Here is a 72,089-nt window from a genome sequence, read left to right as displayed (position 1 = left end):
GTGGGAGGGGCTGGAGAAGACCCTATCTCCTGATTTTGGCATAGGTGTCACTGCTACGAGACACCACAAAGTCAGAGACACAGTGAGTAACACTACCTGTGATTATAGTTGCCATTAAAAGTTCCCACTACAGTTCTCAGATCAGCAGATGACCTTGATCAAGAGCACCTAAGTTGGCTGATCAGAACTCCCCCTAGCACTGCCACTCATCCCTTCCCCTGCACCAAGGAGTAAGAGAAGGAATAAAAACCGAATACATGGAAGGGAGAGGAAAAGAGTGGGAGGAACAAATAAAAAGAACAAGAAAGACAGCTAGAGAGAGGGATGGGCAAAAAAAATGAGAAATTAGCATAGAGAGAGATAAAAGGGAAAGAAAGGAAAACAAAGAGTGGTACATCCTAAAATGTACCATATGGGGTTTTAATACTCTACTAGTGGAAGGGACTCAGGGAGCGCTAAATGTCCGTGGGTTAGGGGTGCAAATTGCTTGTCTTGCCTTACGTGCTGACAACCCACGCTACGAAAATAATTTTACTGTTAGGGGTCCCCACAACTTGGGAAATTTTATCAAGGGGTCACGAAACTAGAAGGTTGAGAACCACTGACCTAGAAGGAGCCACACAAATTTTCACTGCAAGATTCCTGAGTTATAAATCTCAGAAATTCACTACAAGGGAAACGCAAACCATTCTCAAAAAGAAAGAGACCACCATTGTCTATAAAAAGAGGTGAGGCAAAACTGCCAATAGCTAACTGTAATTTTCAAGTTGGTTTTTACCCTTTATGCTAAAAATGGTGAGTTTGGATCAGTGAGATGTAGGTTATATCCTGTGTGTTCTTGATTTCTGGAGTCTTAACCTAGTGGGTCAATTTGTATTCTTTAGAAACTGTTAACCTCAACAAGTTACTTTTACCTCCAAAAACGGGCAGCACAGTGGTGTAGTGGTTAGCACTTTCGCCTAGCAGCAAAAGGGTTACTGGTTTGAATCTCAACCACAACACTACCTGCCTGGAGTTTGCATGTTCTCCCTGTGCCTGCGTGGGGTTCCTTCAGTTTCTTCCAACACTCCAAAGACATGCTGGTAGTTGCACTCTGAAAGTGCAGTTGCTCCAGAGCTTAGTAAATGAGCAGAAGCTCTGCTCATTTCCATCATCCAATCATGTGCAAGCAAAATTGCTGTTTAAAAAAAAAATACATTTTTTTAAAATTTCCTTGCACATGATTGGGTATTCTTTGCAAAGTGAAGCTTTACCTGATTTACTAAGCTTTGGAGCACTTGCACAGTACAACTGCACTTTACAAAGAGCACAGCCTATTTGCCTTTAGTAAATCAGCCACTGTGTACTTGGGAATCACAATTTCACTAATAGTTCTGAAGATTCATTTAAACAGGATTTCTAGAAAACTGTCATATAGGATAGTATGACTATTTGTTTTAAACAGCGAGGTGGCATAGGATCTTAAGTCAGTTTGCAGGATTGTTTCAGGGATCCTCCTGATTTTCAAATTATTTCTCCTATTTCTGTCCTCAATGTCTGCGATTTTAGCTTTCATCCAGTCAGTGTCTCCTTCTCTTTCCTCATGGGAGTCCACTAAGTCATTAATGGTGACTGCATATTCTCCCATTTTTTGCTCAATGTGCTCAACCCGTGTTTCTACAGCCTGGAGGTTGGTGGTAAACTTATGCATACATTTCATCAGGTCTGATTGTAAAGAGCTTCTCAGTGATAAAAGCATATCTTTCAGCACTGTGTCTATCACGGGTTGATGCATGGTAGGAAAGGATTCTATTGAGTCAGGGAGCTCACGTGTATCATCCCCTGAATCTATGCCAGGGCTGGCTGCTCCGAGGGATCCCTCTCTATCCATCCTAAATTTAGCTTTGGCAGGGCTACCTGATGGCGGGGAGGGAGAGTATGGTTGTGGGCTCTCAGATGGGGGTCTATTTTGCCTATGGCTGCTCTGTTTAGGCATATGGCTGGTGGGGATATTAGCAGGGGTAGAGGACGACCTGACGCCATCTTGCCTACCGTCATGTTGTTTCATGCTGTAGAAGTCCGTCAGACGCTGTGGCTTCCTTTGCTCCTTTCTTTTCCTGGACATCTTCTCTGCCTTGTCCCAGTGTGGATCGCCAGCAGTGGAGAGCAAAAACGGGACCCGATGGTTTGTTTTGTGCCGCTGTTTCCCTGTATTTTACCAGAGCTCCGGTCTTATGCTGCCATCCAGCTCAGTCGCAAGCCACGCCCCCATGACTATTTGTTTTATAATTCTGCACAAATAATACAGCAAACTTTTTTTAATGGCACTTCGTGTAGCATATACTTGTTTAATGTATGGGACTGTGATTAAACATATCAAGCTATTGGTTCCAATTGTGTACCTCATAATCCATTTTTGGTTTTATTACCATTTTCTCTTGCATCTTCTGAATTGATTAATCCTTGAACTGGCACAACTCATTGCCAATTTGTCAACCTGAATTAAAGTAAAACAGAAACAAACAAAAAAAGAACTTTCATAAATGTGCAAAAATACATACACTGATCATCCAGCAAACTTCTGGCTCTGTTAATGTCCCTCATATGCATCTTTGCATTATATCTTTTTGATTGCTCCATAGCCACCCAAAACATTATACAGGAAACCTTACATTGAGCTGGAATCTTCTTTCTACAACAATAGGAAGGCCTGTGGATTGTGCTGTTTGTTTACTGTGTACTTTTTTTGTGTGAATGAGTTGAGGTACTATGTACTGCTTAAGGCTATAAGAAAATCAGGCGAACATTTTCGTCCAAAGAATTTTTGTAAGATTTTCGTGTAGTGTATACAAAACTTTTGACAACTGATTTTGACTTTTTTGTATGAAAATTCCCAAAGGGACGAACTCCAGAATGTTTATCATACGGGAACAAAACAAACGATTTTCGTTTAATGTGTACCGTTTTCGTAAAATTTTCGTAAAAGAAAAATCAGAAAAGAAAGACTGCACATGATTTGAAACAATAAACAAAAAAAGCCTTTGTTGTACCAATTTGCATTCATCGGTTCCAATTTTTTGTGAAACAATGAGGAAAAAGGGATGACCGTTCGTTTCTTATAGTGTGTACCCTACTTTACTCATTCACAGTAATTCATGTAGGTGAGGTTGGCATCTACATCTGCTTTTTTTACATGGAGTTTCCCCCTAAAATTCATAACAGACCTCATAAAAGTTAGAGGTTCTGGCATTTTCTTTTTGTGGGCCCGAATATATAGTTACATAGCTGGTAAGGTTGAAAGAAAGACACAGATCCATCCAGTTCAACCTACAGTATGTGTGTGTTTGCTTTTTTTGTAGTGTGCACTGCTTGCTTTTTTTTCTTTACTTTTAATGGCATGGAAACCCCAAAGGTTCAGCCAAATACATATCAGACCTTTAATTCTTTTATTCAGACATTTTATTCAAATGCAGGCAGAATTAGGGTTCAATGACCTGAAATTGCATAATAAAGCACAACAGTATTAGTCATCGAAATGTACTGTTTAGGTTGGAGACACCTTGTCAAATGTGCAGATCTGTGCACTTTATAAAATGTGGGAAAAAAGTACTGTGTTTAGAAATCAGTTGAAAAGGCACATATGTTAAACAATTCAAAATAGACACAGAATTCTGGATTGTATTTCTTCCATATGTCATTTTTTAAACAAGCCTATTTTTACATCTGAGCAAATATATATCACTTACTGCTCTTATTTTGAATTAAAAAGAAATTGTTTCAAAATGCAGAGCTACCTTCCTTTCTTCCTAAGTGGCATCATAACACATTTATTTATTGCCAAAAAACATTCACGCTACTTTAAGGGATAGTGATATGCATTTTCTATTCATCAGCAATCATCCATTTTATCTGTTTGTAAAGCTGTAGTACCCAACAATATTATTTTACAAATAAAGTGCATTTTATATTAGAACTTTTCAATGTGATGTGGTCTGAATATAGAAAAAAAAAAGAAAAAGAAAAAAAAAACAATAGTCTAGAGGCATTTAATTTGGCTTTGTTTACTGCTATTGTATACCATATAGTTCCCGGGCAGAAAAAAAAGGGGAAATGGAGAAAAGTCAAAAGTGGTATACTGAAAGTTTATTAGCCAATAGGGTGAACTTAACTCTTATGCCTCGTACACACAATCGGAAATGCTGCCAGCAAAACTCAGATGAGAGCTTTTTGTCAGAAAATGCGACCGTGTGTATGCTCCATCAGGCTTTTGCTGGCAGGATTCCAGCCAGCAAAAGATTGAGAGCATGTTCTCTATTTTTTGGTTGGGAAAAGTTCCTATCCGAAAATGCGATCGTCTGTATGCAATTCGGACGCGCAAAAAACGACGCATGCTCGGAAACAGTTTGACGCATGCTCAGAAGCATTGAACTTCATTTTCTTGGCTCATCATAGTGTTGTATGTCACCGCGTTCTTGACGGTCGAAAGTTCAGAGAACTTTTGTGTGACCGTGTGTATGCAAGCCAAGCTTGAGCGGAACTCTGTCGGAAAAACCATCCAAGTTTTTTCTGACGGAAATTCCGATTGTGTGTACACGGCATAATGCTATTATTGGTGCAAAAAAAGGAAACAAGGATTTACAGTGTCTCTCACAAGATGCAATGGGCCCGGGGTCTGTAGTAAGGAACATGTTATCTGGGAACAGAAACAATAAGTAGGGTAAGGCAGGCCCTACACAGTTCGAATCTTGATTGGTTCAGCATGAAGCGGCTGAGATTTGAACCGTGTATGGGCAGTCTAAATGTACCAAGTGTATCAATCTATCAACTTGGGTACAACCAGCCTGCTGGGTTTTACTTGCAATTAATGCTAGCAGCTGTTATAGCCGCTAGCAGTAATCACTGTTTTCTCCCGACGGGGTGGCTTCCCCCACCCCGTTCCCCCGATAAGACAATGGCTCAGCAGGAGAGATTCTCGCATCAACATTGTCTGTGTTGATGGGGAAAAATAGCAAATTTCTTTCCTGCAACCCATGGTTGCAGGAAAGAAATTTGCTCTGTTTATGACTGGCCAGAGAGAGACCTAGGGCAAACAAGGGATAACAAAGAAAGCAGTATTGAAGGAGAAATCAAGGGAAAATAGAAGAATAATAAAGAAGATAAATATACACTATATACACTATAACAGCTTCAACTCTTCCGAGAATACTGTCCACAAGGTTTAGGAGTGTGTCTATGGGAATGTTTGACCATTCTTCTACAAGCGCATTTGTGAGGTCAGTCACGGCTGTGGACGAGAAGGCCTGGCTCGCAGTCTCCGCTCTAATTCATCCCAGAGGCGTTCTATCGGGTTAAGGTGCAGGCCAGTCAAGTTCCTCCACCCCAAACTCGCTCATCAAGGCTTTATTGACTTTGCTTTGTACACTGGTGCGCAGTCATTTTGGACCAGGAAGAGGCCATCCCCAAACTGTTCCCACAAAGTTGGAAATATCAAATTGTCCAAAATGTCTTGGTATGCTGACGCCTTAAGAGTTCCCTTCACTGGAACTAAGGGGCCAAGCCTAACATCTGATAAACAACCCCACACTATAATCCCCCATCCACTAAATGATTTGAAAAAAACAAACAAAAAAACTGGCGCTCAGAGTAACCGGTGTAGTGTCACAAAATCAGACAAATCAGATAAATAACTGAAGGAAATAGGTGTAATGGACAATATATATATATATATATGGAAAAAGTTCAAGCACAAAAGGAAGTCCATGAATTTTGAAAGTGTCCAATAAATAGAGATAATAAATGATTTGCTGGTAGAAAGGGTTAATTCAAAACGATATGGGACGGTCAACAAAGGGCTGCTCTTCTCAGGAGTAAAGCCGGCTCGGAATCATCAAATAAAAACAAAGAAAGAGGAGCGCCTCTAAGTTAAAATGTTTTATTCCATATGATAAAAGAAATAGTAGCCACTTACATTTCAGTAAACAACGATGTTCTACACAGATGGATATGTGTCAAAGTAATGTGGTTGTAGGTAAAAGCAAGTCCCCAAGAGTGTCTCTAATCCATGCAATACGACGGGGAGCCAGGACGGACAGAGGAGAGGAGCGAACAAACTTGTGGAACCTGTGTGTGACGTCAGCTGGTGAGGGGAACACAATGCGTTTCAGAGCATGCGCAAAGTCCGTAAGGCGCAAGCGCACTCCTTTCTCAAGTGTAATGATAGGGGATGGATTGAACGGCATTTAAATGTGCCATCTGCTGACTAAAACAGCACACAGCTGGCTGTGTAATAAAAACTGTGCTGCATGACACTATAAGAGCTGGGAGATGCTAAATACCAAGAGTTTTTGATCTATGTCTGTTCACAGATTTAATCTGGATGTATAATGCTGTATAAATTATTACAACTGGGACATAAAATGATTCAAGTGAATAATTACATATGGACAATAGCGCAACTAAAATAGGAAAACATGCCCTTATGTAAACCCATATTAGCGCGCCAACCAAAAAATTAATAAAAAACTATTTAAAAAATTCATTATTATTAATAAAAGATGCAACAGGCACTAAGGGACAGTTGTACCAGGAAGATATAAAATAATAAATCGATTAATGATGATAAAAGTGGAAATAAATATAAAATAGCTTATATAAATCTGGATGTATATGCGTCTATATAAACGCACATACATACCAATAAGTAGAAATTGTAAAAAGAAGATGAAAATTGTAATGCTGGTAAATAATAAACTATATATAATAAAAGTTAATTGTTTATCATTAATAATTTCTTAGAACTTTTTTTATATATATAGTTTATTATTTACCATCATTACAATTTTCATCTTCTTTTTACAATTTTACAAGCCAGCTGTGTGCTGTTTTAGTCAGCAGATGGCGCATTTAAATGCCGTTCAATCCATCCCCTATCATTACACTTGAGAAAGGAGCGCGCTTGCACCTTATGGACTTTGCGCATGCTCTGAAACGCGTTGTGTTCCCCTCACCAGCTGACATCACACGCAAGTTCCACGAGTTTGTTCGCTCCTCTCCTCTGCAGGATCTGCTGTCACTGTCCCGTCTCCCCACTGTATTGCAGCATGGATTAGAGACACTCTTGGGGACTTGCTTTTGCCTACAACCACATTACTTTGACACATATCCATCTGTGTAGAGCATCATTGTTTACTAAAATGTAAGTGGCCACTATTTCTTTTATCATATGGAATCAAACATTTTAACTTAGAGGCGCTCCTCTTTCTTTGTTTTACTAAATGATTTGGACCAGTGCACAAAGCAAGGTCCATAAAGACATGGATGAGTGAGTTTGGGGTGGAGGAACTTGACTGGCCTGCACAGAGTCCTGACCTCAACCCGATAGAACACCTGGGAACAGTACTTCTAGTTAATTAAAAGTGTCTCTTGTCCTGGTGGCTACTGTGTTGCTTGTATTCTTCAATCCTCTGCTCAAGCAGCTGCACCTGTCAAATACACTCATCACAAGCACTTGTCCACACCGCCAACCATGTCCATCCTTTCCGCCACATGCTCCATTCATAGAAGCTGTACCACAATGAAACACACTCGATGAATAGAGTATGCACAAATGAATAAAAGGTCTATCTCCTCCATTTTATAATTTTTATTTGAAAAAATAAACTTTTTTCACTTGCAATGCTGCTTAACCACTTCCGGACTGACTCACGTACATTTACGGCGGCAAGTTGGCTCCCCTGCGTGAATTGCCGTACCTGTATGTCAGCCTTTAGAGCCATAGCAGGCACGCGAGCGTGCCTGCTGCACAGCGAGGGACCCCATGCTCGTGGTTAGCGGGTGCTATGTCCGCCGGCCGCCTGCGATCGGGGGCATGAGAGCCAGAATGGGGATTTGTGTATGTAAACACACAGATCCCTGTTCTGACAGGAGAGGAGAGACAGATCTTTTTTTCCTAGTAATTAGGAATAACGATATGGAGGGGCGCATGCGCGGCTGCCTAGGAGAGCGGTAATGCTATCTTAGAGCTCCGCTCCTGGGACGATTGCACCGGAGGACTACAGGTTTCAGCGGCACCGCAAACGATACACAGCGATAGCTGGTACTTCCTAGAGCCCTCAGGTATCTTTATCATGGTCCTGCGGGGCCCAAAACTTAAATATAAAGCTGGTATGGCTAAAGAAGCGCCAGCCAGGCAGTCTTCCAAGATGGCGGCGGCAGTTACCTCACAGCCCTCTACACCGCACACTGGGAAAACACTGCCACACAGTGTAAAGACCCAGGATTTCACAGCTGAGTCTGACTCTGATACTGGTGGCTCACAGACTGTGATTCAATCTGACATGTTTAAAACATTTGAACGCGTGCTACAGAAAGCCCTCAAACAAACTTCAGATCACATTACTGATAAATTGACAAAGGAAATAAGGGAACTGGGACAGAGAACGGCTGAGTTGGAATTGAGAGTGGATGAAATAGATAGCCACACGCAGCACTTTATCTCTGAATTTGAGAACCTTAAAGAGGAAAATGTTATACTACAGTCACGTTTGGAGGATCAGGAAAACAGAGACAGACGATCGAATCTGCGAATTAGGGGAATCCCTGAGACTGTCATTGATCTTCAAGCCACCATGATAGCTCTATTCCAGGAATTACAGCCTGGTATTCCTGTGGATAGACTGGAAATGGACAGAGTGCACAGGGCTTTAGCTCCTCGCAAAATTAATGGCCCCCCTAGAGACATAATTGCCAAATTTCATTATTATAAAACCAAAGAGCAATTACTTTCAGCTGCTAGAGGGAAAGATTCTCTGCAATTCCAAGGCCATGTGTATCAGCTTTTTGCAGATATTTCCCCACTCACAGTAGCAAAGAGGCGAGCACTCAAACCCCAATTACAGGTGCTACAACAAAATCAAATCACCTATCACTGGGGATTTCCCTTTTCTCTTCAATTCACATACCTTGAAACCAAGTATGTTTGTCGCTCTTCAGAGGACTTGCAGTTGGCTATGATTGAAATGGGTATTGCAGATAAAACAACACCTAAAGAGCAACATCGTAGATGATCGGCCTCCAGCTCCTCTCCACAAAATACAGCAGCAGGCTTCAATAATCCCTCTTCCTCTTCACGCCAGAATATCCATAAACGTGGACGATTTGAAAATTCAACACCATCTAATTAAGACTCCATGGACTGACCTATACACTTTTTCCAGATCACAACTCATTATTTGATCCCAGTACTCAGTGCTAGGGATGAGCCGAACACCCCCCTGTTCGGTTCGCACCAGAACATGCGAACAGGAAAAAAGTTCGTTCGAACATGCGAACACCGTTAAAGTCTATGGGACACGAACATGAATAATCAAAAGTGCTAATGTTAAAGGCTTATATGCAAGTTATTGTCATAAAAAGTGTTTGGGGACCTGGGTCCTGCCCCAGGGGACATGGATCAATGCAAAAAAAAGTTTTAAAAACGGCCGTTTTTTCAGGAGCAGTGATTTTAATAATGCTTAAAGTCAAACAATAAAAGTGTAATATCCCTTTAAATTTCGTACCTGGGGGGTGTCTATAGTATGCCTGTAAAGGGGCGCATGTTTCCTGTGTTTAGAACAGTCTGACAGCAAAATGACATTTTGAAGGAAAAAACTCATTTAAAACTACCCGCGGCTATTGCATTGCCGACAATACACATAGAAGTTCATTGATAAAAACGGCATGGGAATTCCCCAAAGGGGAACCCCGAACCAAAATTAAAAAAAAAATATGACGTGGGAGTCCTCCTAAATTCCATACCAGGCCCTTCAGGTCTGGTATGGATATTAAGGGGAACCCCGGCCAAAATTAAAAAAAAAAATGACGTGGGGTTCCCCCTAAATTCCATACCAGACCCTTCAGGTCTGGTATGGATTTTAAGGGGAACCCCGCGCCGAAAAAAAAAAAAAAAACGGCGTGGGGTCCCCCCAAAAATCCATACCAGACCCTTATCTGAGCACGCAACCTGGCAGGCCGCAGGAAAAGAGGGGGGGACGAGAGTGCGGCCCCCCCTCCCTCCTGAACCGTACCAGGCCACATGCCCTCAACATTGGGAGGGTGCTTTGGGGTAGCCCCCCAAAACACCTTGTCCCCATGTTGATGAGGACAAGGGCCTCATCCCCACAACCCTGGCCGGTGGTTGTGGGGGTCTGCGGGCGGGGGGCTTATCGGAATCTGGAAGCCCCCTTTAACAAGGTGACCCCCAGATCCCGGCCCCCCCCCTGTGTGAAATGGTAAGGGGGTACATAAGTACCCCTACCATTTCACGAAAAAAGTGTCAAAAATGTTAAAAATGACAAGAGACAGTTTTTGACAATTCCTTTATTTAAATGCTTCTTCTTTCTTCTATCTTCCTTCATCTTCTGGTTCTTCTGGTTCTTCTGGCTCTTCTGGTTCTTCCTCCAGCGTTCTCGTCCAGCATCTCCTCCGCGGCGTCTTCTATCTTCTTCTCCTCGGGCCGCTCCGCACCCATGGCATAGGGGGGAGGCTCCCGCTCTTCTCTTCTTCTTTTCTTCTCTTCTGTTCTTCTTAATTTTCTTCTCCGGGCCGCTCCGCAATCCATGCTGGCATGGAGGGAGGCTCCCGCTGTGTGACGGCGCTCCTCGTCTGACAGTTCTTAAATAACCGGGTGGGCGGGGCCACCCGGTGAACCCCGCCCCCCTCTGACGCACCGTGACTTGACGGGACTTCCCTGTGATGTCACGGGGAATGCCACAGGGAAGTCCCGTCAAGTCACCGTGCGTCAGAGGGGGGCGGGGTCACCGGATGGCCCCGCCCCCCGTTATTTAAGAACTGTCAGACGAGGAGCGCCGTCACACAGCGGGAGCCTCCCTCCATGCCAGCATGGATTGCGGAGCGGCCCGGAGAAGAAAATGAAGAAGAACAGAAGAGAAGAAAAGAAGAAGAGAAGAGCGGGAGCCTCCCCCCTATGCTATGGGTGCGGAGCGGCCCGAGGAGAAGAAGATAGAAGACGCCGCGGAGGAGATGCTGGACGAGAACGCCGGAGGAAGAACCAGAAGAGCCAGAAGAACCAGAAGAACCAGAAGATGAAGGAAGATAGAAGAAAGAAGAAGCATTTAAATAAAGGAATTGTCAAAAACTGTCTCTTGTCATTTTTAACATTTTTGACACTTTTTTCGTGAAATGGTAGGGGTACTTATGTACCCCCTTACCATTTCACACAGGGGGGGGCCGGGATCTGGGGGTCACCTTGTTAAAGGGGGCTTCCAGATTCCGATAAGCCCCCCGCCCGCAGACCCCCACAACCACCGGCCAGGGTTGTGGGGATGAGGCCCTTGTCCTCATCAACATGGGGACAAGGTGTTTTGGGGGGCTACCCCAAAGCACCCTCCCAATGTTGAGGGCATGTGGCCTGGTACGGTTCAGGAGGGAGGGGGGGCCGCACTCTCGTCCCCCCCTCTTTTCCTGCGGCCTGCCAGGTTGCGTGCTCGGATAAGGGTCTGGTATGGATTTTTGGGGGGACCCCACGCCGTTTTTTTTTTTTTTTTTTGGCGCGGGGTTCCCCTTAAAATCCATACCAGACCTGAAGGGTCTGGTATGGAATTTAGGGGGAACCCCACGTCATTTTTTTTTTTTAATTTTGGCCGGGGTTCCCCTTAATATCCATACCAGACCTGAAGGGCCTGGTATGGAATTTAGGGGGACTCCCACGTCATTTTTTTTTTTTAATTTTGGTTCGGGGTTCCCCTTTGGGGAATTCCCATGCCGTTTTTATCAATGAACTTCTATGTGTATTGTCGGCAATGCAATAGCCGCGGGTAGTTTTAAATGAGTTTTTTCCTTCAAAATGTCATTTTGCTGTCAGACTGTTCTAAACACAGGAAACATGCGCCCCTTTACAGACACACTATAGACACCCCCCAGGTACGAAATTTAAAGGGATATTACACTTTTATTGATTGACTTTAAGCATTATTAAAATCACTGCTCCTGAAAAAACGGCCGTTTTTAAAACTTTTTTTTGCATTGATCCATGTCCCCTGGGGCAGGACCCAGGTCCCCAAACACTTTTTATGACAATAACTTGCATATTAGCCTTTAAAATTAGCATTTTTGATTTCTCCCATAGACTTTTAAAGGGTGTTCCGCGGCATTCGAATTTGCCGCGAACACCCCAAATTGTTCACTGTTCGGTGAACTTGCGAACAGCCAATGTTCGAGTCGAACATGAGTTCGACTCGAACTCGAAGCTCATCCCTACTCAGTGCTGGTTCATACACTTTTCTATTGACACTAACAAAGTAACAATTTTTGCTGGACTCTCACTTTTTTCCTTTTAGAGAGTTTTGGGTTCTACTAGCTCACCTGATATTTCTTATATTTGGTTTCTTGTTCGCTTTTGATAGTCCTTTTCTTTTTCTTTTTTTTTTACCTCTTTATAACCAAACTACCACTCTTTTTGGCCTCATTAATTACCTTTGTCTTTTTTCTTTTCAGGTTCTCATGAGGTTGTATTTGCGTGTGCATGTGTGTATATGCGTGTATGCATATGCATATGTATATATCTATATGTATGTATATATACATATATACAGGTATAATATTTTTTTTTTTCTTTCTTTTTTGCTGATTGGAGTGAGCTTGGTAGTTGGTAGTTATTGTTACACATAGATTAAAAATGCTCTATTTTAGTGTTAACTACTTATATAACCCCTGTGGTTCTCCGGTGTTGATCTTCCCTTAGGAATTTCTTGCCGCCCCCTTTACCACCCTCAGACCCCTGCTATTATTATGTGGGATTCTGTTGGTGGCCCTGGAACCTCTCGGAGACTTCTGATTACTCTCTCGAGGCGTTTCCACACCCTACTGTTCTGTCACAAATTAGCGATATTTGGTGCCTATTCTAGGGTAGTTCAATTTTATTTTACTTTTTTCTCTATCACTTTTTTCTCTCTTTTATCTCTTCAGGTGGTGGTCCTGGTTTTTGGAATGTATTATATTCCTCATGATATAATAATATCCCTGACACTATTATGGCCCCCATAAATATTTTATTTTTAAATGTACAAGGTTTTAATATCCCACATAAACGCACAAAGGCTATGCGCTCCTTTACAGCTAAGAAAGCACATATTATATGTTTGTAGGAAACCCATTTTACAGACAAAGTTTACCCTAAGTTCCTTTCGACCTCATACCCACAATTTTATGCCGCCTCTGCCTCAGTTAAAAAACGTGGAACTCTTATTGGCTTCCATCGCAATACTCCCTTTACCCTTGTGTCACAGTTAAATGACCCAGAAGGAAGATATACATTACTTACTGGCTATATTTCCGATACTCCCATTACGATAGTATCCTACTATGCCCCAAATAAACGCCCGGAAGCTTTTTTATCCCATCTTTTTCAACTAGTTGATACGCACAAATTTGGTACGGTTGTCTTGTGTGGAGACTCTAATGCGACGGTTTTTCCTTTCTTGGATAAATTCCCTTCAGCCCCACTTACAAGCTCTGCTAGATTGACTCTAATCTCTGCTTTCTACTCATAACTTAGTAGATACTTGGCGAGAACTTAATCCTTCCAGTAAACGTTTCACACACTATTCACATCCACATAACTCTTTCTCATGTATTGATCATATCTTAGCCCCATCTAGCATGATACCAGAAATTATTTCCTCTAAAATAATCCCATTTCCATGGACTGACCACTGTGCTGTTGTCACAACTTTAGCTTCCACTATTCCCAGATCACACGACACAACTTGGTGTGTTAACAACTCCATATTGACCAATCCATCCCTTAAAACTGAGATTGAAGAGGCAATTACTGATTATCTTTCATTTAATGACACGAATGATGTCTCCCCCCTCACATTGTGGGAGGCCCACAAAGCGGTCATTCGGTACAGATTGATACAACAAGCATCAGCAATTAAAAAAGAACGTAAACTAATGTTTGCAAAGCTTGAGGCTGTTTACAATAAATGCCATGTGGCCTTTCAATCTTACCCGAATGCCGCCAATAACTCAAAACTGGAGAAAGCTCGTCTTGATCTAGACCTTTTTTTAGTTCTGACTGCCATTAAACTATTAAAACCACATAAGAGACCTGGTCCTGATGGGTTCTCGGCATTATATTATAAACAGTATGCGCACATTTTAGCACCGATCTTGACCAGGGCCTTTAATTCTATCTTGAATGGTTATTCATTTGGGTCTGATACACTGACCTCCATTATAGCAATGATTCCCAAACCCCGTTCCGACTCTACCTCTTGGACCAATTACCGCCCCATATCGCTCCTTAACCTTGACATTAAATTGCTAGCCAAGATCTTGGCGACTCGTTTGAATAACGTTATAGGTCGACTGATTCACAGAGACCAAACAGGTTTTATGCCAACGCGCCAGGCAGGTGATAATGTCAGGCGAGCTCTCTTACTTATTCACGCAGCTAAAGTCAGACACATCCCTACATGCCTATTATCTTTGGATATCAGAAAAGCTTTCGATTCTGTCACCTGGCCATATTTGCAGTACATGCTTCAAAAATGGGGATTTGGGAATCATTTTCTTACATGGATCTCCTCTCTGTATAATAACCCAAAGGCATACATTAAATATGCAGGGTATAAATCTGCAATGTTAGACATTAGAAGAGGGACAAGGCAAGGCTGCCCTCTATCCCCATTACTTTTTGCTCTCCTGATTGAACCACTAGCACAACTAATTAGGTCTCATCCTGATATTAAAGGAATCGAATTAGGCGGATATCAGCACAAGTTATGCCTTTATACAGATGATGTTCTTATCTTTTTATCTCATCCCCATATATCAGCCCCAATTTTACTAAATGTCTTGGAAAAATTTGCCCAAGTATCTGGACTTTTTGTTAACCCCACAAAATCGAATGTGTTAAATATATCTTTGCCACAAGCAGAACTTCGACACGTCCAAACCTCATTACCATTCAACTGGGTTACCCATCAAATCTCCTATTTAGGAATACAACTTACAACCTCAATTAAAGATCTATTTGTGGCTAATTATCTTCCTCTACTGAAACAAGTTACAGGCTATATGAAACAATGGACATCTCTTCCATTATCATGGTTAGGACGGATCAATGCTATAAAAATGTCTATATTACCAAAATTTTTATACTTGTTTAGGGTATTACCTATCCCCTTACCTACATATTTTTTAAGACTCACACAACGTAGAGTCATGTTTTTTATTTGGGGGAACACTAAACCAAGAATTTCCAAAACTACACTGTATCTCAAAAAATTGAATGGCGGATTAGGTCTGCCAAACCTCACTTCCTATTACTACGCTGCTCAACTATCACCCCTTACTAAATATCACTCAATGGTAGAAACACCCCTTTGGGTTCATATTGAATCAGTTGACAGCGACCCTATCTCTGTGGCCAATATGCTATGGCTCCAACCTAAAGATAGATCACATCTATCTAATCCCATAACGAAACATTCTTTGGCTATTTGGGATAAATTTAACAGGGCTTGTAATCTCCAATCCCCACATAATCCTCTTCTTTCGTTCCTTAGGAACCCGGCCTTCTATCCTGCTTGGAAATTCCCGAAATCATTTGCTGCATGGTCTTCCATAAATTTAATTAGATTTTATCAATTAAGTAACAATACCACTATTCATGCATTCCCGGAGTTATGTGAAACGTATGGGCTTCCTAGATCTGAAATTTTTCGTTATTTGCAAATCAAAAATGTTTATACACTCCTTACCACAGGCTCAACAATGAATCAAATGTCACAATTTGAGCGTATTTGTAAAAGCGACCCACATGTGAGGGGCTTGATTTCATCTTTATACCAACAACTTACTGAGACTCATAATGGTTCACTACCCTCTTATGCAGATAAATGGGCACAGGATATGAACCGAGTGTTTGACACTAATGACTGGTCCGATATATGGTTAGCCACTAAGAATTCCTCCCCGAACTGCTATGCTTTAGAAACAAATTTTAAAGTCTTGGCACGGTGGTACTTAGTACCAGCCAGAATTGCAAAATTTATCCCGACATACTCAATTAACTGTTTTAGAGGTTGTTCTGCACCAGGTACCCACTTTCACATATGGTGGCAATGCCCCATAGCTCAAGAATTTTGGAAGAATATTTTTGGGATGGCCTCTAAAGCTCTGGAAACCTCTATTCCCCCTGACCCAGCTTTGGCACTCCTAAATTTGAAACCCACTATGCTTACCCGCACCCAATTTCAGTTATTTATCCAGCTTAGCACTGCAGCCAAGCAAACTATAGCAAAAGCTTGGAAGTCTCAAACCTTGATTGTAGCGGAAGCCAAACACAGAATGAATAAAGCCCTCATATATGCCAAAATGACAGCTATTGAGGACAATAACATTAATAAATTTTGCAAAATCTGGCAACCATGGGTTAAACATTTCTTCTCCTATGATTTTGACCAGTCGTTACTGTTACCTTACTAGGATTCTTGATTGCTTACTGTCAAAATATCTGTTGGAACCGGGCCACCACCTGGAGAGATTCTTCTTCTTCTTCTTCTTTTCTCTCTCTTATTCCTTTCCTTTATTTTCTTACTTTTTCTCTTCTCTACTATGATTCATACTTTTGGGATACTCTTTTACTATTACTACATTATTTGCTATTTATAAATAATAGTATGATTTATTGTATCAGTATATTTATTTTGAGCAATCAAATTCTACAAATAAGCAGGCCAGGACCCTGATTTATAATATATTCCATTTAATTTACCTCAGGTTATCATTGTAACAAATGTTTTTAAATGCCCCCATCCTTCCACAGCTTGCACCCATTGGGGTGGTAGGGTGGTCTGGAGGCATGGTTTATAGGTTCCACAAATTGATCAGAGGCTCTCAGCCCGATCTTATACTATATATAAGAATATAGATTGCTCATGCACTTTAAAGGTTTACTAAATGAAAAATAAGAGAAAAAAGAAAAAGAACAGAGCATAAAGTGCATGAGCAATCTATATTCTTATATATAGTATAAGATCGGGCTGAGAGCCTCTGATCAATTTGTGGAACCTATAAACCATGCCTCCAGACCACCCTACCACCCCAATGGGTGCAAGCTGTGGAAGGATGGGGGCATTTAAAAACATTTGTTACAATGATGAATATATTGTGATATACAATAAAGGTTTACTAAATGAAAAATAAGAGAAAAAAGAAAAAGAACAGAGCATATTGTATATCACAATATATTCATATATTGATCAAAAATCAAATGATTTTGACAGTATCCCTTGTACCAATGTTTATATTCTATTGATCTTCTTTATGTAAATCTTAATAAAAACATTGAACAAGAAACAACGATATGTCTCCTCCTCTAGTCAGTACACTGCCCCCACAGTTAGAAACACACGAGGGAACACATTAACCCCTTGATCACCCCCAGGTGTTAACCCCTTTCCGGCCAGTGACATTTACACAGTAACCAGTGCATTTTTATAGCACTAATCACTGTATAAATGTCAAAGGTCCCAAAAAAATGTCAAAGGTGTCCGATCTATCTGCTGCAATGTCGCAGTCCCACTAAACATCGCAGATCACCGCCATTACTAGTAAAAAAATAAAGTAATAAAAATACCATAAATCTATCCCCTATTTTGTAGACGCTATAACTTGTGCGCAAACCAATTAGTATATGCTTATTGCGATTTTTTTTTTACCAAAAATATGTAGAAGAATACATATTGGCCTAAACTGATGAATACATTTGTTTTGTTTTTTTTTTTTTTTTTAACCATAGATTTTTATTGTAAATTTGCATTAGATACATAAAATACAAAGCTTTGTTTACAACAAATGACATAGCAGGGTGAATGATAAATATCAGATGTAATTCTACAAAGAAATATTTCCACCTGAGCCACCCATATCTACGTAGTTTACAACCTCAACAGGAGGTAGGACCTGTCACCCCTACTGGGTACATACTGTGAGCAGGGACCTCTGATTGTCTGGAACGAAGTAGCTCTCTAGCGACCTTAACTGAGGGTCACTATTGACTGTTTACAAGATATGTTTAATTTTTACTTTGTAGATAACTATCTTAAAAACTTCAAACCTTGATATTGTCTTATTACAGTAATAATATAAACACATACTTTATAGTGTAGTCACAACCTATTAAAATCTGTCTAGGTTCTGCTGATGTGACTACTCCTGGAATTATTATTTGTTTATTGGTTTACTTATCATTTTCTCTACTTATTTAAAGTCTTAAACCACTATCTGCCTAGTTGTTTTGCTACATATCATGAAAAACAATTTACATTTCACAAGTGAGAGGGAGCAAACTGAGAAGATTTCCAGACATCCCAGTGTTTATGGAAGGCCTGGGATCTTCTTTCCTTATATGCAAGCATTTTTTCCATTGTGTAATGGGCATTCACTCTAGAAATTACTTCCTCAATTTTTGGGGGTGTTTGGGAGCGCCATTCTCTTGCTAGTGATATTCGTGCCACAAATAGTATATCAATAACAACCTTTCTCGTCAAGTGAGGAAAGTTTTCTATGCCCAGGCTTAGAAGGGCAAGTTCAGGGTTAAGCGTGACCATAGTGTTTGTGATTGTATGAATGATGGAAGCTACTTCCTGCCAGAATTGTTTTATTATCTTACAGCTCCACAAAATGTGTAACAGGGTACCTGTGTTGTGACAGTTCCGCCAACAGAATGGTGGAGTGTTCGGATTCATTTTATTGATGCGTAGAGGTGTAAGATACCACCTGTGCAGTATCTTCTGTGCGTTTTCCCAATGATCTATACAAGCTGAAGATTTGCCATTGCTTTTTACAGCTAGATGCCATTGGTGCAATGGGAATTCTTTGTTTAGTTCCCGTTCCCACTTTCTCATATTGGGCACCTTAGTCTGCATGTATAGGGGGGTAGCAAATTTGTAGAATAGGGATATTCCTTTGTGTTTCCCCGGGTTTTTGCTTAATAGATAATGCCAAAGTATTTGGGGAATTTTTAGTGGTCTAGGCGTATTAGATTTAATGTAGTGCTTAATTTGAAACAGTAGATATCTTTCCATTGTTTCCTGTCCCTGTAGGTCAGATGTAAGAAAGTGTTCCCCATTCCTTTGAAAAGTTTGGGTCGAGATATTTGGAATCAGATATTCATACGTTGCTAATGGAATATGTATTTCATGCATTGTTGTGTCCGTAAATGGGTGTCGTAGCATAGAAGACCACGCCATGATAGAGGCTTGTATAGTGGGGAATTGTGGTGTAGTAGGTCTGTGATGTATGCCAGCTGCTAATGCCAGTGCTGGGAGATTATGGCAGGGGGTAATTTCTTGTTCTATTTCAGACCATCTATTGTCCGTTTGACATGAGAACCAGTATCGAGTTTGTTCTAGTATAGCTGCTTGGTAATAAATGTAGGCGTTGGAAAGTCCTACCCCACCTAGATGTTTGGGTTTGTACAGATGATTCAGTGCAATTCTGGGTTTTTTTCCTGCCCATATAAACTTATTTAGTATTTTCGCCAATTGTGTGAAGAATGATTGGGGGATAGGTATGGGTAGTGTTCTAAAATGGTATAGGAGTTTGGGTAGTATCTGCATTTGATATGCGGCTATTCTCCCCATCCATGAAATGTGCAGTTTGCCAATTTGGACCATCTCTTCTTCTATATTCGCAAGTAGGGGAGGGTAATTGCTAGGGTATAGCTTAGCGAAAGAGGAGGTGAGTTGCACACCGAGATAGGTGAGTGATGGGGGGTTCCAGTTACAGGGGAACAGATGTTCTATAGTATGCTGTTCCTCTGTGGGTAAGTGAAGTGTTAAAGCGAAGCATTTATTTGTGTTGATTTTGTAAAAGGAGACTTGACTGAAAGTTTGCAATAGCTTTTTAAGTTCTAGTATAGAGTCTGCTGGTTTAGATAAAATCAGTATTATATCGTCGGCAAAGAGTCCAATTTTATGATTTTCTTTACCTATTCTAATGCCATTGATAGCTTCATTGGACCTGATACTTTGTGCCAGAGGTTCTATAATGAGTGAGAAAATTATTGGGGAGAGATGGCATCCTTGTCGCGTACCATTAGATAGTGGGAAAGGATCAGATAGGAGACTAGAGGTATAGACTTGGGCTGTGGGGTTGGAGTATAGGGACATAATCGCTGAGTGAATCAATCCCGATATTCCAAATTTGAGTAAAGTTTTTGATAGGTAGCCCCAATGCACCCTATCAAACGCCTTTTCGGCATCTAAGGCTAGAAAGATACTCGGTACTTGATTGACTTCTGCGAATCACAGGAGGTCTAGCATCCTTCTAGTTCCGTCTGGTGCTTGTCTGCCTTTTACGAATCCTACCTGATCCAGTCCTATAAGAGAAGGGGTCATTTCTAATAATCTATTTGCCAATATCTTTGCATATATCTTCAGGTCAGAGTTAAGCAATGATATTGGCCTATAGTTTTGGGGGTGTGAGCCGTCTTTGCCGGGTTTGGGTAAGGTAACTATTATTGCTTGGAGCATTTCTCTCGGGAAAGATCCTGTTGTGGCTGCTATGTTGAAGACTTCTACAAGGTTAGGTGCTAGGAGGGAGCTAAAAGCTTTATAGTACTCAGCAGAAAAACCGTCCGCTCCTGGTGATTTGTGCATGGGAAGAGATTTGATAACTGTCTCAATTTCTGCACTAGTGATTGGTGCATTAAGGGCTTGTAGTGTTGTTGAATCTACTAAGGGCAGTTGGATTCCTTGAAGGAAATCATCTATTTCTGTTTCTGTAGGTTGGTGGGTGGGTGGGTCTTTGTTGAGGTTGTAAAGGGATTTGTAATAGTCCCCAAAGGCATTAGCTATGTCTTTAGGATTGTAGAATGTGGTGTCGGAGTTATGTTGTTGGATGCGAGTAATATTGGATTTAGCATGTCTTTTTTTGAGTTGTGCGGCCAGAAGTTTGCTAGCCCTATTATTTTGGGAATAAAAGGATAGCTTCAGCCTTTTGAAATAAAGATCGTAATCTGCCCTAAGTTCCTGTCGCAATTCTTCACGACAGGAATTAAGGCGTTTCAAAATGTTGGGGGTTGTGGTGCTGGGATCCTTGTGTTGGGCCTCTAGGTCTGCAATGGACTTGTGGAGCTGTGCTAAATGTTGTGACTTCTTTTTTCTTTCCCTAGAGGCAATCTGAATAAGAATTCCCCTAGCAAAAGCTTTGTGTGCGCACCATATCGTTGTTGGAGAGCATTCCCCATTGGCATTGAGTTTAAAATATTCAATAAGTTTCTCCTCCATCTCAGCCTTGATGTGGGGGCATGACAAAAGGTAGGTATTGTTGCGCCATAGTGGTTTGTGGGAAGTTTTGTCATCCGCCTCCACCTCAATGGCTACGGGTGCATGGTCAGACCAGGTAATATTGAGTATATCAGCCTTTTTCACCTTCTGCAGTGTGTACATATCTGTTAGGAAGAAATCAATCCTAGAGTAGCTATTGTGCACTGTGGAAAAGTATGAGTAGTCCCTCTCGGTGGATTTAAGGCAGCGCCATGGATCAAAGAGTCTTTCTTCATGACTCCAGGATCCCAAAGAGGGCCTCTTCCTCACAGCCACCGAGGAAGAATCTAGTACATCATTCTTAACCATATTGAAATCCCCACATATTATAAGATTGCCCTTTTGTAAGGATTTGACAAGTGTGACAACTTTACGTATAAACTTCAGTGGTTTAACATTTGGGGCATATAGGTTTACCAGTGTGTAGAGGACCCGGTCTATTTCAGCAACCAAAATAATAAAGCGTCCATGGGGGTCATTATGAATCTGTAATAAAGAAAAGGTTAGTGTGTCCTTAATAGCGATCAATACCCCGTTTTTTTTTAAATGTCATTGGCGGTGAACACTTTGGGGAATTTCTTGTGCGTGCACTTTGGAGGTTTGCTGCTGGCGAAGTGTGTTTCTTTTGCACACAGGATGTCACATTTCAGGTCCAGAGCTGACTTCCACATGGCCCTGCGCTTGTAGGGGCTGTTTAAACCTCTCACATTGTGTGATACTATTTTAATGTTCATTCAATTCAATTAGTGCCAGCTGCTGCCATCTAGTGGTAGGAACCAATAAGCAATATGCTCTTGAGATGTTGAAGGGTATGTGTATTATTTGAGGTAAAGATCCTGAGGTAAATTGCAGAATATTAAAAAGAAAAGAAAAAACATGAACAAAAAACCAAGCTGAATTATGCAGCAATGTGGAACAGTCAAACAATAAAGTTTGCATAGAACAGTTCACAGGAGTCATCCTGTATTTGAATAAGGGGGGATAACTAGGGTTCATTTTAGCCGAACAACGGCTGCTTCTTTAACCTACACTTAAATGCAGGAGAAGTTTGGAAGTTGTCAGGAGTTAATGGTGCTGAGATTGGTACCGCACATTCATAAAGGCCACCAGCCGGGGTGTTCGTGTAGTAGAGCTGTGCCTATCTGCCTCTTCTGTTTTGACGGTGGTTATTTCTTTTGTCATGTAGGGGGTCAGGTTCTGCAGCTTCTCCGTCTGGAGGTAGAAGACGCCATCTTTTGAGGAGCTCCATCCCTTTTTCAAGTGAAGTGATCGTGTGCGATTCGTTCTGCATTTCTAGCAGCAGTTTAGCAGGAAATCCCCACTTGTAAAGAATCTTATGGTTGCGTAAGATTTTTGTAATGGGGACCAAATTGTGCCTTGCCGTTAGTGTCGCTTGCGATAAATCTGCATACAATGCGATTCCGGTGAATGGATCAGGGAGCGTGGGGTGCTGTCTGGCGAATCGCATCAGCTGATCCTTTATGTGGTAAAAATGGATCCTAGCGATGACATCCCTGGGGATTTGGTCGGGCAGGAATGAGGGTTTTGGCAGTCTGTGGGCTCTATCTATGATTATGTCGTTAGGCCCCAGAGACGGCAGGACCGTGGTCATGAGCTTTTGGAGGTACGCTGTGAGTTCAGCTGGTTTGATTGATTCAGAGATCCCTCTGAATTTAATGTTATTCCTGCGTGCCCTGTCTTCGATGTCTGCCATTTTGAGGCGCATGGATTTGATCTCATCTTCCACATCAAAGTGAGCATCCACCAGCTCATTATGTGCTAAAGTGAATTCCTCCATTTTTTTTTTCCACATAAGTGACTCTGCTGCTGAACGCTGACAGTTCAGTTTTAGTGTTCTGCATAAATGAAGACATGTCCTGCTGAAGGGCCCCCCTGAGGGTCAGTAACATTTCTTTCATTGTGGTATCTAGGATGGGCTGACCTGAAGTGGGGAAAGCATCTAGCTGCTGGCCATAAGGGGAGGATTCCTCCATTATTTCTCCCTCCGTCCCTGCCTCATCCTGATTCTCCTCTTCCACCCCAATCTTCCTCTTTTGTTTCACAGGGCTATCAGAGGGTGAGGATGGCAGTGGATAACATTTGGGATCAGACTCACCCAGGGATGGCGACGGATGGCTGCAGGAGTGTGCAGGGGATGCTGGATTTCTTTCTGCAGAGCGGGCGCCATCTTGGAAATCTCGGCCGGCCGTGAGTGGGTAAAAATCGGTCAGTTTTCTCGGTCCCTCTCTCGATTTCCGTTTATTCATTGTGACCACTTTGTTCCTCCTGGTCTCCCCTTGCTGTGGGTACAATTTGGGTCCGTGTAGGTTAGCTGTGAGCCGCGATATACAGGCCGTTGTGGCAGAGCTTTCTCCTCACACTACCATCAGCTCTGGCCGCCGGCTCTGCCCCTTGTTTTGTTTTTTTAAATGTGGGGTATTTATTATAGCAAAAAAGTAAAAAATATATATATTTTTTTCAAAATTGTCACTCTTTTTTTGTTTATAGTGCAAAAAATAAAAACCGCAGATGTGATAAAATACCACCAAAAGAAAGCTCTATTTGTGGGGAAATAAGGACATCAATTTTGTTTGGGTACAGCATCGCACAACCGCGCAATTGTCAGTTAAAGCGACGCAGTACCGTATTGCAAAAAATGGCCTGGTCATTAAGGGGGCAAATCCTTCCGGGGCTGAAGTGCTTAACTGACTTACTTGTAGATAAAAAGAACCTCCCTTGATTTGCACTTAAAAGATCTAGTCTAAATACATCAATAATATTGTCCCAATGTATGTATCACAGGAGCCACTGTCACTGCTTCTGCAACACCAACTGCTATCAAAATAACAGCTGGTCCTGGCCATTGGAGACAGCTCCAGAGCAATGGAGAGAGAAAGGGGTGAATATCAAGCTCAGGGTAGATGAAAAGAGAAGGTTCGGAGGGCCTAACACTTTTTGTGATTCTTGTTATCTTTTTTGATCCATGGGTCAGCTTCCAGATTCCAATAAGACCCTCCACCAACAGACACCTACAACCACCGGGCCAGGGTTGAGCGTAAGAGGCCCTTGTCCTCATCAACATGGGTACAAGGTGCCTTTCCATGAGGATCCCCCTGGCAAGGTAGTCTCTGATGTTAAGGGCACATAGCCTGGTATGGTTCAGGAGTTTTTTTTTAGGTAGAGATTTCCTGTTAATGTCTATAAGGGTATCATCTCGATCAGTGGTCATCAACCCTGTCCTCAGGGCCCACTAACAGGCCAGGTTTTCAAGATAACTGAAATACATCACAGGTTATATCATTTGCTGCCCAGTGATTGCAGTATTCTACTCTGCATCTCCCCAAGGTAATACATGAAACCTGGCCTGTTAGTGGGCGCTGAGGACAGGGTTGATGTCCACTGATCTAGATGAAGGGAATCAAACAGAAGGAAGCAGCCTATTTTTTTGTGTTTTCTTCTTTCTTTTCAAATAATTTATTGAGAATACAACAATACAATTTTACAGTACTGGTTTTAAATTTATGTAAGGTTACAAAATATGAGGAAAAAGAACTTCTCAATAATAACTTAGAATAATAATACTTAATTTATCTTGTAGAAATCAGTAAGAAAATCTATTTTCCAGTGTACATAACTGAATTACCGTATTTATCGGCGTATAACACGCGCCGGCGTATAACACGCACCCCAAGTTTAGGAGGGAATTTTAAGGAAAAAAACTTTTAGGAGGGAAGTTTAAGAAAAAAAAACTTACATTTAAATGCCCATCAATGCAGCGTTATTGTGTCCATCTGCAGCCTTGTCAGTGCAGCCTTGCCCCAGTGTCCAGTGCAGCCTTGTCAGTGCAGCTTTGCCCCAGTGTCCAGTGCAGCCTTGTCAGTGCAGCTTTGCCCCAGTGCAGCCTTGTCAGTGCGGCTTTGCCCCAGTGCAGAATTGTCAGTGCAGCTTTGCCACAGTGCAGCTTTGCCCCAGTGCAGCCTTGTCCCCAGTGCAGCCTTGTCCCCAGTGGTCAGTGCAGCCTTGTCCCCAGTGGTCAGCTAAGTTTAGTTAGTATTTTTAAATATGGCACCGCGGAGTTCGGAGGGACTCGGCAGCGCTCGTTCAGCTGAACGAGCGCCGCCGAGAACACAGTGACTGGGCGGAGCCGAGATACACATAGCCGAGGGTTCTCGGCTCTTCTCTGCGCCGCTCACAGTCACGCCCAGTCCCTATGATGGACATAACACAGGTCCAATGGCGGGACTGGGCAGGACTGTGAACGGCACCGAGAAGAGCCGAGAACCCTCGGCTATGTGTATCTCGGCTCCGCCCAGTCACTGAGTTCTCGGCAGCACTCGTTCAGCTGAACAAGCGCCGCCGAGTCCCTCCGAACTCTGCGCCATATTTAAAAATACATGCTATGTGAATGTATAACACGCACCCACGATTTTCCCCTGAAATTAAAGGGGAAAAAAGTGCGTGTTATACGCCGATAAATACGGTATATGGTTATAACAATTATAACAATTAATAGAGCTTTTGAAATTGGAAAAATAAATAAATAAGTAAGTAGATAAATATAGGTATAAGAAAAATACAATATGTCACAATAGTGAGACATAAAATGCAATTAAATTAGATAAATCGGGTATTAATGAGATGACCTAGAGAGACACCCAAACAACCAGGGCCAAGGCCCGGCTATTTGGCCTGGCATATCCCGGGTGCATGGGTGCCCCTCCAAAGCATCCCCATCAAAGGTATAGTTAGTTTGCATCCGAAAAAGACAAAGTTTGCTTAACCAAATAATAATTTAATAGAAATAGATAATGACATATTTTATTATTATACATCACTAAAAATAAAATTTAATAAGTGGGAATATGTGGTGGGATCAGAAAGGGTTATGGAGGGAATTTAGGGTCTTCAGAGAGAAGCGAGTGTTAAATATTAATGAGAACATGTAATAATATAGACTGTGAAGGTGGTAGATCTCATTAGGGTAAAAGAAGTGAATAGTTCAAATCCGGTGGTAGTATGTGTGTTATCCAAGGAAGCAAAAGAGATTCAAATTTGTCCAGTTTATCAAGTATGATTGCCTCCATTTTAGCATGGATCATAGCTTGAGTTACACGTTGTTTTACAGATATGTCACAAAGCTTATTGGTTTTCCAGGCTTTTGCTATCGATTGTTTTGCAGCTGTTGTGACATATAGAAAAAGTTTAAATTGACGTTGAGTTATGTTTCGTGGCTTATTATTTAGGAGGGCTACCAATGGATCCGGTTGTAATGTGGTTTCAAACATTGTAGAGAGAATTTGAAATACTTTTGATCAATATGTTTGGGCTATTGGACAAGTCCACCAAATATGCAGATGTGTACCAATGTCGCTGCATCAGCGAGAACAGTGAGGGGGGTATTGGGGAAGGTATTTTGATATACGTGCTGGCACTAAATACCACCTGGTAAGAACGTTATAATTTGTTTCTAGGGCAACTATGTTGGGTGTGGCTGATTTTGTAGATTGCCAGATTTGTGACCAATCCAGTGAGTCTGGAGGAAGGTTTAAATCAGCTTCCCATTTGATAGTATAAGACGGGGGAGAGGATTTTGTTTGTGAAAGTAGTTGAGCATATATGTCAGAGATAAGTCCTCGTCTGTGTGGATCTGACATACATGATCATTGAAATGAAGTATATTCTGGAGTTGTCAAGTTTGTAGGGATGTTTTGGGATAAAAAGTTTTTAATTTGTAAGAATCTAAATGTTTCATCACTGGGTATGTTGTGTGTCTTGCTTATTGTAGGAAATGAAATAAGTTTATCAGAGTCGTAGAAGTGATGAACTCGTGTAAGACCCACATTTATCCAAGCTTTAAAGGAGGAAGGTAAAGTCCAAGCTGGGTAGAAGGAGGGGTTGTTTAGAAAGGAGAGGAGAGGGTTTAGTGGAGATTGGAGACCAAAACGTAATTTAAGTCTATCCCATATTGAGAGGCTATGTTTTGTGACTAGATTTGTTATTGAACGTCATTGGGGTGGTGAAAGCCATAACAGATTTGATATAGAAAGTGGATCACATTCCACCGATTCTATAGTTACCCAAAGAGGGATTTCTTTAGTGGCATGGTATTTAATAATTTGTGCTAACTGAGAAGCATAATAGTATTTTGAGAAATTTGGAACACCCAAACCTCCACAGGTTCGGGGCATATGTAGGGTATTTTGTGGTAATCGTGGTTTAAGTTTACCCCAAATAAATTGGGCTGATTTGAGTTGTAGTATTCGGAAAAAATAAGCCGGAACATTTATAGGAAGTACACGGAACAGGTATAGGATTTTAGGCAATATGGACATTTTTACTACTGTGATTCTACCCATCCATGCTAACGGTAAAGAAGACCATTTTCTCAGTAAGGTTGATAATTGAGTTAGCATGGGAGGATAATTTGCAGAGTATAGGTCAGCTGGATTAGCCGTTAGTGAGATCCCTAAATATGGTATATATGTTGTTGATCATGTAAATGGAAGGGAGTCTTGTAACTGTTTCTGTAAATCAGGTGATAACGATATATTTAGGGCTTTTGATTTTTGCTGATTTATCTTAAGACCAGATATTTTACCGAATTTTGTAAGAATTTCAATGAGGTTTGGAGCTAATAGTAGGGGCGAAGTAAGAAATACTAAGACGTCATCGGCAAATAAACATAACTTATCTTGGTGACCACCTAATTCAAGTCCTTTTATATTTATATTGGATCTAATAAGTTGAGCTAGGGGCTCAATAGCCAAGGAGAATAGAAGAGGGGATAATGAACATCCCTGCCTGGTTCCTCTTTCAATATTAAAGGGGTCTGAGCGGTAACCTGAATAGGTTATATACGCTTTTGGATTATAATAAAGAGAGGAAATCCATCCCTGGAACCGCTCACCAAATTCCCATTTATGAAGAATGGCTTTAAGATAAGACCATGACAGAGTGTCAAACGCCTTTTGTATATCGATAGAGAGGAAACAGGCAGGGATTTTGTGAGACCTGGCTATATGAGCCAGTAGGGTAGCACGCCGTATGTTATCACCTGCTTGTCCGAAGGTATGAAACCTGTTTGGTCTTTATGAATTAATGTGCCAATAATTGGATAAAGTCTATTAGATAGAATCTTTGCTAATATTTTTATTTCTATATTAAGGATTGAGATTGGTCTGTAATTGGACCATGACGTGTCATCTGAATGCAGTTTTGGAATCATGGATATTGAAGCTAGTAGGGATTCCATGTTAAAGTAACATCCTTCTAATAGAGAATTAAATGCGTTTGTCATAAGTGGGGCTAGTAGTGTAGTAAAGTGTTTATAAAATGTGGCTGAGTATCCATCAGGGCCTGGGCATTTATGTAATTTTAGGGATATTATTGCTGATATGACTTCCATATTAGTGATCTGCTTATCTAAAGTTTCTTGTTGGGTAACAGAAAGGGTTGGGAGAAGAATAGAAGATAACAGTGCGTCTAAGTTTGTTGAGTCGAATGTTTGTGTATTTTGGTATAAATCTTTGAGTTTCCTACGGAACTCATTGATAATTTTCTGTGGATTACTAGAAAAATTATTTTTGGTGATTTGTAGCCAAATTGGTTTCGGAATGTGGTCTGCTCTGCGTAGAGTTAATGCTAAGAATGTGGTTGGCTTATTCGCTTTCATATATATTGTATGTTTAGTTTTGCAAAGAATCTGTATAGCTGAGTCTGTTAAAAAAAGATCCAGCTCCAACTTTGCTTAATCATAGTCTAGCTTTGTAGTTTGAGAGGGCAAATTTTGGAACATTTCAGATGCTTTATAATAAGCTTCCTCTAATTTGTTTTGCATTTGCTGTTTCAATTTATGTCGGTAAGATATAGATACAGACTCCCATAGATTCAGTGGATTAGTATCTGTTGGTAAATTATTAGCGATGTAATCTTGCATGGCAGTTTCTATTTTTAGACGGTATGTTGGGTCAACTAATATATTATCATTTATAGTCCAGGATCTATGGCTAGGCCTCGGGATCAAGGATGAGAAGGACGTCATTGTGGTCTGACTATGCGCATGGGATGATTAAGGAATTATGTATTTGTGGTAACGTGCCAATGTGGATGAATTGGTGGTCTATACGAGAAAACGTTTTGTGGGAATGGGAATAGTAAGAGTATTGTTTTCTTCTAGGGTTTTGTTCACGCCAAAAGTCAATAAGAGAATGTTGTTCAAGGAGTTGTCTGAAATTAAGGGGTTGAGGTTGTAGTGGTGTAGGGGATTTGTCTAAGATTGGGTATAAAACTTGATTTGAGTCTCCACACATCATGAGGGTACCTTTTTTTATGAAATTCAACTACTGAGAACAAGTGTGAGAGGAATGAAAGAGGATTTCTGTTGGGAGCATAGTAAGAAACTATAGTTATTTCATTATCTAACAGGAGACCTGTAAGGATCATATAGCGACCCTCGGGATCTTTTATTTCTCTATGTAAAGTGAAGGGGGTTGTGTTATGAAATGCAATCAGCACTCCTCTTTGTTTTGTAGTGGCCGAGGCCATATAGACTTGTGGGTATTGGTGACTTATAAATTTAGGGGAAGACTGTGTAGAGAAGTGTGTTTCCTGCAGACATATTACATGTGCAGAAAGTGAAGAAAAGGAATGAAAGGCTTTTGTTCGTTTTGGTGGGGAGTTGAGACCCTGGACATTAAGTGTTAGTACATTTAAAGACATTTTTGAATAAAGGTATTAGGGATTATAATAATATCTTATTGTGATAACATCCAAGAAGCTTATACTCTGGAGGGAAGAGAAAAGAAAACACACAATAAAAAAAAAAAAAAGGGGGGGGCAGGAAAGGATGGGTAAAAAGAATAAAAGGGGATTAAATAGGAGAAGTAGAATAAGTAAAATTCCTGTTTTAGAGCTGTAGATGAGAAGTTGTTTTTAAATAACGAGGAAAATAGCTCCTATATGGAGCTAGTATCCAAGGGGTGGTGAAATATCACCAACCGGTGGGTACAAATGGTCCAAAGAGAGTCCGGTCAGTAAGTCCAGCTGCTCGAGGATCTATTGAGAGGCGCAGTGGATTGTCTCAGGGACAAAGGCAGGCAGCCTCTTCAAAGGCTATACAAACAATAATGAATTAATACAAGTCACTAATAATATAAATAAAATAGCTATTATTAGGATAATGTAATAGAGATATGTTTCTATAACTTTGCATTACATCATGCACTTATAAAAAAGGGCATTGCATTTACTAAACTAAACCTAAATAATGATATTGGAGTAATAAAGTTTGGTAACAATTATTATTTTACAAAAGATTGATTAACTTCTGCTTAAATGAAATTATAAGGATAAAGGTAATGACAGAGGAAGGATTATTTGATCCCTACTCTGAATCTACCTGAAATTGGTTACCGTTATAATAGGAACACTAAGTAAAAGGTTTCAATGAAATAAAAGAATCGTAGTGACTTTCAGTCCATTTGATCTTCAGAATTAGGAGGTGGTGATGCAAACCGATTCCTTTTACTGGTACTGGAGTGAGCTAGTTGAGTTGGGTTGTCTTGCTGAGCCTTGGGTGAGTTTGATGATGTTCTGCGTTTGAAACCTTCAGTCGAATTATCTGGAATTGACAAACGAAGCTCCTGGATCGCAGTCAGTAGGTCGTCCAATTTCTTGCAGGTATATGTTGTACCTTTATAGGTGAATCACAGGGCAAATGGAAAACTCCAATGATAGGGGATGTGGTGGTATTGGAGTATTTGTAGGTGAGGTTTCATCTCTTTTCTTCTGTAGAGAGTTTGCTGTGAGAGATCTTGGAATACTTGGTAGCGATGGCCTTGAAAGGTTAATGTATCTTTATTACGTGCCGCTTCCATCAGTTGTTCCTTTGTTCTAAAATAGTGTAATTTTATTACAATGTCCCTAGGGGGGCATCTTTTTTTTTTAGGGGCAAGAGTTCTATGAATTTTGTCCATCTCCAATCGTTCAATGGGGATTTATGGGGCTAACTCCTGAAAAAGCGCTGTAATGGTTGATTGAAGATCTATTATAGTTTCAGGTATATCACGGAGTCACAGGTTGGATCTCCTGGCTCTGTTTTCGAAATCTTCCAGACGTGTGTGTAGAATAAAATTTTCTTCTTTCAAGGCTTCTAGCTCATCAGTATGAGTATTAGTGATATCATTTATATCCTCCATTTTGTGTTCTAAGATAGATGTGTGGCGCCCTACCTCACGAATTTCCCTTGTCAGTTTTTCTGTTATTGTGTCTGAGGTATTTTGGAGGGCTTTTTGTAAAACACATTCAAACTGACTAAGAATATCCAAGTTATTAGGAATATTCTGTAGAGATATTGGTGTTAAACCATAATCAAGGTCAGAGTCAGCAAGTTGTGAGGAAGAATAGGTAGAGTTCCCCCTTTGTAACTGTCTCTGAGGTAATGCAGAGCGGGAAGATTGCACTGCTGTCATATTAGGAGCGTTTCTTGTCAGCTTTTCTTTGCCTGCTGGCTGTTTAAGTTTTGTCTTTTTCCCAGTAAACATTATATGTAGTTGTGCCCGTAATCTCAGTAATAAGTGGGTTACCGTATTAATGCGGTATTCGCCCGTGACTTGTCGATAGAAGGCCGTTTTCGTCCCGGTGACAGCGGAGCTCTAAGCACTCATGACTGCTCAGCAGCTTCGCGCATGCGCTCCCTCATAAATGTCAGTTTTGTTGTAGTGGGTTGTATACATGTACATTGTGCCACTTGACAGGCAGGTTAAGAAGGCACCCCAGGCATTTTATTAAATACATTTTTATCGTTTTACATTTCAAGGCACCAAATATTCAAGCAGATCCTTCGAACAATTACAGAACACTTTGGAAAACCTTCATCTATACAATGGGCCCTCTACTAGCCCCCGTCGACCTACAACATCTAATTCTCCACAAAGTGCATCTAAGCCTGGAACTGACAGAAGCAGACAAAGCAGACAAAGTGCATCAAAAAGGGGTCGATTCAATTCCCCAGACCTAGACCCACCAGACACAATGGACTGAATGCATTTTGCTTTTCTCTATGAAGCTCATTCAACTTAACAGTTCACCTACCTTATCTTTAATTTTAAATATTTCAAGTTCTTAATATGTTATAAGTTAAAGTATATAACTTTATATTCAAATATTCATATATAATTAAGGATTTGTTAAAATGAATACTATTTAATCTGGCTCTTATGTTTGCTTATTTTTTAAGGAATATAGCCAAAATCGGATGTCTAAATTGAATTTTTTTATTTTTTCATAAAATTTGGCCGCGGGGGACCCGAGAATTGGTCACTGCTGCCCCAGATAGACTTTGTGCCTCTGAGCTAGCAAATTTGCGTGCTCAGTATGCCATTGTTTTATTTTTATACATATATTAGTAATTATAACTTATTTTAAATATATGACTCTTATTATTTCTTTCTTCTCTCATAATCGATTTCTCCTTTTTTCTTTTATCCAATCTTTCCCTGGGGTTTCTTTGATTCCGCACCTGATAACAGAAATATATTGATATATCTTATGTAAAAATTATATATGGCTCCTTTTAATGTCCTAACCCTAAATGTCCAAGGTCTAAACATTCCTCATAAGCGAACTAAAGTATTCAGGTCTTTATCCTCCTCAAAAGCCCATATAGTGTGCCTCCAAGAGACGCATTTTACTGAAACTTCAACCCCTAAATATTTTGGGACATGCTACCTCCTAGTTTATACTGCTTCAGCTAAATCAAAACGCAGAGGAGTACTAATAGCATTTCACCGAACTACACCTTTTTCCCTCATAACAGAGATCAAAGATCCAGAAGGCCGCTATCTCATACTTTTGGGACACCTATGTGATATCCCACTCACAATTGTTTCCTAATATGCACCTAATAAAAGACCAACATCATTCCTCTCTAACTTGCTACAAGTAATAGATTTGCATAAAATGGGCACACTTTTGATATGTGGTGATTCAAATCAAGTTCTATACCCCTATCTAGATAAATCCCCTACTCCAAACGTATCCAGCTCTCAATCTTGTATGTTTCAAAGACTTCTTCAACAACATTCACTGCTAGATTCCTGGCGTGAAATAAATTCTTCAAAACGTCAATTCTCTTTTTACTCCCACCCACATAAATCTTTTACCCATATTGACCATATCCTAATATCTATAAGTATGTCACAAGAATAGCTCAACCCTTATATTAAACCTTATACTTGGACAGATCATTGTACGATAATTTCAACCTTTACTTCTTTAATCCAAAAGCTCAAGACCCCACATGGCACATAAACGATTCAATTCTCACATACCCATCACATTCATCTGACTTAGAATCAGCAATAAAAGAATATCTGGGAAACAATGATACTCCTGATATATCTCCACTGACATTGTGGGAAGCCCATAAACCTGTTCTTAGAGGGGTCTGTTTATGACAAGCATCATACCTTAAAAAAGAAAAACGACATCTACAACAAAAACTAGAAAAAGAATTTAATGCCTGCCACACAAATTTCCAATCAAACCCTACCCCAGTGTCAAAAGCACAACTTGATAAGGCAAGTTTAAATCTAGACCTATTCCTATCAGAATCGGACAAAACAATACATAATTCTAAACATAAATTCTACTTTAAAGCTAATAAACCTGGCACCCTTCTTGCACATGCGCTTCAAAAATTAAATAGCCCCTTTAGGTCAATTCGCCTAAAAATACCCCATGATAAATACACTAGTAACCCAGTAAAGATATTACACATCTTTAATAAACATCTTACTTCTTTATACAAAAAAGAAAGATCCTTCGACCAATCCTCAGCAGAATCATTTTTTTCACAAGTTAAACTTCCAACCATTTCTTAAGTTCAATACGATAACCTTGAAAGTCCTATTGAACCTATAGAAATCGAAATAGCAATTAAATCCCTTAAGTTAAATAAACAACCAGCCCCTGACGGATTCTCAGCCCTCTACTATAAAAAATGTTCCCATAATCTTACTCCCATCCTGACAAAAGCATTTAACTCCCTACTTAACAAACAATCCTTCTGACGGGAAACTTTAACAGCAATAATTTCAATGATCCCTAAACCTCAGTCTGATGACTCACCTTGTACTAACTTTAGATCAGTGTTTCTCAACCCTCTAGTGCAGTGACCCCTTGATAAAATTTCCCAAGTTGTGGGGACCCCTAACAGTAAAATTATTTTTGTAGCGTGGGTTGTCAGCACCCAAGACAAGACAAGTAATTTGCGTCCCCTAACCAACAGACATTTAGTTCTCCCTGAGTCCCTTCCACTTGTACAGTATTAAAACCCCTTATGGTACATTTTAAGATGTACCACTCTATTTCTCTTTGTTCTCCTTTCTTTCCCTTTTATCTCTCTCTGCTAATTTCTTGTTTTTTTTCTCCATTCCTCTCTCTAGCCATCTTTCTTGTTCTTTTTTTCTTATTCTTTCTCTCCCTTTTTCTTTGTTCCTCCCTCTCTTTTCCTCTCCCTTCCATGTATTCTCTATTTTTATTTCTTCCCTTACACCTTAGTGGGGGGAGTGGATGGAATGGGATGAGTGGCAGTGCTGGGGGGAGTTCTGATCAGCCAACTTAGGTGCCCTTGATCGAGGTCATCTGTTGATCTGAGAACTGTAGTGGGGACTTTTAATGGCAACTATAATCACAGGTAGTGTTACTCACTGTGTCTCTGACTTTGTGGTGTCTTGTAGCAGTGACACCTATGCCGAAATCAGGAGATAGGGTCTCCTCCAGCCCCTCCCACTTCACATTCGTCACCAGTCAGCTGACCTCTAGTCTCTACCCCCCAGCCATGCCATGAACTGAATGGGCGGGTGCAAAGAGGCTGAGTAGGCAGCCACAGGCTCCTAGAAAAAACCCAACAGGGCAGTCACATTCCTCAGGGACAGCCCTGCTGGGCAGCCACAAAAAGGCTGGGAGAGCGGTGCGGGTTTCAGGAACAGCCCAGAATTCGGTGACCCCTGGCAAATCATCATTTGACCCCCAGGTTGAGAACCACTGCTTTAGACCTATATCCTTATTAAACCTAGATATAAAACTACCAGCAAAAGTAATGGCGTCTCTTCTTAATAATATAATTGGTTCATTAATAAGCAAAAATCAAGTAGGTTTTATCCCTTTACGACAAGCAGCAGATAATGTCCTCAGAGCATCATTATTGATTCAAGCAGCTAAAACAAGGCGAATACCTCTGTGTCTCCTGTCATTAGATATCAAAAAAGCATTTGATACAGTGATGTGGCCCTACTTAAATTTCACTCTACAAAAATGGGGCTTTGGCCCTCATTTTCTAAGCTGGGTCATTTCACATTATAATAATCCCAAGGCATATGTTAAATATGCAGCATACAAATCAGACATGCTTGACATAAATAGAGGAACACATCAGGGTTTTCCTCTCTCCCCACTTTTATTTGCCTTACTCATTGAACCTCTTGCCCAGGCTAACCGTACAGACCCCTCAGTCAAGGGCATAGATTTAGCAGGCCACCAACATAAATTATGTCTATTTGCTGACGATATATTAATTTTTATGTCTTCACCTCATATTTCTGCTCCCAATCTTATAAGCAAACTAGATCACTTTGCCCAAATTTCTGGACTAATTATAAACTCACAAAAATCAACAGCTTTAAATGTCTCTTTACCCCTGCAAAAACTACAACAAGCTCAAACATCTCTCCCTTTTACATGGTCAACGTCTCACCTCACATATCTAGGTATTACTCTTACCCCCAATCTATCTGATATCTTTTCTGCCAACTATCCTCCACTACTACGAAAAATTACTAATTTTCTTAAACAATGGTCCTCTTTGCCAATATCATGGATTGGTAAAATAAATGTAATAAAAATGACTGTATCACCTAAAATGTTATATCTCTTTCGTGTATTACCTATTCCTATCCCGGCATACTTCCTTAGGAACCTACAACGTAAAACACAAGCATTCATATGGAGCTCCTTAAAATCTCGCTTACCTACCCACACTCTTTATCTTTCTAAACTTAAAGGAGGATTAGGTTTCCCTAATATTACTGATTATTTCCATGCAGCACAAATAGCACATATTCCTAAATATCACACAAAACACGAGATCCCCCTCTGGGTAGCGATTGAATCAATCGACTGTGATCCGATCTCCATACCAAATCTAATATGGTCTACCTCTTCTGACCATAAAATAATAAAAAATAGGATTACTAAACATACAATTGCTATATGGGATAGATTCAAAGTAATCAAAAGACTTCAATCTCCGCATATACCTATTGTATCATTTATTAGAAACCCACTTTTCTACCCGGCTCATACATCTCCTAAAACTTTTAAAAAATTGATTTCTGCTGATTTAACACAACTCTATGACCTGATAACGACCACTTCACTTAAAACATTTCCTGAAATATGTTAAACCCATCAATTTCCAGATTCAGAGCTCTTTAGTTATCTACAGATCACATTTTTTTTTATGCCATTTATACAAGGTAGAGATAATCTATGTGACATAACGCATTTTGAACATATTTGTAAAAATGACCCCCATTCAAAGGGGCTTGTGTCAATGTTGTATAGTCACCTGAATGCTTTGCCTGATCCAAAAACACCCTCCTATGTGGAAAAATGGGAGAATGATCTTGGTTTTCACATGGACTCATCCAAATGGGATAAAGTCTGGGCCAATACCAAAATATCTTCTCATAATGTAGTAGCCTTAGAGGCGAACTATAAAGTACAGTGGGGCAAAAAAGTATTTAGTCAGCCACCAATTGTGCAAGTTCTCCCACTTAAAAAGATGAGAGAGGCCTGTAATTGTCATCATAGGTATACCTCAACTATGAGAGACAAAATGTGGAAACAAATCCAGACAAACACATTGTCTGATTTTTGAAAGAATTTATTTTCAAATTATGGTGGAAAATAAGTATTTGGTCACTATCAAAAGTTCATCTCAATACTTTGTTATATATCCTTTGTTGGCAATGGCAGAGGTCAAATGTTTTCTTTAAGTCTTCACAAGGTTGTCACACACTGTTGCTGGTTTGTTGGCCCATTCCTCCATGCAGATCTCCTTTAGAGCTGTGATGTTTTGGGGCTGTCGTTGGGCAACATGGACTTTCAACTCCCTCCAAAGTTTTTCTATGGGGTTGAGATCTGGAGACTGGCTAGGCCACTCCAGGACCTTGAAATGCTTCTTACGAAGCCACTCCTTTATTGCCCGGGCGGTGTGTTTGGGATCATTGTCATGCTGAAAGACCCAGCCATGTTTCATCTTCAATGCCCTTGCTGATGGGAGGAGGTTTGCACTCAAAAACTCACGATACATGGCCCCATTAGCATGATATTGCCACCCCCATGCGTCACAGTAGGTATGGTGTTCTTTGGTTGCAACTCAGCATTCTCTCTCCTCCAAACACGATGAGTGTTTCAACCAAACAGTTCTACTTTGGTTTCATCTGACATTCTCCCAGTCCTCTTCTGGATCATCCAAATGCTCTCTAGCAAACCTCAGACGGGCCCAGACACGTACTGGCTTAAGCAGGGGGACACGTCTGGCGCTGCAGGATCTGAGTCACTGGCGGCATAGTGTGTTACTGATGGTAGCCTTTGTTACGTTGGTTCCAGCTCTCTGCAGGTCATTTACTAGGTCCCCCGTGTGGTTCTGGGATTTTTGCTTACTGTTCTTGTGATCATTTTGACCTCACGGGGGGAGATCTTGCATGGAGCCTCAGATCAAGGGAGATTATCAGTGGTCTTGTATGTCTTCCATTTTCTAATTATTGCTCCGACAGTTGATTTCATCACACCAAGCTGCTTGCCTATTGCAGATTCCCAGTCCTAGTCTTCCCAGCCTGGTGCAGGTCTACAATTTTGCTTCTGGTGTCCTTCAGCAGCTCTTTGGTGTTCAGCATAGTGGAGTTTGGAGTGTGACTGTTTGAGGTTGTGGACAGGTGTCTTTTATACTGATAACAAGTTCAACCAGGTGCCATTAATACAGGTAATAAGCGAAGGACAGAGGAGCCTCTTAAAGAAGGAGATACAGGCCTGTGAGAGCCAGAAATCTTGCTTGTTTGTAGGTGACCAAATACTTATTTTCCACCATAATTTGCAAATAAATTCTTTCAAAAATCAGACAATGTGATTGTCTGGATTTATTTCCACATTTTGTCTCTCATAGTTGAGGTATACCTATGATGATAATGACAGGCCTCTCTCATCTTTTTAAGTGGGAGAACTTGCACAATTGGTGGCTGACTAAATACTTTTTTGCCGCACTGTACTTATGCGTTGGTATCTGGTCCCCGTTAGGATCGCAAAATATGTTCCACAATACTCTCCACTTTGCTTTTGCGGCTGTGGTTATCTAGGAACGCATTTTCATATCTTTTGGGATTACCATATAGCAAAAAATTATTGGAAAGAAATATTCCTAATGCTCTCTAAATTATTCAAGAAAACTATCATCCCAGATCCGACAATTGCACTTCTAAATTTAAAGCCTACCCAAATCTCCTATACACAATTTAAACTCCTTCTACAAATTACCACAGCCGCAAAGCAGACCATCGCCAAAGCGTGGAAGTCCTCATCATTAATGCTTTCTGAAACTACGAATAGAATACATCAGGCCATGATCCTCTCGAAAACAGATGCCATATCCAATGATAACATACCTAAATTTGAGAAAATTTGGAGTCCTTGGGTGACCCACTTTCTTTCTCCTAATTTTGACACTTCTTTACTAAGATCTTGGTAACTATATAACTTTGCTTTGAATAACTGATAAAAAGATACTATGTACATATTGTTACTAACAAATCCCCGGAAACCTCTACTAATCCAGACTTTTTTTTTCTTCTTCTTCTTATCTTTACTTTCCTTTAATACTTTTCTTTTCTCTTTATTCTATCCTGTCTTCTCCTATTTATTTTTACATAACGAAATGGTAGCAAAACATTCACTTTTATAATGTTCAATTATAATACAATAATAGATAGTAAGCTCTAATGCCCTATTATAAATAACTGAATCTCATAGTAATTAATATTATTTCTTTATTACATATTACTCAAAGGTAAAAGTTTAACAACTTTTTCATTTTTTGTTGCTCTTGATTATATAATTGTTAAAATTGATTGTAACACCTTAGTCTTTCTAAAACATATAGGGGGTCATTTACTATAGCGCTATGGCGCTAATTCGCGCAAATTGCCGCGAATTAGCGCTAATTCGCGGCAATTTAGCGAGAATTAGCGCTAATAGCGCTAATTCGCGCTAAAACGGTATTCACTATAGCGCTGGTGAGAAAATACTCCCAAAATCGAATTTACTATAGCTCCCTGAAACTAAATAGAGCCCAAACCCTTACTCTGCTAAAACCTAGAGAATTGCACATGGAAATAATGTTTAGAGCATGATATAATTGCCTAAATGGTACTGAAATATGCGGTATATTATTTAAAGATTATCTGCTTTTAAATTGTGTGAAAAAGTGATTTCTACACTGAAATATCTTTAAAAGTCTGAAAAGTGAAAAATTCCCCGTTTTGGACAACTAGGTGCCAACACAACTGAGCATGCTCAGACCTGAAAATAACTCTCATTTTAACTCAAGTGTCTTTTTTACCTGGAGCTATAGTAAATACCAAAATGAGAGCTAATTAGAGAGCATTTTTTGGGAGTTAAAATCTGCTCTATTTAGTCCAAATGAAGTTTCAGTCATTGATTCTAATGGAACAATTCTAACTTTCACAAAAAAACCTTTTAATGTTGAGATGAAATGTATCTTTCTGTGAAATAAATTTTCCTTTGCAACATTGTTGCTTCTACTTAAAATATTTTGATTTTAATAATGCTACAATGTGGAATGTTTTGATGTTTTGGTAAAATATATTTTTCTCTGTCACTTTCACTTGTTACTCTTCATCTCACAACAATCTTTACCCCAAACTCACACAGGAGTCTTTACAATCCACAAACAATACCATTGCTGATGAAAATTTAAAATGAATCACAATTTTTTGTGCTTTTTATTATTTCCAAATATTCATAATTTGAGCCCAAAAAATGTGATATGTGTACCAACATCAGAAATCAAAATGTAACTCCCAAAAATTTGAGGGTAATATTCTACTCTCACCCACAAAAAAACACCAAATATCACAGAATAAATCAAGAAGAATAACTCTTGAGTAATGTAATTCCATCACCTGTATGTCCATAGAAATGCAGTATTTATGTGTAGTTATGTGTAGTTATGTGTAGGAGGGTCTCACACGTGCCAGCTCTGTGGCTTAGAGGTTAGAACTTCTGCCTAGTATCTCTGAGGGTCTGGGTTTAAATCCCAACCATGTTACTTCATGTAGAGAAGTTGTCTCATCTCCCAGGTCCTATAACTATGTCTAAATGTAGTAGTTATGTGTAGGAGGGTTCCACCACCATTGTAAGTCTTTTCCAGATACACTATATAGCCAAAAGTATTTGGATGCCTGCCTTTACACACACATGAACTTTAATGGCAGCCCAGTCTTAGTCCGTAGGGTTAAAATTTGATTTGGCCCACCCTTTGCAGCTAGAACAGCTTCTGGGAAGGCTGTCCACAAGGTTTAGTCTGCCTATGGGAATGTTTGATCATTCTTCCAGAAGTGCATTTGTGAGGCCAGGCACTGATGTTGGATGAGAAGGCCTGGCTCGCAGTCTCTACTCTAATTCAGCCAAAGGGTGTTCTATCGGGTTGAGGCCAGGACTCTGTGCAGGCCAGTCAAGTTTCTCCACCCCAAACTTGCTCATCCATGTCTTTATGGACCTTGCTTTGTGTACTGGTGTGCAGTCATGTTGGAACAGGAAGGGGTTTTCCCCAAACTGTTCCCACAAAGTTGGGAGCATGAAATTGTCCAAAATGTCTTGGTATGCTGACGCCTTAAGAGTTCCCTTATCTGAAACTAAGAGGCCAAGCCCAACCCCTGAAAAACAACCCGCACCATAATCCCCCTCCACCAAATCATTTGGACCAGTGCACAAAGCAAGGTCCATAAAGACATGGATGAGTGATTTTGGGGTGGAGGAACTTGACTGGCCTGCACAGAGTCCTGACCTCAACACAACAGAACACCTTGGGGATGAATTAGAGAGGAGACTGTAGGTCAGGCCTTCTCGTCCAACATCAGTGCCTGACCTCACAAATGCACTTGGAAGAATGGTCAAACATTCCCATAGACACACTCCTAAACCTCGTGGACAAGAAGAGTTGAAGCTGTTATAGCTGCAAAGGGTGTGCCAAATGAGTTTTGAACCCAATACTAATACTGGGATGCCATTACAGTTCATGTGTGTTTAAAGGCAGGCATCCCAATACTTACGCCACTATACTGTATATTGCTTGTGACACTGAGCATGGCTATGGACTTAGGGCTGGTTCACACCACAGAGATGCAGAGAACATGTTTGGGGCTGCCTGGTGGCTAAGTGGGTAGCAGTTCTGTCTAGCAGCACCTGGGATGTTGGTTCAATTCCCCAACATGCTAATCCTTGTGTTGAAGTTTATAGGTTCTCCCTGTGTGGGTTTCTCACCACATTGAACTCGCATCTGAAATCAGCAAAAGTAGTGCAGGAACTACTTTAGCAAATTGGTGTGGTGCCACAAAAAAAATGTTGCATCGATTGGAACAGTGCCATTGCCAATAGTCATGCGATTTGATCTCTCGAATTGCATGACCAATCGCTCCAATGTAAACCTAGGCTTCTGCACAACTGCAAGTTATATATAAAGATTCCACCTTTATCATTAACTGTTGTGGAGAGTTGCAGGTAATGAATTCAGCTGGTGGATAGGCAGTGTTTGAATGTGTCAGCTCTGGTTCACATTGGTGTGATTTGACATGTCAAATCGGTGGCAATTGCACTGTTCTAATTGGTACGATTTGTATTGATATTGGTGCAGAAACCTGCACTGATGTTGCTCCCACAGTCGGGACTGACATGCAGGAATTAAATTGTGGGAGTTCAGCTGAACGCTTTCCTCCTGCTGTCAGTGTGAACCAGGGCTCAAACTGGGCCTTTTGCCTTTGTAATTCACCTGCAGGGACACCATCTCTTATCAAACTCCCTTAAGTTCACCTTCAAATATATGTAGAAATACAGATTTGCATATCTGAAAATAAAAAATACTAATCATGGTTGAGATCAAATATTTGCAGCTGCAATCAAAAGCGTGGTTTCACCTTCTGACCCGGAAATTAGTCATTGTATGCACCCGGAAGTTCCTGTGCTGGTCAGGATCTCCATCTAGGTGGACATGGTGAGGTCTCTTTAGCAGAGAGGAGGTGGTGCTCATTGGCCGGGTAAGTGTAGGATTTGTACTTAATCAATGAGGGGGTGGATGTCATAGTTAGATTTGGTGTGGGTGGGGTTCATTGATTTGTTTGGCATCACCACACATTTGCTTCCGTCCCATGTGCACACATCACTTCCTGCATTTGTTCTGCTGATGTAAATCAGTAAGGACTATACAGGTATAAATGAGAGCTCCTTTTATTAAAATATATTAACTTGTTTCACAGCTGGGCGAATTTTCCAGCAAATTTGGACCTCTAAGTTGCATGACAAGTTGTACCCCATGATTCTCAATAACAACCATTCATATCTGTGCTACTTTAAGTCGCACCAACTTCAAAGTAGTCCCTGTACCACTTTGGTGTGACTTGAGGTATATCGGGTACAATATTACACAGGCATTCCCAGAAGTTGGGGCCAAGTTGCAGCGGCAAAGTGGCAGCAAAATAGTGTGACTTTCAGGTCGCAGCAGTGTGAATGAGATTCAAGGATAACACCTTTGAATTTGGCCCTATTGTCACTTGTGCATCCTGAAGGTGTAGCAAATTCGTCCCTGCACTACCTTGGTTTGACTTTGATGCAATTTGAGGTCCATACACCACAAGATTACACAGACATTGCTTCAAGTCATGACAAAGCTGTGCAATTTTAAGGTCGCAAAAGTGCAAATGTGGCCTTATTCAAAGGTGTTATCAATTAATCGCATTAGGTTACTTTCACACTTGGGTGACTTTTCATGGAGCTTTGGACCTCAAAGTCACATGAAAAGTTGTCCCCCTTGATTTCCATGCATATTTATTAGAGCTGCACGATTAATCGTCATCGTGATTTTTTTCCCCTTTACGATCTTGAAAAAAGAGTTTCATGATTCTTGCTATGCAAAGAACTCTCTCTGCTCTTCTGAAGCCACAGCTGAAAAAACAGGAAGTCTGCCAAGAATTAGAACATTCTTTATCAGTGAACTTAACTAGAAACCTTGTAACAATTTGTCAATTAAATAGAATTCTGTGTAAGTGAGGAAAGTTTAACTACTTAAACACTAAACATTTTTCTGACATTTGTTGGTTTCAGGTTAAAATCATTTTTTTTTTGGTAGAAAATTACTTAAACCCCCCCAACATTATATATATTTTTTTAGTAGAGACCCTAGAGAATAAAATGGTGGTTGTTACAATATTTTATGTCACACTGTATTTGCGCCTTTCAAATGCAATTTTTTTTGGAAAAAAGTACTTTAATGAATTAAAAAAAAAAAAAAAAAGAAGTTAGCCCAATTTTTTGTGGGATAATGTGAAAGATTTTACGTCGCGAGAATCGTGATCTTTTTATTCTAAGCAAAAAAATTGTGATTCTCATTTTGGCTAGAACCGTGCAGCTCTAATATCTATGCAACTTCACCCATGTTCATTGTAGGCCAAATCGGCACCTATTGATGGCAATGGAACTGTCCGAATTGGTGCGACGCCACAACGATTCCCAAAAGTAGTTCCTGCACTACTTTTGGCGACTTCAGGGGGCGATTTCTTACCTCCCAACTTTTTGAGATGGGTATAAGGGACACCTATTAGCAAAAGTAGGTAGGCATAGGACACCTTCTTAAAGGAGAACAGTTGGGACCTATGTGATTTCACTAGACATCTGTGCAGGAAAGTGTGCGTCACACTTGTGCGACTTTGGACATCAGAGTCGTATGACAAGTCATACCCCATGATTTTCAATGTGTACCATTCATATCTTTGCGACTTCAAGTAACGCTGACTTCAACGTAGTCCCTGTACTACTTTGGTCTGACTTTGATGCGAGTTGAGGTCCATAGACCTCAAGTTTACACAGGCATTCCCTGGAATTGCAGCAAAATTGCTGATGCAAAATCATGGGAAAGTTGCGTGTCTTTCCCTGCGACTCCTGCGTCCATAGACCTCAAGATTACACAGGCATTGCTTAAAGTCGCATTAAAATTTCGCAACTTTCAGGTCGCACAAGTGTGAAAGGGGCCTAAGTCACTGTGCTGAGTACTATTTTATACCTAGAATATAAAGTAGTCCCACCATCAAACACTAGTAAACATATGTTCTCAATATAATTGTGCTCAAATGGCTGAAAATCACACAGATGGTATCACCTACTGAAAGCTTGCATTGTACTCAGCAGCATATGCTGAAAAGAGGCAAATGCCTATCAGCCAATGCCACATCGGCACGAGCATGGTTGTTACTATAATATTAATGCCTGAAATGCAAAACATTATTGTATTGAATCAAACATTAGTAAATGTATTTTCTCTGTAGGTAAGTGCTCAGCTCTGTAGCATAGCGGTATACCCTGCTGCCCCCAAAAGTTCAAGCCATGAATTCAAATCCCACTGACAGCATCACCTCCTGGAAGTGTGAATTGTACTCAGAAGCATAATTAGCCAAAGCACATCAGCTTGCTTTATTCCATATTTTAACTCTTCAAATGCATGCAATGGTATGTACTTATTCAATAATATGGTATGGAATTCCAAAATTCAAGGAAAAAAACGTCGTAGGGTCCCCCCAGTACATACCAGGCCCTTCCGTATGGACTTTAAGGTGAACCCCACATCAAAATGTAAAATAAATTTGATGTGGGGCCCCCAAAATCCATACCAGACCCTTATCCGAGCATGCAGCTTGGAGGTCAGGATAGGGGGGGATGAGTGAGCACCCTCCCCTTCTGAACCTTACCAGGTCACATGCTCCAAAGCACCTTTTCCCCTTGTTGATGGGGACAAGGGCCTCTTCCCGACAACACTGGTCGGTGGTTGTCGGTCTGCAGGCAGGGGGTTTATCAGAATCTGGAAGCCCCCTTTAACAAGGGGGCTCCCAGATCCTGCCCCCTATGTGAATAGGTATGGGGTACATTATACCCCTACCCATTCACCAAAAAAAGCAGTGAAATAATAATTGCAACATACATCAATAGATGCACACGAGGTAGAGCACATCTCACATAAAAATGTTTCTTTCACATACATGGATCATGATTACAGTGCAGTACTATATAACAACTTGGTAGGAATTGGCATTTGCATATACGCGGAAGCGCTAATTAGCGCCAGCTTAGGATTTACTAACATGTGTTTCTCACTAATAGCGCTAGTTTTTCATTCACACATTCGCCTGTTGAAATTTTATTTGGCTAAAATGGGAGCTATTATTTGCCATAGTGCCCAGTACTTCCTGGCACTATAGTAAATGACCCCCATAGACTTTAACGGTGTTCGCGTGCTCGAACAAACTTTTTTCCTGTTCACATGTTCTGGTGCGAACCGAACAGGGGGGGGGGGGTCTGCTCATCCCTACCTAGCAGTAAAAAGGGTCGCTGGTTCGTATTCCCAACCACACCACAAGACTACCTGCCTGGAGTTTGCATGTTCTCCCTGTGCCTGCGTGGGTTTCCTCCAGATACTCCGGTTTCATCCCACACTCCAAAGACATGCTGGTAGGTTAATTGGCTTCTGTCTAAATTGGCCCTAGTATATGAATGTGAGTTAGGGACCTTAGATTGTAAGCTCCTTGAGGGTAGGGGCCCATATTAGTGTATAATGTATATGTAAAGCACTGCGTAAATTGATGGCACTATAGAAGTACCTTAAATAAAAATAAATAAGTCTTCACTAATATTATGGTGTGAATCTCCAAAACACCATACACTAGCTAACAAGCAGTTTACATTTGATAAACTTGAATGTATGGTATATAAACCATCAAACACTAGTAAAAGTATTTTGTATATATAATTGTGCTCAGCCCAATAGGCTAGCAGTTAGCACCTCTACCTTCAAAAATTCAGGTATTGAAAGACTCATGGGTTCAAATCCCACAGAAGAATCCTAAAAGATTACTGTTGAAGGAGAATTACTATTAGCCAAAGCAGCATACAGTGAATGCCAAGTAGCCAATACAATTTAATGTGGTTGATATTATTGTATTAACTCTTCAAATGCTTGCAATGGTATGTAAGTATTCACTAATATTATGGTGTGAATCTCCAAACACCACACACTAGCTAACAAGCAGTTTACATTTGATAAACTATATTGTATAGTATATAACACATCAAACACTAGTAAAAGTATTTTGTATGTATAATTGTGCTCAGCCCAATAGGCTAGCAGTTAGCACCTCTACCTTCAAACATTCAGGTATTGAAAGATTCATGGGTTCAAATCCCACAGAAAAATCCTAAAAGATTGCATTGGTGGGAAAAGGAGAATGCCAGTTAGCCAATTAGCCAAAGCAACACAAATATACGTGTATATATATTTACTGAAAATAGGTGATTGCCAAGTAGCCAATGCAGTTTAATGTGAAAGTTTTTATTGTATTAACTCTTTAAATGCATGCAATGGTATGTAAGTATTCAATTATATTATGATGTGACATTCCAAACACCACACACTAGCTAAAGGGCAGTTTACATTTATTTGTTTATTTTAATTCACTTGTGCTAAGTACAAGACCTGCATAATAGTGTAGTATTATCAAAGAATGAACATAAATAATTACTGCTTTATAGTCAAATAAATTAATAAATAATAAATCAAAAACATGAAAAAAACAACATACAACAAATAGGTAACCTAAATGATTAATACATGTAACTTTACAGAATAGCAGACATTACTATGTAATAATCATTCAGAACTGCATTTCTTAGCAAAAGAAGGAAAAAAAAACTAGGAATACTAATTGCAATATAAATTAATAGATGCACGGGAACTAGAGCACATCTCTGATAAAAAATGTTTCTTTCACATACATGGATCATGGCTACAGTACAGTGCTATATAACAACTTTATAAGAATTGGCATTTGTATATACGCGGAAGCGCTAATTAGCGGCAAATTAGAATTTACAAACGTTTATTCTCCGCTTATATCGCTAATTTTCATGCGCAAATTCGCCGGTTTTGTTTCCATTTGGCTAAAATGGGCTCTATTATTTGCCATAGTGCCCAGTACTTCTTGGAGTTATAGTAAATGACCCCCATAGCCTATTTAAGTCTTTCATTGCTTTTAATCACAAGAAATACTAAGATCTGATATGTAAATTCAACTAATGCTACCATTTAATGTAATCAATATTTTTTTAATTGTACCAATGTTTATATTTTTAAAATCAATAAACAAATTTGACAAGAAAATGGAACTAAATGTATAAAACAACAAACTGCAAACAGACAGGATTGCTATTGTTATCTCAGATGAGACATTTTATTTGGAATATGGAAACTCATATTGAGCTAGAGGTTGAGAAACAGGCAGAAAGAAAGTGACAACCCTAAATGATGAAGGAAAACATTACATGACATCAAAGAACTTCTCCAAACTAGTCAGCAAGTAAGTGAAAAAACAATTCAAAGGTGGCTATTTCATGCTGAATTGAAAGCAAGAATACCAAGGTAAAAGCCATATTTGAATGTTACTCAGAGGAGAAGACATGTTTTATGGGCCAAAAGACCATCGTCACTAGACAGACGACTAGGATAATATGGAGCAATCACACTAAAATATACATTTTTGAGAGCGATGGTGTGAAATATATCTTTTGAATTACTATTAAAGAACTGCTTCCATATAATATTGAATACAATGGTAATAAAATGTTCTTCTTCCCGGACTTTTCAGTCGAAGTACAGTGACAGAGGGCGAAATTTGTCAAGGTAAAGCGCAGGCTACGGGCATTGAAAATCACATACTCAATGCTGTTTCCTGCCAAATTGTGCATCACTAATGAAGATGCAGTTCAGTTTTTTGATACTCCGGGTGCAGTGAATATTTGGTTGGATAAGATAATGGGTAATGGGGCGGGGGCTGCAATGGGATGGGGGGCAGGAATGTTTCTATTATAGTGTGGATGAGGTGGTGTTTTTTTTCTTTCTTCTGGGGGGTGAGACATTCTAGCATCCATCCCACCCCTCTCTCTCTAGACTTTGTATGCTACTGATGTGACTTCGGACCTTGCCACAATGAATCCCCTGTATGTGTCCCGTGTGGACAAGAGTTGTGAAGTTGGTGCCTCCCTGCATGGGGAGGGTATTTAGCTAATTGTGGGTGTTTCCAGATACAGGTTAGATTGGGGGAGGTGGGTGGGAGGGATGATGGGAAGTATGGTAGTGTTTTGGGGAAATTGTTTTTTTTCTCCTCTTTCTCGCTCTTCCTCTCTCACCTTTCTCTTCGAGAAGTGGTATATTATTTTATGGAGGGTATCATAACAATTAATGACCTAATGGACTTATTCTGTGTTCATAGGACATCGGGTATTGATGACAAGTAAAATCAAGGTGATGTCCTGGAATGTGACTGGTTTGGGGGACAGGAAAAAAACACATTGTTTGGTACATCTAGATATCAGTGTCAATACCATGCCAACTATTCTACATACTCACGAGGAGTAAGCATTTTGATTTCTAGCTCCCTTTGTTTTTCAAGCAAACAGTGTATCAAAGACCCAGATGGTCACTATTTAATGCTTTTATGGAGAACTAAGGTACCAGTGCCATATTGTGCTTGGATGCCCAGAAGGCTTTAGATATGGTGGAATGGGAATATTTGTGGATGGTACTTACTGCTTTTGGTATAGGTCCGGGTTTCTTATCATGGCTGAAATTTCTGTATAAGGATCCCAAGGTTGAGAATTAATAATACTATGTCTCCATTTTTTTCATTATCTAGATGGACTAGACAAGGCTGCCCTTTGTCCCCATTACTGTTTGCTTTGGCAACAGAACCTTTGGCTATTGCCATAAGACAGTCAGAAGAGATAGTTGGGTTTCGCCTTTCAGGAAGGGAAAAAAAAATTGCCCTATATGCAGACAATGTTCTTATTTTTTGGGGGATATTACAAAATCATTAGTGGGACTTATGACACTTATTTCTATGTTTGGGCAGTTGTTGGGTTTTCAGATTAATTGTGAGAAATCAATATTGATGCCATTGGATGATACGGAAATCTCCTTACCAGACCAAGCTGCGCAAATTCAAATAAAACATACAGTTACATATTTGGGGATTGAGGTAACCCATAATGTAAAGGATTATATTGATCTGAATCTTAAACCATTATTGCTTAAATTTAGGGATAAGTGCCGGAGTTGGTGTAAACTTCCACTAACAGTGATTGGTAGAGCGAATCTCATTTAAATGATCCGGACTCCACAATTACTGATTACTTCATAATTCTCCCATTTGGATAATATCGTATTGGTTTAGGAAGGTTGAATCTCTCTTTTGAGAACTTATATGATGGAAAAAATAATCCCGTATAAAACTAACCAGCCTAATGTTAGCTAAAGACGCAGGGGGACTGATATGTTAGATTTGGTGTTATCCCACATGTTAAAAGTTATTTCTTATTCTTACCCTTACAACTACAACAATTTTTTGGTTGGATGGATATTGCGGTTCCTGATCCTATACACGGTCTGCTATTGCTGTTATGTAGTGAATATACACTGATCCCTTGTTGGACAAAAAATTTGCGAGGGGATAAAGGGTTTTCGACAGGTAAACTTTTTGATAAAGTATGGCAAGAAATAAAAAGCATTACTAACATTACGGTTTATACATGTTATACCCCAATATGGAATAAAGAAAATTGTGAGGAATTGCAGAAACTGGAAGGGTTCGAGTTATGGCAAAAACATGGGTTAAGATATTTGAAGCAGCTGTTTCAGAATGATCATTTAAATCCTTTACTCAAATAATGGATGAATATGGAATTTCAAAACAAAGGTTTTTCCAATATCTTCAACTCAGGCACGCCCTACAGGCTCAGGTCCGTTCTTTTGAATTTAAACTTAATCAAGCCACAATAATATCATTATTAGATGTTAAAGGGCATAAGCAAGGTCTTATATCATGACTATATGGGGTACTATACAATACGTTTCAAGATTCTGTAGATATTGCTGCAAGGGCTCGAGACCTGGGACCATTATCAGATGACCATTGGACAATGGCTCTGTCTATGGTCCCTAGTGTATTGATGTCCACTACGCAAAAACAAACGCAATTATTCATTTTACATCGGTCGCATTATATTCCTGAGAAACTATTTAAATGGAAATATAGAGATTCCCCTCTCTGTCCTCTGTCCTGCTGCAAACTTAATGCGTATGTTAGTCCCAAACGGCACCGACATTGGCAGGGCATAATCAAGAACGCCTTAGACAACGTCCTATGATGAAACGCATAAGACAGAGCTTAGTACGCACCCATGTCACTTCCAATCTGTTGTAATATGTTCACCGATTTATGTGGGACATTGTTGTGTGTATGTACACATGCAGTCAATGTTGACCGAATGGTTGATTTGTCCAACTGAATTTTAACAGCTGAAGACTCTTTGATGTGTTAATCTTATGCAAGTCTATTTGAACATTCCAAAGGGTATTCAGGTGGTATGTTAATCTAATCTAATTACACATATCTAAAGGGGACTTGTTGATGTTGATATGCGGGAGTGCAAATTGGGGTGGTTTATGACTACAGCTGTTCACGGCTGGGGGTTGTTGTCTGTTTGATAGACTAAAGCTAATCAAAGTCCTAAATTGGAACGGCCAATCAAATTGCTCAGCCATTCAATATTTAGTGAATATAACACGGCATTCAGTCTATAGGTTTGGGGGAGTGAGGCTCATCTGTGTATGAGTGAGGCTTGTCTGTGTATGCACACTCGGACCTAAGACATGGGGTTCTAAATTATATCTCCTCTGTCGGATTTCTTTGTCATCTGTGGACTTTGGACTTTGTTCTGTGTTGGAAGTCAATAAAGTGCATCTCTCTGGAAGAATTGGGTTGCTGCGGAAGAGTACTTACATCATCATCATTATAATAATACTTACTAATTAATTATCATACCCACTCTACATCATATCACCCAGTATATATATTAATATACCCGATCACTACAAATGTCCTATGACGAAACGCATAAGACAGAGCTTAGTACGCACCCATGTCACTTCCAATCTGTGTTTTTTCCGGTCTGTGGAACGCACGCTGGTTTAGACGGCTCTATTGCATTTTATCTTCCTTGATTTTGCTGGTTGGGCATAAGGATTGCCCCATTTTGTTACTGTGTGACTAATAAATATATTTTTTTCAAACGGAGTCACGCTATGAGTACCCATTTTTAATGTCCATCTATATGAGGATATCCTTCGCCTGGTGTACCACAGATGGTGATTGGTCCAGGTATTGCTACTAAGTCAAACTTGATTACACGCACTTTACCCCTGCAGGGGTACAAAGATCTGATGAGTGTAGAACCGAAGGGGAGCACTACTGTCACTTCATCAATTTGCTGCACTGGAGTCATGAATAAGTGTATGCATAGAGCACTTTGGACATCTGCACAAGTCACTTGGAAATATTGCATATATTTTAAAGACTGAATTTTTCATTATATACAGTATCTCACACAAGTGAGCACACCCATCACATTTTTGTAAATATTTGGTTATATCTTTTCATATGACAATACTGAAGAAATTACACTTTGCTACAATGTAAAGTAGTGAGTGTATAGCTTGTATAACAGTGTAAACTTGCTGTCCCCTCAAAATAACTCAACACACAGCCATTAATGTCTAAACCACTGCCAACAAAAGTGAGTACACCCCTAAGTGAAAATGTCCAAATTGGGCCCAATAAGCTATTTCCCCTCCCCGGTGTCATGTGACTTGTTAGTGTTAAAAAGTCTCAGGTGTGAATGGGGAGCAGATATGTTAGATTTGGTGTTATCACTCTCACTCTCTCATACTGGTCACTGGAAGTTCAACATGGCACTTCATGGCAAAGAACTCTCTGAGGATATTAAAAAAAGAATTGTTACTCAACATAAAGATGGCCTAGGCTATAGGAAGATTGCCAAGACCCTGAAACTGAGCTGCACCATGGTGGCCAAGACCATACAGCGGTTTAACAGGACAGGTTGCACTCAGAACAGGCCTCGCCATGGTCGACCAAAGAAGTTGAGTGCACATGCTCAGCGTCATATCCGGAGGTTGTCTCTGGGAAATAGATGTATGAGTTCTGCCAGCATTGCTGCAGAGATTGAAGGGGTGGGGGGTCAGCCTGTGAGTGCTCAGACCATACACCACACACTGCATCAAATTGGTCTGCATGGCTGTTGTCCCAGAAGGAAGCATTCTAAAGATGTTGAACAAGAAAGCCCGCAAACAGTTTGCTGAAGACAAGCAGACTAAGGACATGGATTACTGGAACCATGTCCTGTGGTCTGCTAAGACCAAGATAAATGTATTTGGTTCAGATGGTGTCAAGCGTGTGTGGCGGCAACCAGGTGAGGAGTACATAGACAAGTTTGTCTTGCCTACAGTCAAGCATGGTGGTGGGAGTGTCATGGTCCGGGGCTGCATGAGTGCTGCCAGCACTGAGGAGATATAGTTCATTGAGGGAACCATGAATGCCAACATGTCCTGTGACATACTGAAGCAGAGCATGATCCCCTCCCTTCAGGGACTGGGCCGCAGGGCAGTATTCCAACATGATAATGACCCCAAACGCACCTCCAAGATGACTACTGCCTTGCTAAAGAAGCTGAGGGTAAAGGTGATGGACTGGTCAAGCATGTCTCCAGACCTAAACCCTATTGAGCATCTGTGGGGCATCCTCAAATGGAAGGTGGAGGAGCGCAAGGTCTCTAACATCCACCAGCTCCATGATGTCATCATGGAGGAGTGAAAGAGGACTCCAGTGGCAACCTGTGAAGCTCTGGTGAACTCCATGCCCAAGAGGGTTAAGGCAGTGCTGGAAAATAATGGTGGCCACACAAAATATTGACACTTTGGGCCCAATTTGGACATTTTCACTTAGGGGGGTACTCACTTTTGTTGCCAGCGGTTTAGACATGAATGGCTGTGTGTTGACTTATTTTGAGGGGACAGCAAATTTGGACTGTTATACAAGCTGTACACTCACTACTTTACATTGTAGCAAAGTGTCATTTCTTCAGTGTTGTCACATGAAATGATATAATGAAATATTTACAAAAATGTGAGGGGTGTACTCACTTGTGTGAGATACTGTATATATATATATATATATATATATATATATATATATATATATATATATATATATATATATAATTTTTTTTTTTTTTTTTCACATAAGGACACTTTGTTTTTTGATTTATTATATTTTTTTGAGAATTGCTATTTTTAGACGAGTATATATTTTTGCATATATTCACGGTTTCTATTTGAAATGAATCGTGTATTCGTATAATCTTTCACATGTATGGCAAATCTGTGTCACATATTTGGTGATATATTAGCACATTGCACTTTATAGTTCATAGTTTAATAATCATTAGCATTTATAGTGGTTTAATGCGCTACACTATTGCGGATCATTTAAACAATTACACTCACTGATGCGAAGTGTGATACACTTCTGAAGGTCATGCTTCAGTAAAGGGGCAGTGCCACCTTCCTCTTTTCCATACCTCTGTATTAAGTTTGTTCGGAATAAAATTGCCACTAGAACCTGGCATCTGTTTATTAAACATAATAGAGGAATCTACTATTCCAGATTGTGCTTATATTACAATAGTAAAAAGTCTGTTTCAAGCTCATAAGTTAATATGAAATTGATTTCAGTATATCCATCAACAGTGGAGGAATGGAATATGCAAATAAAGGAAACCCTGTTAATAGAGAAATATATTTTTCTACATCAAGGTTGCCTAGGGAAATTTGAGACTATTGAGACTATATGGAGAAGATGGATGGATGCTCTAGGCCCCAATCTGGAAAGAGCCATATAGGATGAGAAGGGATATAGAGAGAAAGGATTGAGTAGGGGAGTGGGGGGGGGGGGTTGTTTTTTTGTGTTTATGGTTTATTCAATGATATGTGTATTAGGATTGTATTTGGGTAGTATATATATATTGCATTTTGATTTGTCTATTGTATTATAAGGAAAAAATTCTCAATAAAAATTGACTGGATTTTAAAAAAAGATCTGCTTCCAGAGTGTATAACAGCGACAGTGAAGCAGCCTATGAGTATTATTATCTGGGGTTGCATATCTGGTCATGCTATCGGCCACATTTAGATTGTAAAAGGGACACTGACAGAAAAAATTTATAAAAAATAATATATTATTTATAAATAAAAACATCTTCCTCGTGCTGTTCTTCCACTGCAAAAAAAAAATAAAATGTTCAGCAACATATTGCTCCTCGCCATACTGCTAATGCTGTAAAAGGACTGGTTTTTACATAGTAATGGTATTGACTGGCTAAAAAACAGCCCAGATCTAAACCCATTGAACACCTCTGAGCAAGACTTAAGTACAGTGTTGAAAAAGAAAGACCTAGAAGCAGATGAGAACTCGTAGAATCTATAATAAAGTGCTGTTATCACATTTTTAGAAGAACATAGAAATGTAATGATTCTATGCCAGAAAGGTACAAAGTTGTTATTGCTTCCAAAGGCTATCCATCCAGATATTAACATTGATGTACTTAAAAGCATGCATAATTCTTGTTTGAATAGATATAATATTAAATAATATGAATTGTATTAAATTTGTAATAAAAGTATATATAATATAAGTTTCAGATATAATATTAATTAATATTAAATAATATAAAATTGTATTAAATTTTTAATAATTATATTTAATATACGTTTCAACACTTTTAGAGTAAATATACAGTATCACTACAAAGTGGACAAATTCAAAACATTTTTTAATTTGTCCACGATTTTGGCCACTGGTGTTTATATGACCATCAATATATCTGCAGAATAATTACTATGACAGCTAGTGGGCTGTTACCTGAATAAGGGTAGGAGGTGATAACCTCAGCTATCAATACACCACACTGTGCGTGACTGAAAGAGGGCATTAAAAATCCACACTGCCAGTACCTAATTGTAAAAACAGGTTAGCAAGGGAACAATAGCACCCATAGTGCTATTGTTACCCCCAACAGGGCACAAAGATAAAATAATTAATTTTGAATACTAAATAAAAAAAAGTCAATATGATATAGCAGTAGACATGTAAATTATATTATGATTCAATATTTAAAACTTTCAACATTCTATTAAATCATTTTTTATTTGTCCTGCAAAACAGTTTGAAATGCAAACAGCTACTAGCAATTGGTGATTTTTAGTTTTAACAGTATGCATGCCTTTAGAATGCTAGCATTACTAGTATGTGACCAGTCCTGAATGACCAGTCCTGTGACCAGTCCTGAATAGGTCATAGGGTAATGTTAGTATTACTCACAGCACATTTTACTACATCTATATTTACCAAGAGGCTTTTGAGTTCACTGCCATCTGGCAAGATGGCTATTTTTATATCCTTTGGAATATTTTATTCTCTTCCTTGATCATTCTGAATTTAATTTTCAAGCGTAGAGTTCAATTTTGTTTCCTATGAATAAGTAGCAGTAATCACTTTGTGAAGAATTTCAGGAATATTATTCAACAGCTACATATTTTTGCACAGAAATCTGGCATAAAAAACTATTAGCAAAAAGTTTTGGGCTGAAGTTCAGCATGAATGTGTTTTTTTTTTAAAAGAATGACATTTAAGTATAACAGAGATTTATTTTTTAAAATCTATAATAATTTGAAACAGATAACAACAAATTACATAAACATCTACCTTTAGTGCAGACATCTGAGTTCCTGGAATATGACAATAGAGAAAGGCTTTTGTCAGTGCCCTACTCTTGCAGTATCAGCATAAGCATTTAACAAAATCTGGCAAACGTGTCTAATTCTGGTTTGCAAGGATCGACATGCAACAATGACTCCGTAGTTCATTATTAAATCCTGGAGTTACTGGAACATATGTTTAGTAATAGATGGCACATTTGCTACATGCTAACAGACAGATGGGTTTCACTATTGCATACCAAAACACTTTAACCACAAAAGGAGCACGCTATATGAACATGTGCATGGCTCTAAGATGTTAGCATTGGCAAACTGTTTACCCTTTCTTATTATGGGTGTTTATTATTTTTCAATTTTCAGTCTTTGTTTCAATAAAGTTGTATGTCTTCTACTACTCTCTCAATGATGTCTATACAAACTAGGACTGCATTCTTGCATACTTACAATGTATCATGGTGATGTAGTGGAAGATACTGTGTGTAACTAGATGTAATGCCTGATGCAAGAGCTTATGTACCCATTAACAACTGTATTAAAAATGTGTAAATTAATACAATCATCAAAGGAGTAGTATACTTTTAGCAAGAAAGTGAAAAGCTCTTTTACCATTCTGGCTAAAAGTTGAATGCCCCTAAGCCTGGTAGCTAGTTAACCAGAAGAGCTGGTGTAAGTGGAACTAATGATATCATTTCATATATCATAATAATATTGGATGAAGAGCCACCTACTCTAAGGCTTATAATAATAATGTTTAATAAAACATTTAAGATATCTTTATCAAATTTTAGTGGCAGGGTCAGCCGGGTACCAGTGGCAGCACTAAAAGGGCAAAAATATTGGATGTCCAAAACTGAAAGTGAAAAGTCCCTTTAAACAATACATTTTTCTTAACAGATTGATAATGAATTCTATCATACGAGTAGATTTAACTAAATTACAACAGAAATCTATCACGTAACATCTTTATTAGTGGTTAAAAAGAATATGTTTGAGTGGCAAATATCTGAAACTGTGCTGACATTCATAGGAACTTGCAGAAACTGAATAATTAATCATTTAGCATGATTAAGGGAATTAGAATGTGATGACTACAGTTAAGTGCCAAAAAGATTGAATCATTACACTTCGTCAGAAAAAGAAATATAAGTTACTCTAATTAATTACTTGAACTTCAATGCTGGTGTCAGAATCTGAACAATTGAGTATATTTTAGATTGCAAGCTCTTGTGAACAAAGTTCTCTTTTAAAATACTTTTATGGTATGTTGGAAATTGACTAGATTTTAGCTATGTGCCTCCATAAAACACTTCTACTTTAGAGGGCTGTCTAAAAGTTGCATTGTTTTAAATTCAGCTACATTCATGCCTAAACCCACCTCTGACCCAAATAAAGAGACACATAATTGTATCCAGATCACAAGCATGTTTTCACTCCCTTTCCACATCTCTTGAGTGAATCAATAACTGATGCCTACATTTTTTAGATGTATCTGGACTGTACAATGACCAGGGCACCAGTTATATGCATTTACTAAAGGCCAGGCTGTGGTGAAGGTGGGCCACGTTCTAAGTCGGCACTGTCACTGGTTTTGGGCTGCAGGAGAACCATTGCCTGGAGAACTCTGTGTTTTAATGTGTTCTTAAGTTATCCAGACAGGGCTGGTGACTAATTTCTTTTGGCTTCGTATACATAAGTTAGCCCTATAGGGGACCTGGACTGTCTAAGGTGGTCGTTGTTATGATAATAGGATTAGCTCTACTGTCTAAGGTGACCTTTGTCTGAGATAATGGGAGTAGCCCTTATCTGATGGTTTGCTGTATAAATTCAGTGTGTTTCTAAAAATAAAGCAGTTCATGGATTTTTTTCCGACGGATGTTGGCTCAAACTTGTTCTGCGTACACACGGTCGCACAAAGTTGTCGGAATTTCCGATCGCCAAGAACGCGGTGACGTACACCACGTACGACGAGACTAGAAAAGGCCAGTTCAGAACCAAGCGCGGCACCCTTTGGGCTCCTTTTGCTAATCTCGTGTTAGTAAAAGTTTGGTGAGAGACGATTCGCGCTTTTTCAGACTCGTGGTTTTCAGATCGTTTTCTGCTGTTCAGTTTGTGCTTGTGGGTTTGTATCTGCTCTTCAGTGCATGCAGCACGCTACGCGTGACTCAGTCATTGTGTTCTTGTTTTTCAGGTCGCTCTTCACAGGCCTTGCTGTTCTTCAGTGCGTTCTGATACTTCGTTCTGAGCAGCTGACCATTTTCTAGCCATGTTGCGTATATGTACTCCTCATAGAGTTCGTGCTGTGCAGGGGCTTGGTGTTGGGGTCCTGACCTTGACACAAGCCCAGTCCATGAACAGGGTGGGGAGGAGTTCATGGACCAAGAATTGGTTGCTTCAGCGTGACCAGTTCTGTCATATGCCTTTGCTCCATGAGATCCGTGAGAATAATCCTGATGATTTCAGGAACTTTCTCCGGATGATGGATCCTGTATTTCACCGTTTGTTGGCTTTGCTGACCCCCTATATCAGCAGGCAGGATTCCTGCATGAGGCAAGCCATCACTCTGGAGTAGAGGTTAGTCGCCACCCTGCGGTACTTGGCGATGGGGAGAAGCCTGCAGGACCTCAAGTTCTCGACAGGCATCTCCCCCCAGGCTCTGGGGATCATTATCCCGGAGACCTGTTCTGCCATCATTCAGGTCCTGCAGAAGGAGTATATTAAGGTAAGATTTTTATCCTTTAATATCACATTTTATTGTATATAATGTTTGCTAATATTTTGTATTTCTTTCCTCATTCCCTAATTACCATGATTGTAATATGCTGTGAATGTCCCCTTTGTCCTCATTCATGCTGGATTTTTATGTAATTATTTTTTGTCCTTCATACATATTTGCCTTTACTTACCTCCCCAGCATGCTCTATTGGCCCTATATTCACCTCATGTAGTCACTTAACAATGTATTTTGTCAGCTCTATAGTAGTGCTTTACCCCAAACACCCCCTAAAATGTTTTTAAATGTGATTTGTGCTTTAAATTCAGGCAGAGTGCCAGAGGCTTTTTTTTGGGGTTCCCCAAATCAGTTGGAACCCTCCCTCCCCCCGACTGCTAAGTCACCTGATAACAATTCTCTATCTATCCTCAATCATCTATCTGCTGACTTTGCCAAGCCCATACACACTATACCCACCTCTTTTGTGGTCAGATTTATGGATGAATTCCCCAAAGCATGTAGTGCAAGGGCCTGCCTGAATACTTTCAAATGGTACTGTTTAAAGTTTTTGTATACTATTATTATCTTGATAGGAAATAGCAGAATTTCCAAATGGGCTCAAATGTGTACAGTGTGTATATATATCTTTGTCTTATGACACTTCTTACCTGTCCAGTGGGCTGTCAATAGTGTAACTAAGGAGGAGCTGGCCATAGTAATACCCATTATTTAGGCATTCACCTCTCAATGAAGTGGAGAGGATAACCTGTCCAAGAGCTCCCCCCCTATAATGTTAGAAATGGCCCATGAGGGGGGGGGGATATGATAGGTGTACCTTATACTTTGGTCTTTAAAAACTCCCTCCAAAAAATGTTATCTTGATGTTGGCCAAGAATGTTTGTGTGTAATCTGCTTTTCCTGTTTATGTGCAAAATGACTATTTTTTTTGTTTTGACTCCACAGTTTCCTTCCATGCCACAGGAATGGCAGACTGTGGCCTCCCACTTTGCCCATCGGTGGGACATTCCTAACTGCAGAGGGGCAATTGATGGGAAACACGTCCACATCGTCCCACCACCCAACTCGGGGTCATACTATTATACAACTACAAGGGGTTCAATAGTATTGTGATGTTGGCGGTGGTGTCGGCTACTTATGAGTTCCTGTATGTGGACGTGGGGAAGAATGGCCGGATGTCCCATGGTGGAGTCATCCCCCAGACCTAGTTCTACAGGCATCTCCAGAATGGCAGCTTGGACTTGCCACCTCCAGAAGACAATGTGGAAGGACTCCCATTTGTCTTCATTGCAGATGAAGCATTTGCGCTGGGGGACCATCTTATGCGGCCATTTCCGATGAGGACCCTCACCCCGGACCAGAGGGTTTTTAATTACCGGTTGGCCAGACCCAGAAGAGTGGTGGAGAACACATTTGGAATCATGGCCAGCCAGTTCCGCCTATTTCTTACACCCATACACATGGCGGAGTACAAACTGAATCATATTATCCTGGCGTGCTCTGTTCTACACAACTTTTTACGGCAAGATTCTGCCAACTATGCTGGCTCAGTTGGGCCTGAGGCCGGAATTCAAAATGAACCAACCCTGATGGCGCTTGAAAGTGGACGTCCTGGCTTGCCCCCCTGAGTGCCCGTGATGTCTGGCTAAGATACCTTGAATTCTTTGCGGGTAGGGGGGCTATCAATATGCCAGACAATGTCTAAAACCTTTTTCAAATACAAAAAAAAATGGCGTGATTGTGTAACATTACAAAGCACTGTTGGGTGTTATTTCCTAAAGGCAAAGACACTTTGCACTACAAGTGCACTTAAAACTGCACTTGTAGTGCAAAGTGGATTTGCCCTTAGGAAATAACACCCATTGTCACAGAAAACAGCAATTAGAGCACCACAAAAGTGTTGTAGCGTTGAGACAATAATCCACACATTCTTGATTAACAATCTTTTTAATACCAGCACAATCACATGTGCATTTAGAAAAGGTTTTTAAAACAAACTAACATGTTTGTTGTATAACAATTTTTGGGGTCACATTAGAAAAAGTAGAAATGTCCATTTAAGATAAAACAGGCATGTTTAAAACCAACAAGAAAGACACAAATCTTGAACTTACAAAGTTCACATTTGGTAGAACTTGAAGGCAATATCAGACATGAGTATTTAGAAACTGTGTTTGATATTGCGTTCAGATGGGGTGAAGTCACCCCCCAAAAAGCCAAATTTTGAAGATGCACACAAATTGCCGAATGTCAACATGTGCTAGCTGCCATCATGGGGGATCAAGGGACGTGTTTTGGGGGTGCAACCCCTTCTTCTCAGCTACTTTATTATTGAGGAAGGGGTTGCACCCCCAAAACGCATCCATTGATCTCCCATGATGGCAGATAGCACATGTTGACACACTGTGTGCATCTTCAAAATTTGGCTTTTCTCCAATTTGGCAAAAAATGTTAAAAAATTGTAGCACACCATAAAACAAAGAGATTTGGAGGGGTTTTAAACTCTCCCCAAATCATCAATGATGTTCTTTTTTTTTTAAAGAACATCATTGATGTTTTTCTTGATGTTTTCCAAGTCCCTATTACACCCCATGATCTCCCCAATCAGGATCTGTGCACTTTCCGAGGTGAAAGGATCTGGATCCACAACATCACGATCACCTAAAAAGATAGAAACCAAAAAAAAAAAACCATGTATTATAAATATCCCGGCATCCATCTCTTACCTGAGCCTGTGGTCGCAGACACTCACCTGTTGTGGTGCCAATTTCCACCACGCCTTCCTCCTCCTGCTCTGTTTGTCTTGGGTGCATTTCCCCTTCTTCCAGAGGTGGGGGGTCTCTGGTCTCCTGAGATGAGGGGTGTCCTCCGAGTCTTTTCTCTCCTATGTAAAAGTAAAAAAAAAATGGTATACTTAGCACACAGATATTTGATGGCAGAACTATAAATATGAAACATTGCTTGGAAGTGGAGTACAATTGTCTGTTTTGGCAGAGTTCCAAGATGTAGAATTTTTAGTGTCCTTTGTCAAGCTTCAATACTTTACCTGTTTTGTACAAGCTTCACAGATGGAGACACCCCTATAGTATACACTGAAGCACCTGTGTGGGCCCCCTAATAAAAAGGCTGTTCTTGTGTCCCACACTAGTGCTCCAGCGTCCAGATGTGTAAACAGCTGCTGAGTGTCCTCTCCTTACACAGAATCTAGTTTGCATTTCATTCTAGTAACAAACCCACAACCAATTTCTTTTCAGACAAGTAGGCCCTAAAAATGCATATGGCCAAAACAATGGTGTTTTATAGGCCGAAAGAAAAATGTTTGATAAGAACGAACAATGTGCCCATGAACATGAAAGTTGACATTTTCAACTGGATAACAGTTGGAGCAGCACGAACGTAAAAAACACAAAAAGAGTAGGAACACAGCACAACTACTTACTTTTTTGCAGCACTCTCCGGATCTTTCTGTACTGCTCGTGCTCTCTTAATTTTAGGTCCGACCACCGCTTCCTGAGGTGATCTTTCGATCGATGTACCCTGAAATTCCGGTGCAGACTCTTGACCACTTTCGCCATGATCTTGGCCTTTCGGACATTGGGGTTGGGGTAAGGTCCATACTTTCCATCATAGTCGGCCCTCTTCAGGATGTGGACCATCTCCAACATCTCCCCAAAGGACATATTTGATGCCTTAAATTGTCTCCTTCTGGATCGGGACATTTCTGCCTCTGGGCTTTCCTCCTCCTCCTCTTCGTTGGTGTAAATATCAGACACCTGCTCTGACTCTGCCATGTGCTCTTCCCCACTGCGCCGAACAAGAAGGGGCAGGGAATAGACTAGAAAGAACATCAGGGGCGGGCGGAGTTTCACGCATGCGCAGTGTCTATAAAGCGTAACACGCGTGCATAGTACGTACGATCTGTGAGCGGAGGAAGGAGTAATGGAGGCACCAATCGTGATAACGAAGGTAAGATTTAACATTGGGCCTATACTGCTTCTAGATTGAGGTCTGTATTTGCACAAGTTTAGAAGACTTTAGGCTGACATTAGGGTTTGTCTTGTGTTGTGTCTTGCAGTGAAAATGGATATCTTGAAAGATAAGGACTTTATGGCAATCTTCATTGATATGTTCAGGGAGCTGCCCTGTCTGTGGCAGATAAACCACCCTGAATATAAGAACCAAACAAAGAGGAAGGCAGCACTGGATAATTTGTTGGAATTTGTGAAGACGGTGATCCCCACGGCAGACATCACCTATTTGAAGATCCTAATTGGTGGCCTGAGGAGCACTTATCTAAGGGAGCACAAGAAGTTCCAGGATTCCCAGAGATCAGGAGCTGCAGATGACATTTATGTCCCCAGGCTGTGGTACTATGACAGGCTGCATTTTCTGGCAGGTCAGACTGAACTCAGGCCAGCACTCTCCACTCTTCTTTCCACGCTTCCTTCCCCCCCAGCTTAGGCTTCTGAAGTCCAACCTGGGCCTTCCAGGCAGCAACATGTGGAGGAGCCCAGCTTGAGCCAGGTATAGCATTCCTCTAAATCTTCATGGTTGTCCAATCAATGATGTTAACTAGATGTTAGTTTGGAGTACTAATTTATGATTGTGATTGATGATGCAAAAACTACAACCATGTCCCTTTTTCATACACAGGGAAGTCTCAGCCAGGAGGTGGCCGGGCCAAGCAGGCTGTCTGATATCCAGGTCCCTCCCCTACACATTCAAAGACAAAGTGGCAGGAAGAGGAGTAAAATGGAGGAGGCTGCCATAGGCCTAATTTGGAAGGCTACAGAGGCCCTGAGAAGCCCCCACAGTGTGGAGGAGGACTTTGCTGGCATAACTGCCTGCAAAATGCTGCAGATGGAGGAGGCCCAACGACTCCTGTGTGAGTCCTTAATTTTGGAAGCTCTCAATAAGGAGTTGAGGGGCCAAATAACATGTGCTACCCACATTTGTAACCTCACACATAGTCCTCCTCCTCCTCCTTCAGGTCCTACTACTCCTCCTCCTCCTCCTCCAGGTCCTACTCCTCCTCCTGCCACATCTCCAACACCAGAGCCACAGCTGGGAAGGAAGCATGGAAAGAAGACCAGAGAGTGATGACCCTGGGTCCAGTCTGGTCTGGCAAAAGATGCAGCCTCTTGTAGTACCACAGCCTGGGGACATAGATGTCATCTGTTGCTTTCATGATCTCTGGGACTTCTGGACCAGACTGCACTCCCTTAGATATGGACTCCTCAGGCCACCAATTTTGCAGTAGAAGAATTGATGTCTGCCCTGGGGGTCCAAGGCTTCGCCAATTTATGATGTTTCTTCAGTGTTGCCTCCCTCTTTGTTTGGTTCTGAGCCCTTAATAAAGGATTAATTGTTTAAATTATACTCGCCAAGGTGTGTTTTCCTTCAAAAAGGACAGTTTGTTTGTGAGGATTCAGGTACATTTCAAAAATACAATGTAAAAATTAACAAGGGACACCAACACCAAGCAATCTCCTTGAGATTAAATAATACAAGATATCAATGGTGTTGTGGTAACTTGAGACGCAAAACACACTAAAAAATATTATGGAGTAAAACTCCACAAATCAAAATATATTGAGGGAATCACGATATATAATAAAGAAAGACGTTTGTGAGAAGACTGTGTGAATATGAGCAGCAAAACTACTTAATTCTTCTCATATTATAAGGAAGAAGAGAGTGCGCTGTATTAAACCATTTTTTACATTGACGAAAATGCTAATTTTACCAGACTGAGCTGTTCTGTCTCGAAATTTCTTCTGAGCATGCGTGGCACTTTGTGCATCGGAACTGGCCACACACGGTCGGAATTGACGCGATCAGATTTTGTTGTCAGAAAATTTTATAGCCTGCTCTCAAACTTTGTGTGTCAGAAAATCCGATGGAAAATGTCCGATGGAGCTTCTGGCAGAAATACCAAACAGGGTGTCCGGACTCATTTGGGATGCTTTCTTGTGCCTGGAACATCCAAACCACCAACGGGACCTTGTCGGATGGATCTTTACTACTCCAGCTTTAAGCAAAGCACACTCAAGGATCTACTGGAATCAAAGGGACAGAATGCCAATGACAAGTCAAAGACCACCCTAATTTGCTAGTTGATGGAGAGTGACCAGGCAAGCGACCGAAGCAGAGGGCCAGCTATGGAGGGGTCCGGGATGGCCGAACTCCAGCGAGAGATCCAGTAGCAGCTGTCGATATACAGCACCCCTCCCCCCAAGAGGTGATCACCGAGATAATTGCAGATACAACATGTCTGAAAATGCTTGAGGTTCAGAAGGAGATTGGGGGTACTGCAGCTGCCGAACGGGGTAGCCACAAGAAACTTTCCTACGCAGCTTTCCGACCCTTCCTGGATGGGGTGGAGGAAATCGACTGGTACCTTCATGTCTTTGAGACCCAGTGTGATCTTCAGGAAATTGACAAAGCTAACTGGGTCACCATCCTCATCAGCAAGCTGTATGATCAAGCACTGGATGCTTTTGAAGCCATACCTGGGGAAGACAAAAAAGACTACGAGTGAGTCAAGGAGCGGCTGCTGGCAAGATACGCATTCACCCCTGAAGCTGATAGGTCCAAATTTTACAGCCTACAACGGAAAGAGGGCCAGCCCTATAAGGAATGGGCTCATCAGATGTCCCGATCAGTAGATGTATGGTTCTCTGGCTGTCAGGCGGATGCTGCCCAACTGATCTTGCTGGAACAGTTTTACAACCAATCCCCTAGTGAAGTTTATCAGTAGGTCCAAGACCAAAAGCCCTTGATGGTAGACAAAGCAGCGGACCTAGCCGACCAGTATATGGATACCCAGAGATCCCACCAATTTTAGCCTTGCAGCTTCTCCGGGCCACCACCACCACCTGCCCATATCCAGCCATCCACCCGGCAGTCAGTCACCATCCCTGCAAGGGCCCGACCGGCTATATCAAGAAGACTGGGCCTCGCTGTTATGGGTGTAATCAAATGGGGCACCAATGAGCTAACTGTCCTTGGAATGTCAATGCCACTTCATGGAACTGTGCTGCCCCTGGCCCAGCCTGAGCAGTCACTCATTACCTAGAAGCCACCTCATCATCTACTTCAACTGGCTGGGGTGAAGAGGAATTTGGGCTACTCCATGAGGTGAACCCAATACAAGCTGCTGCTAATGACAACCGCAGGCATCACCGACAGGCCGTATGGGTGAATGGGCGACCCGCCCAAGGACTCAGGGACAGCGGAGCTACTATTACTTTGGTGCAACCCAGGATGGTTACAACAACTGGGAAAACTGGGAGGTCCATAGCTGTGAGAGCGGCTGGAGGCAAAGTTTTACGCATCCCTACCGCCCAAGTGCATGGATTGGGGCTCGGGATACAGAGGCATGGAAGTTTGAGCTGTGAGAGATATACCCGCAGATGTTCTACTTGGAAATGATTTGGGACATATATCTTCATCTTTCCATCTGGATTTATCCCCAGAAGCCTTCCCTGTGACCACAGGGCAGCAAGCAAGGCGAGCGGAGTAGGCACTCGATGATGGGACCCAGGTGAGGCCTAACTTTCCTAACCCTGACCAGACTGTACCACCCTTTACCTGGGCTACCCCAACTGACTTTACCCGGGAACTACTATCTAACCTGATGTTAGCTAGTTACCATGAGAGGGCAGGGATGGACCCCGGGGGATTAGAAAGGGAACGGATAGAGTGTGATTGGGAATTACTTTATCGGGTGACCGAAGGGAAGGAATCTCATCCAGAGCCCAAGCAACAGCTGGTTGTGCCGCAGAAAATTTGGCGTGACCTGCTTAGCATTGGACATGACATTTAACTAGCTGGTCACTTTGGAGTGACCAAAACCATTCAGCTATTCTTCTGGCCAGGGATAACTGGGGATATTAGACAGTATTGTCATACCTGTGATACTTGTCAGCATGTGGGAAAAAAGGACGACTGAACTAAAGCTCCTTTGTACCCCCTGCTGAGCCCTTTAGCTGGATAGCCGTAGACCTGGTAGGACCATTATCCCAACCCAGTCCCTCTGGGAAGAGATATATCTTGACGGTGGTAGATTATGCTACTCGTTACCCGGAGACAATCAGACAATTTACAGGCCTCTTGGCAGGAACCCTACAAGCTAGTGCAGCAAATATGTGACAATACCTACCTGGTAGCTAGGTGCTCATATGAAAGAGTCTGGCGGACCTTCCATGTGAACATGCTCAAAGCATACAAAGAGAGGTCCGAGGAGATAGCTGCCATATGTGCTCCAGCTGGGGAAGATTCTGAGAATCTTCCCCTGCCAGAGCTACCAGTGAGAGATAGGGACAGAGCAGGTGTAGAGACAGTGAGGTTAGATGAGCTGCTAGGGCCGGAGCAGCAGGACTAGGCCAGGCTGGTCCTTAGGCAGTGTCAGGACATGTTTTTCACCAACCCTGGATACACTACTATGACAGTGCACCGAGTGGAAACCCCGGGACAGCCATCTATCCAGCAGGTGGCTTAACCATGTACCTGAGTCAGTGAGAAAGGGTATGAGGTAGGAGATAAAGAACATGCTTGATTTAGGAGTCATCGAGCCCTCCAACAGCCCCTGGGCATCCCCAGTAGTGTTAGTGCTGAAGCGGTATGGTACTACTCACTTCTGCGTAGATTAATGCTGATTAAATGACTGCACAATGACTGACACCTAGCCCATGCCCTGGGTCGATGAACTGTTAGACCGTATAGCCCAAGGTAATTTCCTAACTACCCTTGACCTATGCAAAGGGTACTGGCAGATTCCTCTGGACCCGTAATCTGTTCCGATTTCAGCATTCATCGCCCCATTTGGCTTGTACCAGTCTAAGGTCATGCCATTTGGAATGAAAAATGCTCCGGCGATGTTCTAGAGGATGGTAGATCAACTCCTCGATGGCCTTCAGGATTATGCCTGTGCATACCTGGATGACATTGCGATCTACAGCGATACCTGGGAGGAACATCTACTCCACCTGGGTACTGTGTTAGACTGCATCAGGGCTTTGAGACTAACAAGCGTCCTTAACCAGCTAAAGTAGAGACCGCTACCAACTGGCCCACCCCAGATGAAAACCCAGGCATTCCTTTGCACTGGAGGATACCATAGGAGGTTTGTTCCCAACTATAGCACGATAGCTAAACCACTGACTGACTTGACCAGAAAGAATCTTCCCCGCCAGGTCCTGTGGTCCCCAGAGTGTGAAAATGCTTTCCAGTGCCTGAAAAATGCTTTGGTTTCTGCACCAGTTTTGGCTGCTCCTGACCCAAACAAACATTTTTGTGTACATACAGATGCTTCTACCTTTGGGTTGGGAGCAGTGCTAAGCCAAGTGGGAGCCAATGGCAGTGAGCACCCTGTTGCCTACATCAGTCGCAAGCTACTACCCTGGGAGGTGGGGTATGCAGCCATAGAAAAAGAATGTTTGGCGCTGGTGTGGGCCTTGAAAAAACTTCAGCCATATCTCTATGGACGATCCTTCACGGTGCTCACGGACCACAACCCTTAGACCTTTAACCCTTTGGTTAAATCGAGTATCCAGGGACAACGGATGCTTATTGAGGTGGAGTCTTGCCCTGCAGCCCTACTACTTTACCATGCAGTACGGGCCGGGCCGACAAAACGGCAACGCAAATGGACTTTCCCGTCAAACTGAACTTTGACTGTACCATAGCTCCCAGACATCCCAAAGCTGACCTGTATTGGATCTAGCTGGGTGTGCCAGACTATGGAACAGGGGGGGGTATTGTCACAGACTTTGGGCTGCAGGAGAACCATTACCTGGAGAACTTTGTGTTTTAATATGTTCTTAAGTTATCCAGACAGGGCTGGTCACTTGTTTTTGGCTTCTTATGCATAAGTTAGTCCTATGGGGGGAGCCAGACTGTCTAAGGTGGTCATTGTTGTGATAATAGGATTAGCTCTACTGTCTAAGGTGACCTTTGTCAAATAATGGGAGTAGCCCTTATCTGATGGTTTGCTGTATAAATTCAGTGTGTTTCTAAAAATAAAGCAGTTCAGTTCATTTTCGGGTGTACTCTGCTGGTCATTTTTTCTCTGCTGGCTATGTTTCTAGTTTTTCTGTGTATCTGGCATCTTAATCCTTTTGTATTAGGGAACATTCACTTTTTTGAGTAGGGTACCTTTTAAGATTAAGCGGGGGGGGGGGGGGGTGCAGTTCTTTTTCTTTTTCCTCCGCTCTTTAAGGTTGTTATATGGAATAGGATCTCTTTTTTTTTTGTGTTTCCATTTTTTGTTTTTAAACAATTTTCTGAACAGGAGATTTTATTGGTCTGAAGTTGCAACAGCTGAGTCTGATTTTAATGAGATGCACTTGTGCTGTCATGTGATTTATGTGTTATAAATGTGCTTGCAGTTTTTGCAACTTCTGTGGTTTTGACAAAGCACTTCTATAGTGTGAAATGCGTCAACCTACCTGCATTTCCCCTGCTTGTACCCACCCAGGGCTTTTAATATTTACGCTTCAATAAAGACTTTATACTTTACTTTCTGTGTGGGTGTGCTGCCGATCCGAAGATTCTCTGTTCCATGGTCAAATGGGTCCATGTCCCCTTTGGTCAAACAAACAACCAACCCTCTAGCACAAGAGTCTATAAGTCAGTTAAATCTCTCACAGCAGTCTGTAATCACAAAATGTCCAGGGACAGTTTGTTGCTTCCTTCCAACTTCCAAGTGACACCTTTCTCCTGTGATACCAGACTAGATCCTCAGATTATAGCCCCTGAGTCAGTTCTCTGTATCTTCAGCCTCCAGGCCCCCAGGTCTCCCACCTGAGACCTCAAGAACAGCAAGTAGATGGCAGTGTTGCCCTTGAGGGCAGCAAGCCCTCCAGGCTTGATCGTCTCTCTGCAGGCAAAGACCCAGAAGCTCACTATCAGCAGCCATCAGGGCCCTGCTCCCTGAGACTGGTCTGGGCTGCATACATTTTCATGCAACCATTTGCATTGCCCCACACCTATGTTCCAGAGAATTCTACAGCTCTCCAGAAAGCAGTGGGGGCAGTCAAACTATCAGAACCTGAAACACTGAACAGACCTAGCTAATCAAGGAAGCTGCACTGGTTACAGTGAGCACAGCTAAATTTATCTGACACAGCAATTGCAGCCACACTGGGTACCTAACAAAAACACACACAGCTTCACTGAACACAGTGAGCCAACACTAAATCTAACAAATCCTAGCACCTATCTAGGAGAGTGCCACACAGGATATCACCACCAGGAAAGCCTTCTAACTCACAACACACAGTAGGTGATGTCACTCAGCATGACTTTTTCCCATGGAAATCCCCATGGGTTTTCAGTCATGATCCTCTGCAGCGGAACAAAGATTCTGTAAAAGGAGTGGTGTTCACTCTCAGAAGTGTGTGAAGTTCCAATTTGCAAGCATGTAGATAGAAAGTTTGCTGTGCCCAGGTTTTTTTTTCCCTTGCCTCACCGCTTTGTCCCATGGTGTTTCACAAGTATCAAAAGGAGGGATGATTGATTTGATATGGCATTGTTGCAACCACCTAAATAGATTCTTCAGGAAGGTAGACATTTATCGGTTATAAAAACACACCATTGACAGGTTTTGTGGCTATAGTGGCCACTTTGTCAGGAAAAGGTGTACAGTACACTGAATGAAATACATAAAATATTATAAAATATGCTGACAGCTGAATGAAAAAAAAAACGTTGCCAGCAATAGAAAAAAGGAAAAAAGAAAAAGAAAGGCAGAGTGGGGTCCCCCCCAAAATCCATACCAGACCCTTTTCTGAGCATGCAGCCTGGCAGGACAGGAAAGGGGGAACAAGCAAGCGCCCCCCCCCCCCCCCCTTCTGGGCAATACCAGGCCACATACCCTCAACATAGGGGGTGTTTTGGGGTGGGGGGCTCTGCTCTGCAGCCCCCTATGTGAATGAGTATGCAGTAAATTGTACCCCTACTCATCACCAAAAAAAGTGTTAAAATAAATAAAGACAGGAGGCAGTTTTTGACAATTCTGTTATTATAAAAATAAAAAAACAATGTGCCCAAATGTGGATCCATCATCATCAAACATGATGCCTGCCACACCATCCTTTTGATACATATGTTCGGAATTCCCCTTCCTTCCTCCACATTGTATATGCACCAACGGGGAGAGGAACCCTATTGCCGTGATTCCAAAGGAGTAGACATACATTACTACATCAAGAACGATCTGTCAGGATTAGAAGGCCACCTAGACGCTTACCTACAAGAAGCCACAAACCTGATCCATTTCACCACCCAGGATTTCCATTGTCATATACACACGCTGTTACCTTACAGCCGTATGGTAAGGGGCCAGCTTGCCCTGAAGTGTGGGTGCACAGAAGAGGATAATTCACCTTGCACATTGCTTCTATTTGCACTGAAGAGGATAAATCACTTATAAGAGGGAACCCAGCACTGGTTTCTTATTTTTCCTTCACCATATGTTTATAAGACTTTTTTATCTATTGAATACAGACTTTTATCACAATATCTTTGGCACTCAGCACTTTATCCATGTTTTTATTTTCCCCGTAATTTATCACAGTTATTTGTAAAATTCAAGCAATTTTACTTTATTGTAATATGTAACAGCACCATCTATTATATATTTATTTATCCTGTGGTTATGGACTGATCTTTTTGGTGCTTGCAGCAGTTAATAGCACTTATTTGTTTGGTAGCGTGGAAATATATATATATATATATATTATTGATCAGTTGTTCATAGTGCTTAGGAACAATGATCATTCTCCTCCCCTAGGCAGTCCCATCCCCCTACAGGTAGAAACACTCCCTAGGTAACACATTTAACCCCTTGATTGCCCCCAAGTATTATCTCCTTCCCTGCCAGTGACATTTACTGTATATAGTAATCAGCAGGTTTTTTTTAGCACTGATCACTGTATAAATATCAATGGTCCCAAAAAAA

Source organism: Aquarana catesbeiana, linkage group LG01 (genome assembly GCF_042186555.1).
Source record: "Aquarana catesbeiana isolate 2022-GZ linkage group LG01, ASM4218655v1, whole genome shotgun sequence".
NCBI lineage: Eukaryota > Metazoa > Chordata > Amphibia > Anura > Ranidae > Aquarana > Aquarana catesbeiana.
This window is presented reverse-complemented; position numbering follows the sequence as displayed.